The sequence below is a fragment of the Adelges cooleyi genome, unplaced genomic scaffold (assembly GCF_023614345.1).
Source record: "Adelges cooleyi isolate 19-005CV unplaced genomic scaffold, UGA_ACOO_1.1 ACOO_flye_CR_arks_rails_tigmint_CR_PRNA_384, whole genome shotgun sequence".
Lineage (NCBI taxonomy): Eukaryota > Metazoa > Arthropoda > Insecta > Hemiptera > Adelgidae > Adelges > Adelges cooleyi.
The window spans coordinates 256,217-328,305 of NW_026096061.1; the positions used below are offsets into that span (position 1 = coordinate 256,217).

A 72,089-nucleotide genomic window follows, 5' to 3' on the forward strand; every position below is an offset into this window, starting at 1 on the left:
TGGAATACTCTGAATATTAGCGTTTTCTAATAATCTAATCGAGGGAGAAGCGTTGAGTTAAAAGGCTACTGCTCGAAGCCGGATTTAATATTATTCTAAACATTGGTATTGTACCTAATTTGATTTAATTTTAATATTGTAGTATCGCTAAAATCTCCATTTGTTTATTCTAGATGGATTGGAGTATGTAATTGAGAGAATGGTTGATGATTTCAATAATGACCTCCACTACAAGGATTTCTGTAATCATATATAGCCGGGCCAAGTTTCAGACCCCCTCCCAAAAAAGTCAGCCTATCAAAGTAGTGATATCGACATTGTGGCCAAGTCTGCTATTTCTTTAATTCATTACCTCACTTTACTCCTACTTTTATGAACAACACTTTTGTTTTATTTGTATTGCTAAATACTTGGCCAGTTTCTGAATGAAATATGACCTTTCTGAATGAGGCATAAAACAGATTTGGCTGCTATGTAGATACCGACAACATTTATTAGCTGACTTCTTTGGGAGGGGATCTACACCTCTTTTTTTTTCTTCTGAGTTATCTTTTCCTTATCATCCACGTAACTCCTAACTGAGTACATTTGATAATGATGCTCTCAGATTTTTCCCTTTAGTTACACTATAAGACCTGCATTTATATCAAATTTCACGTTTCTACCAATACGGGAAGTGGTTTATTGTTTTGATGATGAATGAGTGACCGAGTCAGTAACAAAAATAAAAACTTCGAAATTCTCCCCTTTTGAAAAGGCCTACTTTTAAGTGCTCAACTTATTACAGTATCCTAAACTACTCGATTAATCTATGTTTCAAATTGCAAAAGCTTATCTTAAGAGGAGACAGAGATATGCGGGTTAGATAAACTGGGTGAATTGGTTTGTGTAAAGGTACACTGTCATAGCTAGAACTTGACCTGACTCAGATAGCATAGCAGTACAATACAGATCCCATGCTTAATGTATTATTTTTTAATGACTTCGTATTAACAAATAAAACAGTTGTGTTCTGCACCATAAAGAAATGCAGTAACTAGCAAGCTAATATAAGAAAATAAATATGAAATCTCAAACTTTTTAGATGGATCTGTGCAGCATGAAGACGATGAAGCCTCTTTCACATCTAAGTGCCGTTTGCTAGGATTATTCTTCAGTACACAATCTCCAGAATTATACATAGAATGTGTTTGGACTAACTTTGTTTGTGGTACTTGTACCCTATGGGACAAAAATAATACCCCAACAAAATACAAAAAAGTTAATCACGTGTGGTGTCAAGTTAGCTTAGACGACTTATGCGATATAATAACACCACTTGAACCACTAATAACATCACACCAATGGTCCAAATTACAACTTGGACATCCACAAGTTCCACCCACATCTTAATCTAATGTTAGAAAAACACTGTCATCTGTATTCTGTTCATTTCATAATATATCATTATTTATTTTATTTGTAATATAACATATATATATCTATGCTGACGGGTAAAGAACCTTCAGTGGATTTTTTCAATAACATATTCCAAATACAAATTTCTTTGTAAGTACATTTTACTATATGTCTATTTCTGTTTTACGTCATGTCTATCAATAAAATAAATAATTATCGAATAAGTAAAGTTGTATTTTTTTTCCCAATATATTCCAACTAATTGTTTCTGCTTCTAAATCCTTCCCTTATAAGTCTACCTTAATGAAATGACTGTGGAAATTTGGCTCACAGGTTCATCGTTTATTTTTCTAATAGATTATTCATCTCGATGGCTATAATATAGAGATATTATGTTAGATGTAACGTAAAAAAAATTGAAATCTAATGTCGGTGACTAAATAAAATAGTGTAGAATATATTATTAGGTTGTGGAGAAAAATATCCTTGCTGGTCAACCACAATGGTATTGGATTGGCTTAAATATGATGTAAATAATAACAATGCAGGGTACAAACATTAATCCTACATATTTTATTAAATAATAATATATAGGTTATATAATATACATATATAATATATATAAGTTACAGTAGTAGATGTAATAGAAACAGAAAGTATTGGTTAAGAATAAGAGAAGATTATTGAAAAAGAGTGTTTTACTGTAAATAGTATTAATAAAGACAATAAGGTGATAAATCAAACAAATATCAAAAAATGGTTAAAAGTAATAAAAATTAATCTAAAAAAACCAGTACAGTGGTCACTATCAAGTACCCATCTAATTGGGTTTTTAAAATTATTTTTTGACTTGATTTGTGGTTCTGATATTTTAACTTTGGAACATTCAGACAATGTAGGTAAGCTATGATTAATAATATTCTTTGGAATTGACATATATATATATATTTTACTTTTTTAAATCATGTATCTGATTTCACTTTTCAGATAAATTTTTTTTAGGAAGTATTATTGTAAATTATTTAGTATAATATAAGTATTCGCTCCATCCTAAAAAAAACCAGTACAGTGGGGTCGGGACATAGTGGGGACAGAACATAGTGTGGTCAAGACATAGTGGGAACGGGGAGGTCACAGGTTTACAGCAATTTTCAAAATCTGATATTGATAAAACCACTTTCGAATAAACGCTTCGATGCAAATTAGTAGATATTATTTTCAAACTAGTACAGTCTAAACCAAGCACGGTGTCTACCCTTAAACTAAAAATTAAATTTTAAGCATTTAACTATTATTAGGTACAATTGCTTACAATGATTTTATCGATATTTGTATTTTTATCTGTGAACACTAGACCTCTCATACATACTCACATACTACTACTACTATGCCTCGGCCTAACTGAGTACTGGCATTGTTTTTTTCGAAAAAATTTAACGAGTAGTACGATTATTTTCTAACTTGTACAGTTTTCTTTAACCAGAGGCCTAAATTTGAGTTTTCAAACCATAATATTGTGTAAGGTTTTATTTTATATTCTAAATGTTCGTTGTATGAAAAGTTGTTGGAACACTTAAAAATGTCTACATTTGGTCATGAACAATGTTACTATTTTATTTTTGTATTAATATTTTGAAACTTTTTAAAAAATCTTGTATGGGCTTATCATCATTATTGCTTTTCTAAATACTTTGTTATTTACATTTTACCCGGAAACGAATCGTATAGACGTTTTAAGTTGTGTTATTTATTGAAATAACAAGAAAACATACTATGGTGTGAATTTTTCCATGCTTATTCAAACAGTCACTTGTTAGGCGTACACCAATATACTAAATAAGAATCTATTCGAAAACAAAAACAACATCTTATAAATTGACCTAGTTATATTATTTGAAGTCTCCAACGTTAAAACGTTTTTTATTATTGTTATATTTTAGGTCCATTCATTTTTTACTCGAGTAATAAAAATTGTATGGCAATTGTCAATATTCCGAATTTAGTTTTAATATGTTTGGATAATAAGATGGATTATACAAATATTGTGATATAACACACAAATTAAACCTCATTTTTTGTTATAAAACATATCCTTTCGTCGACTAATATGTAACTTATAACATCTTAGACCAATACTAACATTTTTAATCTGGAATTTATTCTTTACACTTGAAAAAACACGTTATTGCAAAATATACAAAGGAATTCTCAAGTTTAAGATACAACGTTTCTTAGGATATTTTGATAGTATTATGTTTAAAGTATAGCTCACACAATGTCGGCTACAACCCCAGCTGATTTCATAAATACTTTCGAGCACTCCCCTGCCCCTCCCCCTTGTACAGAAAAAATAAAATAAGTAAATTATAATTTAAGCTTACGATCCTTTTCACCAAATGCATTTATTATATATATATATTTACTTGTTTAGTTTATTAGTTTATACATAATAGGAATAATAAATTGCTCAACGATTTCCTTAAAGGGATTAAACGTAGGAAGTTTTTAAGAGGTTTCATAAAGGCAATATTTGCCTATATTACAATTACAATTAAAATGATCGAATTTTAATTCTGTACAAATATTTGGGCTCGTCGGCCCTTTTTTTCAGGTCATTATGGAAGTCAATTTTTAAACAACTGTTTCATTTACTTAATTGTTAAAACTGTATAATATGGCCGGTATTTTGGAAAATTTTTCTCAATTTGCAATATAAAATATAAACAGATATTTTTATTGACGCGTAGCTTTCAGTTGAAAATCTATTCATTTGCTGTTAAAACGAATTTTTTTTTGTGTTTTCTGCTGTTGTTGTCGTTATTTGTACAAATTATTCACATGCGAAAGTGTTTCACTGAAAAACAACTTATTTTATATGCGATACAAGTCGATTTATACTACTATTAGTTTTAATAACTATCTGTAGCCATTTTTTCGTGTTTGTTTTTATTCTTGGTAAGTTTTAGGTCAGCGGTCTGGCGTGTCTAAGTGGTCTTCTTTCTTTTTTTGGATTTCGTAAATCAATTATTGTATTCAAGATGCTGGCTTACTTTTTTTCCTACTCAAATATCATCGAACGGCATAAGAAAAAACCAACAATAAAATAATACACAAAGACATTGTTTATTTATTTATTCTGTATTTGTCAATACAGCACCTCAATTTAATACTTTGTTACTTTGCTGGTTTACACTGTGCTTAGGTTGGACTGTACCGGTTTGAACCTACTATCCACAGATGCGCAACGAAGTGTTTATTTAAAAATTCCTGTAAACCTGTGACCTCCCCGTTTATACTATGCCTCGACCCCACTATGCCCCGTCCCCACTATGCCCTAACCCCACTGTACTGGTTTTTTTTTTTTGCAAAAATTTTGTCGCTCAAACAACACAAAATCAAAATTAAATTTAGTTGGAATTGTCGATGATTTATGTTTCAACCGTTTTTATTCAAAAATTGATAATTACAATCGTTTATACTCAATAAGAAATCGGATAAATCCTAACCGACATCATGGTAAAACCAATACCTTCTCTACTTTGGACCAGAGCTAAAACATTTTTCGGGATTTTTGTGCAAAAGGCTTCAAAAGTGGTCAAATTATATGGTTTTGGGGGCCGGCGATTGCGAATTTAATAACAGTTTTCAATTTTACTCAGCCAAGAAAAACTTAAGTAAAAAAAAAAATTTTTTTTAATTTTAGGTGTTTTTGTTAAAATATACGAAATCTGCGAAAAACACAGTTTTCCAGCAATTAAAGAAAAACTGCAGTGTCGTATATTTTCTTCGTTTAATATATTATGGACACATATGAGTTCTAACTACTGACAAATTTTCAACTAAAAGGTCTTAAAATTACGGCTAAAAACCCCCAAAAAAACAATTTGACCGAACATCTATTTTATATCTGCGGTAAATACGACACTATGTAGTCTTAATCGAAAAACTATACCGGGGCAATCTTGTTGCAACTGTTGTTCGCAGTACAAGTTGTCGTTTAATGACTGTCCTGGTGACGTTTTCGCGGACGCATCAAAAACAATCTTTAGCTTAGTAGTTGTACTTTCCGGTCGGAGTACTGCATGTGTCCGGCGTCTAAATAATCTGGCATTGCGACATTATACTCTTGGTGAAGCTGAAGGGATTTGATGAATCGGCTCTCTAATTGTTGTAGACGGTGCAGTGCTATATCTTTTGATTTTCCAAGAAGAGGTGGATATTGCCTAAATGGCAGATGGACTACATAGCGGCCATGTGGCTGACGACTTGTTGTAGTTGCATAGATATGTTCGCACTCTACACTAGCTGGTCAACTTTTCTCCGTTTTGGTAACCTCATCCACGTCAAACAATTGTTGTAATGCTTGATTTGTGGACTCCAGTGAACATAAAGTTCAATAATTTTATCATTTGGCGCATTGGTAGTTTTCCCCGTTATAAGCCAACCGAAAACTGTGGCTATAGCTATTGGTCGATCTATTTCTCCCTTATATTTATCACCCAAAAGTAGACGTGGAAAGATCTAACCTAACTGATTTTTACACACTTGGCACGTAAACGTCTTCTTATCTCCCTTCTTCTCCGAGTACACTGAAACCGATTTTTTTGTCCTGTTGACTATTAAAAGTACTGTAGTTTTACCCAGCTTGGCTGGTTTACTTGTCGTCTTGAAATTTTCTTGGCTAACGGCGGCAGACTTACATTATTTAAGAAGAAAGGTGGTAAACTCTGATACTGTTGGATCCTCTGACGTATCCAATAACAACTCCCATTGCGCCCTAAGCTGTTGATCGACATTTTTTCGTAACAAATTTAAAATAATTGGATCCCATTGATCGACACCATTGGATAGATTTTGTAACGCTCCAGTTGATACGATCACCACATTCAGTAATCTCCTGATGGAACCAACATCCCCAAATAATGCTTTTGGCGCACTAAATTGTTGATCTAGATAACTTCCGTCTATCACCCCACGGTTGGAATATTGCGCTGTTTTTGTGATAAGGCCAACTCATAGTTTCCGTCCCTTAACATTAAATTACTTATGAGCTTCAATGGTTCTCCTTCTAAATAAGACTTAAGATAACCGAATTTGACAACCGATGGCATGGACGTTTCATGGACTAACTTGTCAAACATATTTTTGAAGCTTGTGTAGTCCATAGGATTCCCTCCGAATTTAGGAACGGCCAGTATTTCAACTGGGTAGTAAACATTGGGTGAAGAAGGTTTGGCTTCAAAAAATGTTTTATTCAAAGAAGTACCCGTGGTTGTCTTGGGTAAAAACTGGTCTGCAATAATTTTACAAGCAACGTATTTTTCTTCGAAGTCAGCTCGTATCTTTTCTGTATTTACCCTTTGATCTGCCTCTATCATAGTTTTGCATTGGTGGCGTATAATAGTTGCCAGCTGGGTTTCAAAATCATTCAACAAGTTTTCAATCGTCGCGTACATAATTTTAAATTTACTTTTTGCCATTTTCTTTGTAGATTCTTTTTTGAGTGTCTCACTCGCCTCGTACACTCGTTCCACTCGACTTTGCAAACTTGCGATGACCACCTTTGCTTCTTCAAATACACCCATTTTATTCAAATTATTTTGTATTTAATTTTATAACGAGTCGGAAAAACACTCTTTTTCTATTTTATTTTATTTTGAAAATCAGGGTATTCTTAAGACAAACAATATTTTACTATAATAATAATAATTTATATAATCTATATAATTTAGTGTGTATTATCGAAAGGAAAGCGTGGATGAGCGTTGCCTTTGCGGTACAGGGTATTAAATTCTAAAAGTTGTAATTACGCTAAAATTAAAAGGCATGAGCCTAATGGGTCAAAAGTTATAGTAAAAAAGATAATAAAAAAATAACTTTGCAGGGAACTAAATTCATATTCGTGTACAATTTTATTTTTTAAGTTATTTCTTTAATCACCAAAAATAAAATTTCAAAATTAAAAACATGCAAAACTAAGTTTCTTTTTACTTTGACTTAATTTTTAAGAAACATATTAGTTATTTTACAAATGAAAAAAAACTTGATTATAAAACAACAAAAAAAAAACAGATTATAGAAATTTGCAAATAATGACTTCTATATCGATAAGAGCGTGGCTACAGTCTAGAAAAGAAATGTCTACATATTATACGAAAAATCATTTTAATGCTAAAATCTAGGAAACGTCCATTTTTTGTTAAAATTACTAAAAACACTCATTGAAAGATAATGTGTTATCATAATTATTATCATATAACCTAAAACACATTGGTTATTATAATAAACACACTAGGAGTACAGAGCATGTTATTCAGAAAGCATCATGATAATAAAACAATAAAGATTACAATTTTAATTCTATAACTTGTGTTTTTATTATTATGTTTAAATAATATATTAACATGGATGAAATGTCTAGAAGTCAATCTGTATATATTAAAACTTAAAAGGGAAAGAAGTGAAGAGTAATAAAAACATTATTTTGATACTTGACTGACTATTTGACAGTGCTTATAATAACGGCAAAAGAGAGGTTTAATAAAATGTCTCGATGCAAATCTTTTAGTTTTTAGATCAGGACCTTTCATACTAAAGGTACTTTGATACTTAAGGTCTGACGTCTGTTGGTTATTAGAAGTTTAAAACTGAGGAAGAATGATATGTTTGTGTGACAGTTACTTAGGAACTCAAGAATACAAAACAAGAATGAAATGTCTAGAGGTTAATCAGATTATAAAAAACGGGCAAAGAGTACGAGAATGATAAACAGTTAAATAAAATAACTTTTAAGTGTTCAGATCTGGACAGTTACATAATAATAATAATAATAATATTCAGTGCATCAAATACCTATATTATTTGATACTTATCCAGACACATATTTTATATATAACAGATAAATTGATATAAACATTCATATTTTTTAAATTAAACCATGAAAGGTATAAATCCATAAGTTGATATTTTTTTAGATGGCTAACCAACTAAAAAAAAAAATATATATATATAAAAAAACTATAGTTGTAACTTTTATTCTAAGTAGTATTCATAATTGTACAGCTTTAACAAAAATAGGGGAAATAATTAATGCTTTAATTATTCGTACATCAGTATCGTATCTATGTGCACGTTTGGAAACGAAAGCGTTAAGAAAAGTCGCTTAAGACACTGTATAATGGAAAAATTAACTAAAAATAACACAAATTGAACGTGGCCAGGGCTTAAGCTCAAGGGACCACAGACAAAGGGGGGGGGGTATAACTTAAGTCATTAATGAATCGCCCTGTATATAAACGATCACTAAATTTGCATTTATATAAACAGTGGAAATGGATACGCGCGCCGTATCACACAAGTGTTTTTTTCTGAAGTAAAAAAAGTTGTGTACAGCGGTAAGGCGAGAATTGTGGTATTGTATAGAAAAAAATTCCGTTTTCTAAGTAATGTATGTACACGATATATCATAAAAAAAAAAAATAAACCTATTATGCAAATAAATGAACAATATTTACGATGCAAAAAAATATTTGGGTCGTGATTTTTTTATACTTAAAACCCCTCGATAAGTCACAAACAGTACATATAGTTTCAAAAGTTGATCAAGTCGATTGCTGTCCAAGTACCTCATACCAACTCCACAATTCAAGTAAGTATTTTATTGAACACTAAACAATTTTATTACGCTAAAATTAAAAGGCATGAGTCTAATAAGTCAAAAGTTATACCTAGTATTAAAAAACAGTAAAAAGAATTTTGTATTGCTAGTTATTTTTTTGTCGACTCTTAATCATCATTCTACACAATTCGCATTTTGGAGAGAATTCTATTATAGATTTTGGTTTTTTTGTCGTTTTTGACTTGAAGTGTACTACAGGATGAGTAGTTAAAACAGGCAGTTTTTAAAATCGTTTTCATAATACCTCACTAAAGTAGATCTTTTGCGTACAAAACCAAGGTATAAAATCAAAAAAATATATATTTCGTCCACCCGAAGTCAAAAATGCAATATTCAACTAAACGATTAAGATTTTCAAAATTATAAACTTGCAATAAAAAGTTTCTATTTACTTTGATTTGATTTTTTTGATAAATGTTATTTTCTACACTGTAGACTAGTTTATATTGCATCAAATGAAAAAAATATTTATCATATCTTACCAGTTAATCACACTCGGTAATGTTCAGCATTCGCACAGATTTTCCGATTGACCATCAGCCCAATAATATATCCATGTTAAAATAATTTTAATATTAATATGTAGGCAACATATATTTATTTACTTGTTTGATTTATTAAAAAGCACTTATAATTTATGGTTGTTTGATAATTGTAGACATGTTATAAATACATATCATGTTCAATCCAACCAAGTTTTTGCTTGGAATTAAATCAAACTATGTTTGGAAAGGAATAAAGATAAAACAAAAGGTTTTGATGAGAATGGATAAAACACCTGTCAGAGAAAAAAAAAGAAACCACATCTAAACACACATAATGATAACTTAACCTATGTTAGGGTTAAGTTATACATTTCTAAACAACAATTAAAATTTTACTTACTATAATAAAGCATATAATACACAAACACCTATTATTTTATTATGAAATCAAATAGAAATACTGTTATTATTAGTTTGTAACGAATGTCTTACATGCAATGGTTCTTTTCAATGTTCATGTTTTATTAGATTATAGATTTACATGCAATTTTTCAGGTGAACAAAATTGACAAATTTGTAAAAACCAATAATCGTAGTCAAGTTCTGACGCTTGAAAATGAAGTGTATAATATAACTTCATAAAATCTACTCTTAATTAGGTAATCAAGCGCTTGTTTTTTAAATGAATCCTTTATTTAATAGGGCATTATTAAATTCATGTCCTTAAATGCTCCCAGAGCATTTGTTTCTTTGTAGGAGCAAAGGAACACCTGTTTTCCATTATAATATTGACGGTGTTGCGCTGAATATAGTTACTCATATAAAGGATTTAGGTATAATTTTGTCAACTGACCTGTCATTTAAGGAACATATTTCGCACATAAACAATAAGGCTTTTAGGATGTTTGGATTTTTAAAAAGAAACTGTTTTGAGTTTAATGACCTTAAGTGCTTAAAAACATTATACTGTTCCCTTGTTAGGTCAATTGTCGAATATGGCTCGATTATATGGTGTCCTTATCTAATTGGACAAGTCAAAGATCTCGATAAAATACAAAACCGGTTTCTGTATATGCTAAGGTTTAAGTTAGGGATGCTGGATTCTAGAATAGACGACATAGCGGTTGAGGTTAATTTGGATTCGCTTGCCAAAAGAAGATTTCATAATGACATCAAATTTATTTATAAGTTATTAAATAATGATATTGGCTGTCCCGAGCTGAAAATCTAACTTTAATAACAACATTAATTAAAATAATTTTTTCCATTTTCTATTTTGAATAGTGTAACCTAATTTTATATGCACAATGAAATTAAAGTAGTAACAGACATATTTTTATTTTTTGTCTATCTTCGTTATAGTGAAATAACTGTAACTTTAGCCAAATAAAGTACCTTACAAGTTAGATTTCTACCTTCCTATACAAAAAATCTGTTTAACGGTCTAGGAAATGTTTTGGGTCTTGTAAAAATATGATTATGTATATATATATATGCATATAGTTAGCTGCGACACTGAGTCCAATACACGATTCTGTTTATTGACCATGTTTTTGAATGAAATGGCTGATGAATAAATTGATTATCAGATAAGACATTAGGTATAAGATATTAGAGATATAAGATTAGAGATAAAATATTAGAGATAAGAGATTAGTTACTCTTAATTAGGTAATCAAGCGCTTGATTTGTAAATGAAACAGCTGATAAATAATTGTAATGTAATGTATAAGAATATAAGGATATAGGGATATATATATACAAGGATGTAATGATATATTAGGATATAATTTAAGGATGTAACGATTTATATAAGGATAGTCTAATTAATTTGTAAGGTAGGCACTTACTTACTGGCGAACTACGGAAATTGAATTATGAGAAATGTTAAATATTGATAAACGTTGCCAGTAAATTCGTTTTAGGCCAAATATTATAAAACTACTAAAAACCGTTAGGCCAGAACATATAATTAAGACTATAATATCATCATATATCGCAAGGAGGTTATGGATCGGAAACACTAATATAATTATCAGGACATATCCATGTATTGATGTATCTGCATGAAGTGTGGATAATCTTAATTTTTTTTATTTATTATTGTTCACAGATAAAAATGAAACTCTTCTGTTTATTAATGTCCTTTTTCTGCGTGGGTGTTTTGGCAAATAATTATGGTAATATTTTATTTTCGCAGTTATTAAATCAAGGTAGTTAAAATTCAATATTTCACTTTTTACAGAGACGTATATGAATAATGTTAACACTATAAGTCAGTAACATTTTTATTTTATAAACAAATGTTTTTTAAGTTTTTAAAAGTCCACTGTTTTGATACAAATTTTTAAATTATACATCATAGATGAAGCCATGAAAATTGCTTATGAAAAGAATGATGTAACTCTGGGAATAAGATCTGGATTAAGTAAGATATTATATTTAAAATAATATATAGACGCTTTGTTATATGTATCTATTTGCCAAGTTATTAGTAAATTAAAAAGTATAGTTGTTAGGTATCAATTATTAGGAGAAGTGCACCACATATGTAGAACAGTGTACAGAGCAATATAATAAATACATCAGCGCTTTATAATAATATAATCGAGGGAGAAGCGTAAAGTTAAATGGATACTTACGTTTCTTAATTAGATTTATTTTTAATATTTTAGTATAGCCAAAATCTTTATTTGTTTATTCTAGATGCATTGGAGTGTGTGATTGAGAGAATGGTTGATGATGTCAATGATGCACGTTTCTACAAGGATTTTGGTAATCATAATTATAATAATAATATATAACATCAAGACAAGAGTAGAAAAAAATATTCGAAAACAATATAAAAATTGCATCTTAAATTTATATTTATGCATTGGATTAGTGTTTTTTTTTAACATTGATATGTTTTTGGACGGGGGGTGATTCCAAACTTCCATGATCTGTTATGTTGCGTCCTAGATATGTGAAATGTTGTACTTGTCTTATTTGTTGATTGTCTATATTTATGTTTAGTCGGCCGGGGTTAGTTTTACTGCATCTATTGCTATTAGGGTAGTTTTTATCTCCAAATTTAATTTTAAAATTTAAAATTTTATAAAATGTTCAAACGTTTTTTATGCGTAGTAGGAATAAGATATCAAAAAAAAAAAAAAAATACCTTGAAGCTTATACAAATTAACCGGTAAATTTATTGACATGGTCGAAATTTATTTACACCAATTTTTTCTTAAATATTGCCTATACAAAACTCCTTAAAAATGGACGGTATCCAGGGGCCTTAATTCTGCTGGGATTTCATCTATACCGCATGCCTTATTGTTTTTAAGATTTTCTACAGCTGAATTTATTTTATTCGCATCGCCTTAACTGCATTAACTCGGTCATTGCATTTCGTAAGGATTCCCTAGTCTATGTCATATAGTTTTTATCTAATTTTACTTTCTTCTTCTAATTTATTATTATACAATGTAATAATTTATTATAGCAATCAAATTCAATATCATTAATTTATTTAATGTCAATTTCAGGCAAAATTAATTTGTTGTTAGCTGTACCGGGTAATAATTTTTGTTGAATTTTATGAAATTATTTCCAATATTTCATTCCTATTGAATTTTCTAAATAGACTCTCATTGTATTGAATACACAGTGGAGCATATTTCTTCCGAGTTACTAATACACATGTTAGTTCTACCTTGAAATTAGTTTTTCTGTTTATAATAGAATAGCAAATTAAATGCCATATCTTTAATTTATGCGTTGTTAATTTCAGACCACACGGAAATTCTCACTAGAATACCAAGTAATAATTTTCATTACACTTTATGGAAGAATTTTTACACAGTTGTTTGATATTCTTTATGCACACAAGATTTTTGTTTTAATTTCAGCATTTCTAGTTCTTGAACCATTGGAAAGTAAAAACCCCTTTTATATTTTATACTTATTGTACTTATTGCATTTTTATTATATATAACTTTGAGAATAATAATATGTACCTATTGACAAATACCAATATGATATATCGGTTTTTGAATAATACAAAATATGTGGGTATATTAAATTGTATTTTGTTTTATATTTTAGAAGCCAATATGTTCAACTTTATATTGCTGCGGGAAATAGAACGTATGATAGGTAAAAATAAAATTAAAAAATAAATGGTTACATATGTTTCTTTAAAACTACAAAAATATGTAAATATATATATATATATAAAGAGTATATACATATATACTATACATAACATATACATAGTAAATAATATGTTTTATGTTTAAGCTTATAACAATCATTCGAAATATAATTTAAACCATTTATTTATACATTGCTATAAGATATACATTAACATTTATACAATAATATTTTGCAATAATTAATATTGTTCTAATTAACCTCAGTTATAGAGTGAATGTTAGGTACTAAATATTTGTTTTATTAACCGCTTCATGATATTTTGATTTTTGATGTATTTGTTACAGACCAATATTGTTATGGATATACAAGAAGTAATTACGACATTTTTTATAGTCATTAATAGCCTTAAAAGCTTGTTTTATAGTTGATATTTGCATTATTTCATTTATTTATTTTGTACGTCAGATAAAATTTTTAATAAGTTTAACTTTTTGTCGAGGAGAATGGGAGGGAGAGTGAGACTTAGTTACAATATACGTTGATATTTTGAGCGTTATGATTGAAAATTAAATAGAAAAACGAATCCTTTTTCACCTCATCAACTACAATGGTGATGTGTAATAAATTCTTTCAATCATTTCATAATTATTTTCATAGAATTAAGAACAATGAAAGAACTTGGAGACGAAAGAAGAAAATATGTTCTTCTAGCTTTAACAAGTATAATCAGACGTCGTATTTTAGGTAAATATTATAGAGTTGTACGGTTTTTGAACGCTATCAATATATATATATATATATAACGTGGCTGTAAAATACGGACACCATGCTTTTTGTGTTATTTTTTTTCCATTCATAAAGAAAAGTAGTAAACTAGTATAATGATATTAGCAGATTAAAAGGGAATTTTCCAAATTTTTTAGATGAATCTGTGGGGCATGTAGATGATGATGCCACTTTATTACCAAAGTGTCGTATCCTAGGATTATACTTGAGTACACAATTTCCAGAATCATTCACAAAAGAACTTAAGATTGACTCAACTATCAATAAGTGTATCTTCATGGACGAAAATAATGCGATCAGGATATACGGAAAAATTGACGATACATGGTATTACATCAACCAGTTTACAAAACTCGAGGAACAACTACGACTTGGAGTTCCACCAGAAACAAATGAAGAAGATGGCGCAAACACAATTCCAAAACATTTTGACATTTCTTTTTTTAATAAATAAATACTTATCTCTTTCCTATTTTGGGCAACCTCTGTATTACATTGTAGTTCACGTTACATTATGTTTTATCAGGATTTAAATAGAGTTCTATTTAACCTAACCTCTAATCGGTCCAGCGATTTTTAAGATACATAAAGATCTAAAGAATATAAATAAATACAAAAATTACCACAGTTAAACATACCTTTGACCTTGATTTTCTTCAAAAACTTAATCACTTTTGTTGTAATGAACCTAAATATTGGTATCCTTTTTAGTAGTTGAATTCAAAATTATAAGTATTTTTTCTTAAAACAAAAAAAAAATATCTTTTTATTCGAATACCGACCTAATAGGATATTGAAATGAAAACTAAAACTGTTACTGAATGCTCTAGGATGTTCTTAGATAGGTTCAGTTACTGTGGGCTTTTCCAAATACTGTGATTTTTTTTAAGTTACCTAATTAAACAAATTTTAACATGATATACAACATATTCCACGACGCCTGTGGCAATGTATTTAATTTTGTACTACAAAATATTCCTCGGAATTACTACATTAATTTTGGACAATGGTTTCTCATATTTCAAACGAGATTTTTATTGAAACTCGTTTAAATCTAGACACAGGAATGGTGATTTTTTTATTTAATAATACATTTCTGGTATCAGATAGTATAGAATATATATCACAAAATCGCATAAAGCGAATAATATATGAAAACAAATAATTGTAACGTCGCTTAGAACACTTAGAGCGGTTGGTTTTGGTTTTCACATTAAATGTGTATTGTGCATTGGCTGTGTACACGGGCTTACATGATATTTTTACTTATTGTGGCAGTATTTTACAAGTTTCACTTTAAGTTGTTACATTTAACGTTATGGGTTGTATACACTTATAAAATATTATATTATATAAAATCTAAATGTATAAACCTTAAGCTGAATGTAAACATAAAATTACTTATCGTTCGTTTAACCGAGACTAAAATGCATAAGCCTCAAATTTAAAAAAAAGTATACATTTATTTTATTTGATACAATAGGTCATCATGCATGTTTATTATAGTACACTATAATATATGTTGCAATATTAAGCACTATTATACGATAATTTTCAGTTTTAAAAATTTGAAAGTCACACATAAGTTATGATTTATAGCATTTTTTTTTTTTTATTAAACCCAACGTTCAATTGTTTTGTACGTTTTTAACAGATTAGTTTAAAATGCCTGTAGCAATGTGAGCAAGTAATAACAGATATATGTGCGATATTCTACAAACAATGAATATATCATAAGAATTCCTTTCTAACTATTGCAGTTTTACACTAAATTACTTATGACTAATGTGTTTAAAGCAGAAAACACAGAATATAATTTTACATACTATTATATTATCAAGTGGTTTTTGAGAATTTAAAGATTTTTACAGTAAACATATTAGGTGTTCAAAAAGAACAAAATTCCGAGCGGATTTTTTTTTAAATTTTGCCTAAGTGCTGAATTACTGAAGCTGATCTTTTGGAATTTTGAATTTTAGGAGACCAATACCGGGCCCGGATATTCCTGGACGCAAGAATACCATCATAGGGGCAATAGTAACAATATTATCTACTATTTTCCATGTGTAAATTATAGAATTAAAAAATAAAATTATAAAAAAAATAAAAACGAAAACATTATATAATCCGTCAAAAGAAATTAAATAGATGACGTCAAAGTAATGATCAGTTAAACGATAGTAAACATTGAAAAACTATAAAAAAAAATTGGTAAGTATACTCGTATATCATTAATTCATATTAAATCGTAGGTTATGTAAAGAGCAAAATAATGAAAAATTGTTACCAAAACTATTTTAAAACTGTCAAATAGTCGCGAAAGGTATATGAGGTTTTAGTCGTGTGCTTTTGCTTGATGTCTTCTAAGAGTATCTTGGCGACCATACGATTTTTTACAGACGGAGCATTCATATCGTGCCCCACCAATATGTATGCGTTCATGAGTTATGAGGTAAGATTGTGTATTAAAACATTTTTCACAGACATTGCATCTAAAGGGTTTCTCGCCGGTATGTATCCTTTAGTGAGTTTTGAGGTTAGATTGTGTATTAAAACATTTTTCACAGACATCGCATCTAAAGGGATTCTCGCCGGTATGTATCCTTTCATGAGTTTTGAGGGAAGATCTGTATCCCGACAGAATGCTTTTTTGCACACACATTGCATTTAAAAGGTTTCTCGCCAGTATGTGTCCTTTTATGAGTTTTGAGGTGTTCTTTTCGTCCAAATGTTTTTTCATACACATTGCATTTAAAAGCCTTTTCGTCCGTATGAATCCGCCAATGTCTTTTCAGGTTTGATTTTGATGAAAAACTTATTAAACAAATACCACAATTAAATAGGACATCTTTGTTTCGAGTATAGTTATCAATAGAGTTTGTACAATTTGAAGTGTCGATCTCGTTACACGGATAATGAATACTGCAACACGCATGAAACAAAATAAATTAATTTAAGATCAATATTTTATAGCAAATATTAATATTACTATTATTATATGTGTTAATGCATCAATCAAGCATAATTTTTAAGAAATAATTTCAAGGATTTGGCATACGACACATAATAGTGTTGTAATTTATCCGTTTGAAAATATTTTTACTTGTGTTAGTTTATAAAAATATAAAATTCAATTTTTTATATTTTCAAATATAGAAATTAGAAAATATTTATTTATTTATCTTGTTTACAATGCATTAAATATTGGATTTTAAATGACTTCGTAAGTATTATAATATTTCAAATCTAAATAGGTAACGGTCAGTCTACATGTTTTATACATTTATAGAACATAAAAAGGGTGAGTATGTAATTTTGTATACAAAATATTATAAAATACTACTAGCAGTAGAAATACTCTGAATGTTATTTTTCAAGAAAAAAAAATAAAATAAAGAGGAGTTCAAGAAGTAGGAAAGTACAACAGAATCATAGAATTAAATATTCATCTCATCGAAAACTATAAGTAAATTAGCATTGAGAATAGCTACGAAATAAAAGAATAAGAGTAAAGAACATGAATGTGTACAATTTTAATTTTATTACAGACAATTTAACGCGAAACAGAGACTAGAAATATATTAAGAGGGCTCCTATACAGACCATTTTTAAGGAGTTTTGTATAGGCAATATTTAAGAAAAAATTAGTTTAAATAAATTTCGACCATGTCAATAAATTTACCGGTTAATTTGTATAAGCTTCAAGGTATTATTTTTAATTTAAATCATTTTGTCTATGAGTAAAAGCCATTTGAGTTAATACAACGTACATTTTTTGTTCCATCGCACAGGCTCAACCAGTGATCCGAGAAGTAATATGAAAACAGATTTGAATTTGTCATGAAATTTACTTGAGATCGGTCGACGAATTTTTTTGATTTCTTATTCCTACTATGTATAAAACACGTTTGAACATTTTATACAATTTCAACATTTTTAAATAAAATTTAGAAAGGGTTAAAATTAAAAATTGAAAAAAGTACTTCGACCGATCCTAAGTAAACTTCATGACAAATTCAAATCCGTTTTTAGATTGCTTGTCGGTTCACTGGTTAGGCCTGTGCGATGGAATGAAAATTATGTGTTTTCACTGAAAAAATGGTCTGTATGGAGCCCCCTTAAGGGTAAAATTACTTTGAATGGTAATTTTTTATTCAACTAATACATATTACAGTATTATTTATAAAGCAACAGTAATTATTAACTTTTAATATAAATTGAGTGGCCATAGACATAGATTGGGTCTCCTATCGTCAGTTAATTTCAGTACCTACACTATATTTTCATTAAATATAATCAAATTATTATATATATAATATATTATATACAGAGTGGGCCAGAGAAACGGGAAAATTTGAAAGTTTTAGTGGCAGCCCTGAGGAGCTTCTAGAAAGGCGATAGTGTTATTTTTATGTTCACAGGTAAGTGCTATTTAGTAATCATGGATTAGTAGGTCGGTTTAGACACCATAATATCTCCAAAGGCTGACTTGAAAGTAACTTATGCTTACTCTTAATAATCAAACCTCACTTATAACTGTTATTCGTGACACGCAGGATTCTTTTAATAATTTAAGTTAACAATCTCATCACCTAACCGTCAATCAACGGTTACTTAAAACGGTAATTTATGCTTAAATTCTATTTTTCTTTATTACGTACGTGGTTACCTTAAAATGTGGTTTTTAATTCGTCGTTTTGTCTTAAAAGATTTTTGGCAGTAATTGCAGTCATACAACGTTGTTAGCTCTTTTTCAGCATCAAACAGTTCATGCCTTACGATTTCAATATCTGATTTTCGAAAACACAGTCATTGAAGCATTCTTTTTCAAATTTGACATTCAAATCGTCGTTATTGCAGCTAAATTTACAACAAACAAAATTAGCATAATTTATATTTTGTATTCAAATTTAAAAAAATATATACATAATAGTTACAAAAAAAAAGATTAAAGAACTTGCATGTATGTTAAAATTTAACGTGACACAGAGACTACAAACATATTACAAGGGTAAAATACTTGAAATCGTTGTAGGTAGAATGGTAGAAAATAATATAACATGGTAAATATCATGCAAATGTACGGTAACATAATGCGGTACTATAGACTTTGACCGGTCATCGTACCCACAATTTTAATTTTTTTGGTATTTCGGTTTAACATCATATTGATAAGAGGTAGATGTAGTTTTAAAACAATCTTTTATCATATGAAGAAGTGGTTCTTACTATAAGTTAAATGTCAGCGAAACGCTAACGTCGATACCAACGATGGGTTTATAGAGGAGGACGACATAATTACAAAAGATTAATAGTTTTATTTAGGATAAAAAAAATGGTTATAAAAATAGCCTTACACATAAGTATTGTCGACTTCATTCTTTATCAAATACTCCTCTGTTGTAGTAATTTCATTGTTTTTGAACTGCACATCTAATGGTTTGGGTGCAATGACTTCATAGGAGTGTTGTTCTGTTTCATCATTTTCAAGTTTAATTTTTAACATTTTATACCGCTTCCAAACTCTATAATTGACATTTATAGGACAAATTAATTACAAAATTTTACTATTTTATTAAGTAACAAATTTAGTAGTAACAATGATATAATAAAGAATAATTTAGTTAACATGATTTGAAAAATAAAAAACCAACAAAGTTTTGAGTGGTATATTTTGTTTTTTTTTTTAATATTTAAAACTAAATATTAATTTACTTAAATTAGATGAATAACACAAAACTACAAGTACGACTTGTTGGTAAGAATCTAACACGATAAAGATTAAAACTAGACGACAGCCCATTTTGTCGACTACATTAAATTAAAGTGACATTCTGTGTCATTCAACCAAACTCCGAGCAATTAGTAAGTAATAAACAAACACAAATGGATTATGATTCTATTTATTAACAAGCAGCATTCTAAGTCAATGGAATATGGAAAACACGACAATAGTTTATACTAAACGGTAGGTACTCACATAACGTAGAACTGTAAACCGCTGTTCACGGCTGCTGCTTGAAACTTATAATAAATTATTAACAGGCAAGACAAAAAACTCAATTGTAATTCAATAACGAAACACGACGCAATACGTTAGGTATTTATCATAAACTTCAACTAAGTTATTATGACTAATATTTAGAGATTCTCACGAATCGGACCCGTAGCAACAATAATGAAAACAAATTGTTTCTATGGCGCTAAATCTAATTGAACTAGTTATAATTCACAGAAAGGAGCGATTACAAAATAAAAATCTCAAATGCTAACAAAAACAAATTTTGTATTTAATGTACGTTTTTTTAACGCGAACTGCAGGACAATGCAAACATTTTCTAGACAGATTTGTGATAGTGTGTGTTTGTATGATAACGAGTGATTGTCGCAGGTGGAGGTACTGTAAACCGCTGTTCACGGCTGCTACTTAAGACTTATAATAAATTATGGTATAAGTGTACTTTACCGGGCACCCATTGGGCATTATTAAAACATAAAAAATAAAATATTATTATAAAAAATCGGCCGTGACGCCGCCAAAATATATTTCAAAAATGATTTAATTCAATAATTTTGAATTTGTCAAAAATCCATAGTATCAAAAGTAAAACAAGTAATTCAAACAATTTCATTTTTATTAAAAACAAAGTGTACGGGATTATCGTAATATATTATTTATGTAAGAAACATAATAATTGAATAGTAGTTAACTTTTTTTAATTTTAAACGATTTTTCGAAGTTGACGGTCTTGTTTCTGGACACACTTCTAGAACCTCTGCTTTAGTGGAGGATTTCACACAGCAAAATTGGTTGCCGTTTGCGGTGTAACACTGTGACCCAGCTATTCACAATTTTGCAATTATTTCATCTACAACTAAAGCTCTCTAGTAATTAGTAGGTAGGGATATAATATGTCAGTTTGTTTAAGACAAACGATATAGTTTTATTATATAAATACCATTATTAACGAATTTCATATTTTTATTTATTCCGTTTTTATTAAGCATGACCTACATGATAATGGGGTGACCCAGATACATCGATATATTTCTGTTGGGGTTGATAAAACTATAACGGTATATCTAAAAATCGATAAGTATAAAATATAATATTAACAATTATATTACAACTGGATGATGGTATCGATATTACATTATCGATACATTTGAACTGTACGCCCATTCCTAGTGCAGCCTGCATGAGATGATATCGTTTCGTAACAAAAATATCGATGTTTTGATATTGTTGATCATCTTGTTGTTGCGCTTCCTTATAAGTATCCAAAAAGATATAGTGCCAAGTTAAGGGTTAAAACGATTCATTGATTCGAACAAGTCGGTGAACGAATCTTGCGAACAAATCGTTTTAGTGAATCGATTCAAATGATTCGAATCATTTTGTATGATTCATTTATCCCGTCTCTAGTGTGCCTGTGTCTCAATAACCATGAAACCATTAAGACTTGTCAATAAACATTTGTTCTGGAGGGTTTGAATTTTCGTAATAATAATATTACTTAAACGTTAAATCTTGATAAAATTTTAATTGATTAACATTGAGGTTCATATGAAGTTCAAATATTTAATTCAAATAATATTAAAGTTTAATTTCAACAGCGGTAAAATAATTTATGTACACAATTTAGAAGGCGTGATAATAGAAACTGTAAATAATGAACTAGCAAAATCTAGCAAATTCATAAAAACATTTTTAGAGTTAAAAGTACAGAAAAATTAACAAGGAAATTCTAAGACAAAGTTTAAAAGGCCTCAAAATCCAGCAAATGTTCAATATGACTTTTTTTAGTCTTAGCATTATGTGCCGGTGCCAGCTTGACCGATATCAAATTTATCGATATATTTCTATTGTTATTTTTCCAATAAGAACGGCGCACACAAGGACAGATTATCAATTTAGGGCGACAAAAATATAAAACATGATATTTTTATTATTTCTGTTTTAAAAATGATAATGAGGAGACTTTTATGAATATTTAGTTTCAGTGTCGAAACCCAGGGTTAATTTAAACCGACAAAAGGGGACTAAATGTCTTTTTTTTAGCAGTCTTATTTTAAGAGCTTAGCTTAATAATACTGAACAATTTTCGGGAGGGTGGCACGTGTCTCCCCAGTGGCTACTTGAAAAAAGCTGAGAACTGTCTTCAAAAATTGTTTGTGGACGGCCTCGTTTTTTTGGCCCTGAACATTTAAATGTTGGTGATGCAAGTTGTGTTGGCTGTATAGATGGAAGTTTAAAGTTTTCATCAAGCCATTCCTTGTGGTTGTTGATAAAACGCTCGTACATATAATTACTACCACGCCATTTCGAGAAAACCTTCGTAACAAATAATTTTGCTACAAGTTGCAAATTGTTTTGTAAAATTTTTAGAAAGTTCATTCACACCAAATTTGCCTAGTATCGGTTCTAATACGTGTTCATTACATTTAGCTGCCGAAAACTTAAAAACTGTTTATTTTTTAACACCATCAATAATTCTCTCCTCGTAAACTTTACTTTCTTGAGAACACAGTCGGGGTTATCATGACTACCTACAAAAAAGAAATTGAAAAAAATAGAAAAAATAAAATAAGAGAATGGGTTATATGTGACATGGCCTCAAACAAGGGGATTTGATTTTCACTTTTTTATGCTTATTACAAGTTATGTTTTCGTACTAATTAAAAAAAGTCGGTGTGCTTTTCGGAACTTTTTTTAAAACTCCAGCCAAAGTAAAAATTGTTATAATATTTTAAACAAAAATAGTAATTTCAAAATGTACAATAGATAAGTATAACATACACCTGGTATGCAAACGATTATATACCAGATAAAAGTACATACCTGACGCTTAAGAATCCATTTTAATAACCTGATAAATTTTAATTTAGGAAAATAGGATAAGCACACTTGTAATCGATCAACAGTTTCGACTCGATTATTTTTATTAGCGCGCCACACAAAAGTAATCTTTTAAGTTTAATACCTCTGTCACCAGACGTCCAAAGTTCAAATATGAAACCATTTTATCGTGACCAATTATCTAACAACTTATTTCTAACAATATCATCATTTTTAAAAATAGTTCAAAAACAGATTTTTGTCCAACCAGATTTAAATTTTGACCCACTGTGCGGCGTAAGGTCACAACTCTAATAGGTGTAACCTTTTTTAATATGTTTAAAAAATATTAAAATAACAATTTAAAAACTAAAAAATCATGTTTATAAAAGTGTATAAATGTATGTAATAGTTGATATATCATAAACATTTAAAAATCGGGCATATGACTACATGCTACCCTGTAGGTTCCGTATCTGTGCGGTCCGTGCTAATACGGTCAGTGTCATTTAAGATTCCGTAGAAGTACGGCCCGTGGTTTTGCGGTTTTGTTTTTTCCGCGTTAGTACGGTCCGTAAAATTACTTTCCGAAATGGTGTACAGTCCGTGGTAATATTTTCCGTGATTTTACATGCGTCCACCGGTGGTTCTCAACCGCATTTTTCTAACATCTCCTCATCACTAGTTCATCGAAATTTACTGACTCTTGCAAATTATACTATCTATAGATATAACTAATTATACATCTAGTATATATATATATATATATGCTTATTCCTTGAGGTTCACCATACATTCTCGGCTTGTCTGCTCTTGGGTTTTTACGTTGGTCGTGTTGTATTTTTTCTTTAAGCGACTAAGTACGAGTTGCGGCCACATAATAATAACCACTTTATATCAGCTTATTAGCGTTACCCAAGAGACGCCACGGGGAGGTTGGCTGAGTTGTCTCCCAAAAATCTGTCTTTTGGTCAAGTTTGGTCATTTTATTTGCCAATGAGCGTTCCGTCGTTGTCATTTTAGTTTTTTTTTTTATTATTGAGAGAATTTAAAACTTAAAATGTTGACTAATTCAAACTGTCCGATCTCTTTGTTTTCTAGCTATAACATATTTTGTTTTCTCTAATAAACGCTTCTTTCTCGCACAGTTTCTTAATAATTTACTTCTAAATTTTATATACGTTTCAGATTGAATTTCGAGTAGCATATCAAAGAAGTTATAAATATATGGATGGCTAGTATGGAATGAACCGTTTAATTTTAAATGAAAACTTTCACAGCTGTTTGTGGTACGGTTGTAGCCGGCAGTAAACTATGCCCAAATATTGGGGGGAACGTCGCGTCTGGTGAAATGTAGTTAAACTAATTAAATCCTATAAGATATCGAGTAGATCTCTTTAAAAAAATCATCCTGTATAACTAAATTTGCGATAGAAATTTTAAGATAAGAAAGGTTGCACGGGCCGCAACTCATACGTATATCGAAAACTGCCGGGCCGCAATTCACCGGTCTCCAACATTGTAAACAACACCTCGGGCCGCGACTCACCTACGGTCGTATAAATGATGTTGCCAATGTTAAAATCGTAAATTATTTTCAGTCTTATATTATATTTTCTTTATAGGTCTATGTGTATATAGTCATAGGTTATAACAATACAAATTCATTTTATACAATTTTAACAAAGTTTAAAGTACAACATCACACAGTCACAAATACAACGTAATTAAACAATTGAAAATATTAATTACAAATCATAAAAACATAAGATATTATTTATAGTACAGGTGTACAGCAAGGTTGACACATTCAAAATATTAAGTACAAATTAAACAATTGAAAAAATATTAAATACAAATCATAAAAAATATTATTTATAGCACGAGCCATTATACAAAGTTAACATGGGTATAACGTTGGTGGACCCTATGAAAAAAGGTACTACCTCAATAATACAACTCATAGTAACCTACTATGGAATTTATTTCGCCTTATCGCCGGACTTTGCAGCAGCATTCCGCTTGCGACATATCTTTGACAAAGCGTCAACTTCTTTTTGTAGCGATTGAACTTTACTCGTCAACATTTCCTCGTTCCTGTTATAAACTTTTTTACCAGAGTCCATCTTTTTGCGCAGCTCAGTTTCGGCGGCGAAACGTTTTGCTCTCAGATCGAAAATCTATCAACAAAAAAAAATTCACGGTATTTCACAAAAGAATCTCCCTCGTTCGTTCGAGCCCTACCGGAGCGCTGTAAATTTCTACTTACCAATTTGTCTTTGGTCAAAATTTGCGCATCTTTTTGCTTTGATGACTGTTGCATCTTAGCTATTTGTTCTCTTAGTGCAGTAATGGTAGCCGTGCAAGAAGCATGTGGGTCGACGGGCTTATGCATTTTAAACGGCGGCGGAAGCGAATAATCCGGTCCACCGTCGTCGGATCTGCAAACATGAGAAACACCAAATAATTTTTATAATAATTTTCAGAGTTAATCATCAACCGACCTTCCACGTTTTCCAGACAACGCTGGCTTCGCTTCAGCGAGGTGTCCCTCGAAGGACTTGAAGTCACTCATTTTTATTATAGGTAAAAATGAAAAAACAAAGGGTACACAATTTATATATTATGCGAATAAATTATGACACGTGAAAGCACAGCCAAGACTAACTGAGTTGCTTAATATGTAACAAACCGTGGTTCCTAAGACACCGGCGCCTTGACGATCCGAATAATGACAATAATTCGATTACAATAATTATAAATATATACAAAATATACATCTAATCGTAGGTCTTTGGATATTTCACACAAACTAGTTAAATGTAGTACTATTTTATTTAAATTAAAGCTGTTATCAATAGTTGAACGTGAAAATAAATCAATATGAAATGTATTGATACTAATTCCATACCTCTAATCATAGGAGAATTTCGAATAGTACATATTAAAAAGTATTTTGTTGTCTAAATATTAACTTGGCGTTGCATCTGGGCCAGGACACATCATGTTTTAAAACTTAAGCGGTTTAGATCTTCTGAAAAAAACTATTTCAACAGCATTGGTCCAAAGCGAATATAAACTAAATATTATGGGAGATTATAATATCACCTAATAATAAAAAAATTAAAATTTACATGAGTGCATGAGAGTATTTAGATGTTGAGATAATAAGACTATAATAATAGACTAAATAGGTAGCAAAGATGAGTATCGGTGATCTCTGCATCCAGAGTGACGTACAATCTCAATAAGGACTTCAGTCAAGTTACACTTAGCCTAAGTAACAGCATCATATCTTTATTTACAAATCGATCAAGTAGTGCCAGTATGTGTATAAATAAACATGGTTACTATATTTAACCCTTTTTTTTTTTTTGATGACTAAAGTGGTACACCCTGTAACCGTACAAAATATAATATCTAAATATTTCCATTTGAACGGCGCAGTTTGTAGTGTTGAACACTACACACAGATCGAAATCTAATGTCTATTTGACTTTTAAATTGACTCGGTAAGTAAATAAGTCAAACATGGTCACACCGTATGATAATAGCTCTATGAATTCGCCAACTTATATACAACACCACTAGTACTTTAGTTCAGCCAAATTACATAGAAACAACTTTTAAAAAAGCCAATTTGAAAAATAAAAATGCGTATACACAGTTTTACTTTTAGAACTTGTAAAAGTTATGCTTATTTTCAACAACGTAAAACATTCGTTAAATATTAAGAATATTGTATTATCAGTACTTATCTAATTTGGTTTAACACCTTGTCTTCTTAATTATTAAAAAAGCAAAAGACCTATTTAAAACTGCTAATTTTTTATTTTTATTTGTAGGTATATATATATATTTATAATTCATTCAATTTTGTTTTTGTCAGCAGAACTACATAAATTCTTTTTTTTATTGGGCTTTTATCAATTATTTATTTTTGTATGATTTATTTACTTTACCAGTATCTAATATTTAAGTTAACGACGCTCGAGTCCTTAAATATTAAAAAGTTAAATGAAACATTTGAAAACCACTAGTGTACTTTCTATATTTTCTTAATAACTAAGTCATTGGAATCTGAATGGTACAATATTTAGTTCAATACTTACCAGTATTATTACAAGTATTTCTAAAATAATATACATAATTGTTATCCAAAAAAAAAATCTAACACTGCAAAGGGCCTAAGTACAGGCGAGCTTGACGGTCCCATACGCTCTGCCTTACACTGTTCTTCTTGTTATTATTACACACATACACACTGTTCTTCTCCTCCACTTGCTTCGAGACTTTAAAGTTTGGCCATGGTCTTAATTTTACTTGAATTCAGGATCGTTTTTGATGAAAAATACCTTTTGTTTTATTTGTACAAAGTTTCTAAAAAACAGTATTTATTATAAATCATGCAATAATAATTAATACATTTCTAGGTTCACTCAAAGGCCAGTAAGTTAACGGGGAAAAATTGCGCCAAACCACATATTTTAAAGTAGTCGATTTTCCAAGTTTATACCTCCCGGATTTGGAATACTTTTTTTTTGCCATTTTCGTGCCAAAAATTATCATTTTTTTCGACAAATAATGTGGTTCTAGAGTCAAAATATCAAATCTTATTGTTAAATGCTGCCATTTTGTGTCAAAATATCAAAACGACAAGGCCAACAGAAGCGTCTAGAGTGCGCTTATATAGGTTAATATCAATAGTAAAAAAAAAATGACTAAATGGTTACAAATTTTTTTTTTGATATTTTGTGGAAATAGAAATCGGTAGATGTGGTTTTATTTTTTTGACTTTTGTTTAGTCTTTTTGGCTTTGGGTGATCTGGGTGTCTTCCGCACGCCGAACCTGGCGATAATGTAAGGTCTCAAGAAGTCGGTAATTGCTCGCAATGCCATTTTCTCTTTGAGTGCGTCCAATTTGTCATAAAACTCTCGCTTGAGGTAGTCGTTCTCTTCCAAATCCAAGTACTGTTCCAAGTACTGTTTGCTCCAGGCAACATTTTCCTGTACACATGGTAATGTCAATTGGACGTTATTGTGTAAAAATGGCCTTAAATTGAACGTTAACCAAGCGCAAAGACCGTTGGAGTAAGTTGGGTTAGGTTTGGTTAATAACTGGTAAAATGTTATAATTAAATTTTAAAAAAATGATACCATCGCCTTGCTATACCAATTATTTACCGCGTTGTGGCCAAACCGAATTAATGCGATGAAGTTTATGATGTACAGCTGCTGTCTCTGCGGTCCAAATTCAAACAGGGACGCTGCGAAAATCTCGGTAATGAAAATTACATTTTAATATTGCCGTTTGAATCTCTCAAACTTTCAATAATAATCGATTGTTTACTTGTAACTAAGACAAGTAGCGCAGAGATTTCCTATTAAACGATTATTTATGTCAACCCCTACGATAATACCAATAAATAATGTCTTGAAATAAATCGAAAGAATAACGACAACACTTTGGCAGAAAAATTAAAATCTTAACAACATTTGTTAGTTAATAATTATTACAGCATTCCGAGCCAATAATGTTTAATATCCCAGACAGCAACTAATTCTTTACAGAACTTTTCAAAAACGTTTTAAATATAAAGTGAGTCTTCTCCAAATGTTTTACAATCATTGTCCTTAAATTATTTAACTTTTCAATAACGTTCCTTCAAACTTATTTGGCCACAAAAATAAGGCTCAGATAATATTATTTTTAAACGTTTCTCCAATGTAACCGTTATAACAGTTTTACAATGTTATCTCAGTACATTTTAGGAATATTGTTTATATGAAGCTATTAAAACATTAGACCTTCAAAGTTCTTATAAGGTTTTAAAACAAGATAGAAGTAAAATAATAATTTTTTTTTTTTAAATCTTCAGTAAAATAATTCTCATCACCATAAAATCTATATATTATATAGTAACGCTGTGGGCAATTTTATTTTAAAAATATAATTACAAGCTGTATAAAAAAACAACATGAATCAAGTTAAAACTATATAATTTTGTATTTTATATTATAAATATAAGCATATAAAGATTTCACAATATGTTTTATTGTTAATCAGCAACACTTTTTAAAACATTTAAAAAATTTAAGTCAATACTTAAAAACATAACATATAATAAAAAATACTTTTAATTATAAAAAAAAAAGCGTATTTAAAGAGAATTATCATTGATTATTTATACAAAAAAAGGCAATAAAAAATACTACTGAATAAGTAGTTTCAAACTAATACTGCAATGATATATGATGTTATGCTGTATTATTTTTATTTTTGCTTTTTTCTTTTCGAAATTTTGCATGGTCTAACCAAACTTTTAATGGAGCATTTATTTTTTGATCCGGTACACTGGCATATTGTATATTTCTCCTAATAGCATCTGTAACATAGTGTCAAAATTATAAATCAATATATAATAAATTGCTACACATTAAATACACATACATATCTAGCTATAACAATTTTTTGAGGTTTGATTAAAACGTATTTGTATGCGTGCTCAGTTGAAAAATTATCAAAAATAAATTACTACCCTTCTTCTCCTTTAAATAATTGAGAGGGAAAATTCGTAATAAAAATTAATAGGAAAATTAGGCAACAATTATTATTGTGTCAAAAAGTCTGCAAAAATTAAATATTATTAACAATAAAATTGCAAGAAATTAGCTGCGGGTTGTAGGTAATCTAAGATAGGCTATTTTTTTTTTTATTAAGTTGGATACTTAGAATATTCAGTTGGTTAAAGGATTTACCTAATTATTAATTAGACAAATAAATATAAAAGTTATAATTTAAAATTATGTGTGAATTATAGTTATATTTATATCGTACGGTTTTTTTTAATTTTTTCAACTTTCTTCTGTGAAGGATTAAACTTTTTCAATTTTTACCCCCCCCCCCTCCCCCCAAGGACCAACTAGATGAAATTTGCGATTTATAGAGTTGCTATTCGAAGGAATTAATCTAGTAATAAAAAAGTTACAGTGTATACAGCTAAAAAAAAAACACACATCAGAGTAAAACCAATACCTTCTCGCTTTGCATCGAAGCTAAAATATGGACTAGCCTTTACGTGCACAGTGGAATTATTTTGTTCATAAAATTTAATTTACAGGTTTCCGTTAAAGTGTTTGGGCGTCCATAGGCTGCCGGTGTCTATGGTGATGCAGACGCCGACCGGATGGGCATTGACCAGATCCGGGTTGCGCGTAGTCTGTTCCTCCAGCAGTAGATGAACTGCACCAGTTTCCGGTGTCTGTTGTGAATGGCCGCGTGAGACTGAGCGGTGAGCATGGCCACCAAAACACTGCTGTTTGACGATTATGTCCATGATCGCCAAAGAGGTTAAAGTCCCGCAAGGCCGACTTGGCATTCGGGCGAATCATCCAGATGTTCAACGGCGATTCCGAAGTGGATTTCAACAAGAAAGCCCAAATGGACTGCTTCACTTAGGGTCTGCCCAGCGCCATCGACCGCGACCCATCCGCTTGGCTCGACTACGATGTGGAATACTCGTCGGTCACTTAGCAGCGTGGCCGTTGCCGCCGACGTCGTACTAGTCCTGTCCATCGGCGTTCCTGTTCTACGACCAGCCGTCCGTGTTCTGCGACCGGCAGTCAGTGTTTTTCTACGCGTTCGGCGCGTTGATCGGCTGCGGCAACCGCAGTAGGTGTTCCAATCCAACTGGCGTACCTGGGCAGCCTGATCACCATCCCGCAGGCCGAACCCAAAATCGACAACCAACAGTCACTGCTTGTAACCGACTTGAGGCTGACCGGTTGCCAGCAAATTTACTACCAATCAACTCATCGGCAGGCTCAGGCAACGATTTCTAGGCGCAGGTCCGGCGGTACCAAATTATGCTGCCGAACACTGCGGCTACTTCGTCCGGCATATCCTGACGGCCAACGACTCCGTCGTGTTGTATTTTATTAAGAAAATGTACTAGGGTCCTATGCATAAAATGTGTAAATATATTATTTATTAAGAAAAGGAATACTAGTGCCGACTACCTTTACGAAATATACTATAACTAAAAAAGTCCCGTCGTCGTTGGTAACGAGAATTAATGTACTGAAGAGGCACAATATTCAAATCTTTATATATTAATAACTTACCAATGCGTAAAGCTAATTAACATTTTTTTAGACCGGATATTTTTTTTTTAGTTTTGCACCATAATTTAAAAAAAAACCTATTATCCCATTTGGAAATCAAAATTTTCTATCGAAAAACTAATTTGAGATGGGGGTAAAACCAAAAAAACTGTGAAAAATTGAGATCACATTATATATGAAACAATTTTGGAAAAAAAAAATTAAATTATTAGCTAAGCCCAGTGAGATCTTGAGTGTTTCCCCATAATTGGATCACCCTGTATTACATTAAATAGAAAAACAATTTGATATTCGAATGGATTGTAAAACAGTTATGCACAAACATTCAAATGTCTTTAAAAATATTTATTGAATATTTTTAAGTTCTTCAAAAATGTTTTAATAACATATTCAACGATTTATTTTTGAATCGTTGTGCTCTCTGGGTAGTTATAAGTTAAATTCTCAGAAACAAACCAACATTATAGAGCCGTGGTAGTTTGCAGAACCGTAAAGCTAAAATCAATTTGTTCAAAATTATTAAACCATTATTAAAAACGTGCGACGGCGGCGGAGCACGAAACTTTATCTATGTCAAGTTTGCTATACATTGTTCAGTAGCTGTAGCGGCTGATAATTTTATATGAGCCGCATACTGTAAGAATAGCTATTACTTAGCCTAACAAAAACTAAATTTTTTTAGAATATTATAATATAAAAAGGCCAAACACACCGCACTAGAATAGTATATTATTAAGAAAATGTACTAGGGTCCTATGCATAAAATGTGTAAATATATTATTTATTAAGAAAAGGAATACTAGACGACCGCTGCTGGTATTTCTATCCAACTGTCTTACGAGGGCAGCCTGATCAGTGTTCCGCAGGCCGAGCCCGAAATCGAGGACTAACAATCACAACTGAAAACCGACCTTAGCCTGACAGGCCGCCAACAGACGTACTACCTGATCAACTCGTCGGCGGACTCAGGCAACGATTACTAGGCGCTAGTCCGGCGGTACCAAATTGTGCCGGCAGAACACCACGGCCACTTCGTCCAGGCGCTAACTCTTGTTCAGCGCAAACGGTACAAGCACGAGTCCAACAACACCAGGCGGTTGCACGTGCTGTCGTCCACGGACGTCGTCGAGTCATAATCGCCCACGTTTTTTTTGCGCAAGGGCTCGCCGTTTTGGCACCGGATCGGCGTCATCAATTCGCGCCTGTCCTAGACGGGCATCTTGCTGCACTGGGACCGGGACAACGACGCGACGTCCCGAGGAGTGATCGCGCCCGGCCAAGTGTTCGCCGAAACGACCGTGTTGACTACGTCGCAAGTGTACAGGCCGATTAGTTAAGTGTATGACCCTGTGTAAACATCTTCACGCGCGGTACGGTGTTTTGGGTAGGAGTAAATTTGTGCAAATACCGGAAGTAGAGCTGGCGGATGTGAATTTGACCGGTAAACGGAAGTAAACATTTCGGATATATGTCCAAAGGTACCAGGGGTGTATGTTAAATGTCCACATCGGACAGTGCCGCACCATACGCGTGGCTGTACAACGAACTCTTTACCGACAACATTTGATAGCTAGGCTAGGCAAGACTAGGCTAAGCTAGCTTTTTTGACTACTAGGAGCCACGCTGCGCCGCCCATGGTTGATCGCTGTATATTATAAATATTCTATCCGCGCATCTTACCCTATATTGCCCTGACTGAAACAACAAATAATCAACGTGCCAGTAGAAGTAAATACAATGGTCAACCGGCTGCATCGTGAGCTGGATGGTGATTATAGTATCAACGTTCACATCAAGAAAAAGAAAATTCACCGTTCAAGTTACCTAATAGGGTTTGTCCGGAAACGTGTAGTAAAAGATTGGCTCAGCCATCTAATTGACACTCCACTATACAAATATTATGGCATTAACGTTAATGAATCTTTCTTTTTTGCAGAAGCGCCACAAGTTCTATTGAGTGACCGATACGAGTTTAGCGAAGAGATAGATTATAGATATTCAGTTATAGTATATTGTTGTTCAGCGAAAATTGAACAACTTACAGTCTCGTGTTTATGTATCGTATTATAGCTATCATAAACCGATAATATCAAGTATATAAAATAATATTAATCGTATCTCAATAAAGTTCATGCACATGATAAATTCTGCTCTTTTTAAATTTTATTTCAGTAGAACCCGTTATAAGATGTTTACAGATAACTATTGTGAGTAATTTCCACGGCTCACTGGGTTTTTTTTCATAAAATTCCATTTTGATTCTAAAGAAAAATGTATAATTTATATCACTTACGTATACATTTGCATAGAATAAATTTGAGTTACAAATTTTATATAATTTATAAACATTATTTATACAATTCTAACTACCTAAACTATAAGTTTTATCGTTCCCAATAATGTTTTTGATTACTTTCTCCAATCCACCTGGAATAAACAAATAAAGGTTTGAGCTATGCAAAAAGTATTAAACAAAATCAAAATAAATATATAAATCAAGCATATAAGCACTTCCTGAAACCTTATTAGGTTGAATAGTAACTTCTTAAAGTCTATAAATCTAGTAAAACACAGAGTGCTTAGATGATTGGTTCCATGTTATACCTTGTGCACTTTTTTGAACAGTTTATAGAAACTATAATTTTTAATTTAAAAATAAATTTTCTGATCAACAGTCAGACAAACATAAATATGAATCGGTAAAAGCCGATGGCCCTTGACAAATGTATTTGTTTTTCAGTTAGTTTGATATTTTGACTTCAGTGGTAATGGTCGTTCTATTCTACACGTACTTCATAGGATTTCAATTTTTTTAAAAACTATTATGCAATTTAAGAGTGTTGTGATTCTCTGCGCGGTGTATTGCTTTACAGCAGTATGGGTAAGATACTAATTACTCTAAAATAATATTTCCTAAAATAAATATAATTGTATACTTAAACAAGGTGACTTATGTAATTTAGTCCTATTACTTATATATTAAACCTTTATGACCTTAAACATTTAAAAGGTAACGCATAGTACATTTGATAAACTATTTAGTTTAAAAAAAAAAATACTAGTTTTAAATAATTACTTCTTAAGAGCATTGCATGAGGTCTGCATTGGGGAGTTTTGTAAAGGCAATATTTAAGTATAAAGAGCTTTAAATAAATTTTTCTGGATAAAAAATTGAATTTGAAAATTTTTTTTTAACTAAATAGTAATTAATAAATCGTTTATTATTATACAAATGGTTAAAATATAAAATGCGTTGACATTTTTTATACGGCTTACTTAAATATTTTAACCTTTTTGCTTACACTTTAGGGCAATGGTCTAAACCAATATCAAATAAAAGAGCTCATTAAATTGTATACATCAAGTATAACTAAATCTGGTAGCATTTATCCTTTGAAAGTTCACAAAATCTTTAACGGGTTAGGTTGTAAAATAATAATATAAATGTATGTATTCTTTAACTAACAACTTAAGTTAGAATAGTATGATTATTTTTCATTATTTATTCGAATAAATTGTAATTAAATTATTCGAATATAAATATATATATATATATACATATATATATATATACATATATATATATATATATATATATATATATATATATATATATATATATATATATATATATATATATATATATATTTATTTATTTATTTAAAAGCTAACGCCATACAGAGGGCAGTGAGTACAGTGAAACTTAAATAAAATTAAATTAATACAATATAATACATAAGATAAGCTAAAATACAAAAATAATGGTTTTTTTTTTTTTTTTTTTAAGATACATTTTGGATGGACAATTTTAATTTAAAACAAAAATATATATAATAAAAAGTAAATATTTATATACTTTCCGTTTTCAATTCGAACCTAACACTGACCAACAATCATGATTGTAGCTCTGACACTGTTCGTCCCAAAAGGATCGCAGAACATCTAGGTCAATGTCACTTCTGTCTTAAGTAACCGTTCGTTGTTATTCGCTCGGTCCACCAACAAGCTCGTCAACATGTACGTGGGATCTCGGTCAGCGGCGCTGTTTGTCGACAAGATGGTACGCAGCATATTGGGCCAGCAACTGTTGACAGGGTTGGTGCCCCCAGACTGTTAATATCGCCCGAAAACTTGTCACTGGCCAACTAACTAGTGTATTTGTAGGACGGCGGGGGCCAGTGGACAACGCGCCGGTGTTGAGCAAGCTGCCGCTCAGCGACCACTCCTCGATCCTGTGCAACGACCGGACTAACCTGCACCATATCCAAGTGACATTCGAGAGTTTCCAGTAGTATCTGCTCATCGACGTGGCCGTCGCAAAAAGGTAGCGTACAGGTGTACCTACGCGTTCAATCCATACTCGGAGTCCAGGTGTGACCAAGCCGGTCCGCCGATCATGATCCACTTGTGGCACGCCGGGTTCAACGTGTTCATTAATGAAAACCCGGTGTTCGGGCTCAACAATAAACTTGCACAGGTGAGTTTCCCTATAAGTAGGTGCCATGACAATCTCAATGGTTTCCCGAAAGATGCCTTTGCAGCCATGTCAAATTACCAAAAATGCCGGATTAAGATAATTGGCACCCTTAGCCCCTGCATAAAATGGCACCCTTATTATTAAATTTTTGTCTATGAACGTGCGACGAGGTTTTGCTGCCAATTCTGCAAATCGGTGAAATCAGTTTTATGTGTTACGTCCAACAGTATTAGGGGTGTATGTTAAGTGACCACATCGGACAATGCCTCACCACACGCGACTAATTTCTATCCTCGCATCTTACCCTAGTACCCACAATTTATAATCTGTATATTACCTTGACGGAAACAACACAGATATTTATGTGACAGATGTGATTAATTTGTGACAGCTTGTGAAGAAATGACAATGTAAAGTATACTAGGAAAAACGCTTAACCAATTTGGCGATACTACTGTATTAAAAAAAGACACGAAAAATTGTCACAAGACGGGCTAAAATCTATTTCAATACAATTTTGTAATATTGTCATCACCTAACGCGACATGGGTTAAGTGTAAAGTTTTTTTATTTAATAATTTTATTATAAGTACAATGTAAAAATTATAATATAATAGTTATATTATACATAAATGTTAATATATATTTAAATAGATTACAAAGTTAGGAAAAAAACATTTAGGCCGTAACAAAACAAATTAAAATCATTTTTGTCGAATATAATTAATATATTGTACTTAAGTATTATAATTGTAAATTAAAAGCATGGACAAGTAGTAACGCAGTACTGTAGGATGCTCATTGGCCGGAGTTCAAAACTATTTATTCTAAAAACTTTTTTGATTCTTTCTCTCTCTTTTCTATCATGTTATTTCGTTGTGTGATTAAATTTAAATATTTTACAACTACATATAATTGATTTTTAAATTTAAAATAAATAATAAATTAGTATAGATATATTTATATATTTGGGTCGTAACGTAAAGTAAATAAATTGGAGTTTGATTCCGATTTCCGATTCACCCAAAAAAAAAACATTTATTAGACTTAAGCTATGCCTAACAACATACACGTAACAAGAATAAGAATAGGAAGAGCATCAAAGGGCTATCAGTATGTGTAAACTATACTAAATTGTCAAACAATACTCATGACTGTTGTTTACATTTCCCCAAACCAACATAATATACAATCAGTAATAGATTTTCTCCCTAATTACATTTTTATTGCTTTTATACGAAAACTATAGTTAAGGGAAAACCTATAGTTCTCAAACCGGCAAAAATACTATAATATTGAGCTAGTCAAAAACAGAGTTCTGTATCACTCGAATAAATCGTTGTATAATTAATATAATTTTTTTAGTAATATCTATTCGAATAATTTTCAAATATATTATTTAAATAGTTTGTTAGTGATATTTTTTAAACAATTATTTTTAGAGCATTATTTTTTATAAATACAATACATAACTTTAAAATTTATAAAATTTATAAAACCAGTATATCAAGGAAAACTAGTAAAAAATGTACACGAAAGTTCAAATGTCCTTAAAAAAAATGCTTTAAATATTTTTAAATTCTTCAAAAGCCTAAAAATAAAATATTGAAGATTTTTGTGCTCTCTTAGTACTTAAGAGTTAAATTCTTATTTACAAAGCAAACTTCTTATTGAATAATTCATTGGTCACACCCATATTATACTGTATTAAGGTCGTTAAAAAATAATTATTTATTTGTAAATTAAATTAAATTTTTGTGTTTGTAAAATTAATAAATGTCAAAAACCTATACACAATAATGTTGTCCAGTCCCAGCAAATGGAGCATTATTTGGAAAAACACTGTACAATACTTTAAACTTATTAAGAAGACTTCTCAGTTGGAAATGTTTTCGCTCAAATTAAAATACTCGTAATAGTATTTATTAAAAAAATAGAGTCAAGTTAAAAAAGATGGACCAGCCTTAACGTGCACAGTGGAATTATTTTGTTCATAAAATTTAATATACAGGTTTCCGTTAAAGTGTTTGGGCGTCCATAGGCTGCCGTGTTTTTCTACGCGTTCGGCGCGTTGATCGGCTGCGGAAACCTCAGTAGGTGTTCCAATCCAACTGGCGTACCTGGGCAGCCTGATCACCATCCCGCAGGCCGAACCCAAAATCGACAACCAACAGTCACTGCTTGTAACCGACTTGAGGCTCACCGGTTGCCAGCAAATTTACTACCAATCAACTCATCGGCAGGCTCAGGAAACGATTTCTAGGCGCAGGTCCGGCGGTACCAAATTATGCTGCCGAATACTTCGGCTACTTCGTCCGGCACATCCTGACGGCCAACGACTCCGTCGTGTTGTATTTTATTAAGAAAATGTACTAGGGTCCTATGCATAAAGTGTGTAAATATATTATTTATTAAGAAAAGGAATACTAGACGACTGCTGCTGGTGTTTCTATCCAACTGGCGTACGAGGGCAGGCTGATCACTATTCTGCAGGCCTAGCCCGAAATCGAGAACTAACAATCACAACTGAAAACCGACCTTAGCCTGATAGGCCGCCAACAGACGTACTACCTGATCGAGCAGCATATAAAAAACACCACGACGTCGTCCTCTAAACAATATTTCCTCATAATAATATTACTATGAGGTATCTTAAGACAATCTTAAGATCATGGGGCGTCGCGTACTACCACACAGCTGAAAGAATATTATGACACACAGTGCAAAAGTAATTACTTGGGTAAACAACGATTTGAAAAGTTGTAATAACAAATCGAGTTTCGTTTGCTTAGAGTTGTTTTCTACTCAAATTTTTTATATAAACAGGGCAAGATGTTTTTTAATGTACGGTTTTAATACTAACCTAACCGCCACCACGTGGTACAGGTAGGGTTAAGCGGGGCGAATGTAAAAGCGTTTTTTTCAAATGTCAGTAAAAGTATTGAGTTGAAGTTAAAAGTAATTGTCGACGGTATCTAAAAGTAGCTTCACTACATAAATATTCTGTTGTATAACGGTATGAATAAAAACGATCCGATAACATGCGATATTACTAAAAAATATATTTGCATAAATAGACAACCATAAACAAAATTATATAGTTTGTGCTCCAAGTTGTATGAGACGGGTTACGCACCATGGCTGTGGCGTACAGCTGCTTGGAGTATATACAATTCGTTTATACTATAATAATATAAGTTATGTGAAAATTGTTAATGTATGATAACATTATATGATATGTGAACGTTTCAAATGAATAACGATATAAATTACAATGACACTGACGATTATCCATACTAGAAACATCGGCAGAAATACCATGATAGTCAGAAGTTTCAGCAACAGTACATAAGAAGTCAATATAAGTAGCAAAGGTGCAATAGCCGTGAGTAAGAGAGCCAGTAATACAATACTAGCAAAAAGCAGCACAATAGCTACTGCACTGACCACAACTGCGTAACACACCTTTGCGAATAGGCCTTTGCCCATTTCTCCGATACCAATCAGAAAGGTCGTTCCAACAACCTGTTAAATACATTTGAAGAATACAGCGATAGAGTTAAATTTCAAAAATTAATTTTACACTGTTAAAAACAAAATAATATGTAAATTTCTAAGAGAAGTTCATTACTTGTGTGTCGACCTGCAGGTTCAGCAAATACGGTTTTCCGCATTCAATAAGTGAAGTTCTGTTAAGGTTTTTCACTTCGGGCAACACCATGCCAAAACTCGAGTAGGAAATCATATCTACACTGCAGTGCAAATGGCGGCTGTCCATCGTCAAATTCCAAATGACTTTATGTAGTCCTGGCTGGCTCATTGTTCCAATCAACACAACGACCATCAACACAAAAACCGTAGAATACAGTTTATACATATTGTATTAGCTGTAAGAAATCCTTCGAAACAGGAAAAATTAGCAAAAACGGTTCGGAGAAATATGTTGTTTTACACTGAAATGGTGCGGTGATACAAATGTAATAACAGTTACGTTATAAACAAGCCGTTTTTAATACACATGTACCTATATTAGTAGTATTTGCCAGCATATATAAATATATAGCATGTTTTTTTTAAATAACATATGTTCTACTTTTTACCGTGAACAGTTCCGAAGTGTATTTTACACTTATTGTAGGTATAATATGTTAGACCTATCTTCAGACTTATAAAAAAGCCAACACTCGGTTGAGCGCAAAACAAAACTTAATCGTGAATTTGAAAAATAATAATTAATATAAATATTTTACCGATTGGGCGGTTGTTGAAGCGGTCTTTATGACATTTTGACTTATTTATTTATCACATAGAAATCACTGAGATAGTCTGACAATCAAAAAATTATCATTACATCCTCATTACTGTACACATACTTATTAAGTATACATTAAAGTCAAAATTCTTAATTAAGATTTTTCGAAAAATTGCCTATTCTTTACTCCTGAAAAATGGCCTGCATAGTGTCCACTTAAAGCGGCAAATTTTAGGCGAATAAAGACTAAAACGAGAAGTCACTTCCTGAAGTGTCTACCGAACAGATTATTTTTATTTTTATTAACTAATTTCTTATCGCTAAGTCCAAAATCACAATTTTAGCCCACACAGGTATATATTTATATGTCTTATTTCTGTACCGTTTGTAATTGTTGTAAAACGGCCGTTTTCCCTTATTAAAATATACAATAATAATATATATTTTTTTTTTCATAGGTCTAATATATTATGATATACTTGTTTAAATCCAACCTAACCAAATTAGTATACTAAGTATTTATATAGAAAACGCAGCATTAATGAAAACACATTTATAAGTGTATATTCTACTGCACTTTAGGTACAATGTTAACATTTTTTTTAAGAACATTGTTAAGTGCATTATTATGCATATTATGTCGTTCGTGTACAGTGTATGAACTGTCAGGCTCCAAGTCTAATCTAACATGAAGATATATTATTATATATTTTCTACGGTGTATCCAACTTGATCTGTACATTGCACACTGGAATAAGACGTATAAAGATAACTCGGATGATAAAACCGAATGACACGTGGCCCATCCGTGATTGACGGGTCGTCGATGATTTACTATGGTAAACGCGAGTATAAGCAAAGACCGTTATCGGGCGCCTTACGGTACGTTGGAAAATGTTTTATATAAAAATATTTGTAATATCTTCCAAACGGCTTTTATCTATCTTCGGCACCGTCGGTTATTCAACACCTGTCTGTTGCAAATTGCAATATATATATTTTTTTTTTTTTTCATACACTTATCTACGTTTTTGCGGGTCTCGATAAAACGATGGTAAATGTGTCTTTCTTGTCTCGCTACATTTTACCAGCGCCAGACGAAGCTGCTTTAAAACTAAAATTACGGCGTGAAAGTATATTTTGTTATTAATAGAATAATAATATTATGTTAAAATAACAAATCCGTTCGTTGTTATTCGCTCGGTCCACCAACAAGCTCGTCAACACGTACGTGGGATCTCGGTCAGCGGCGCTGTTCGTCGACAAGATGGTACACAGCATATTGGGCCAGCAACTGTTGACAGGGTTGGTGCCCCCAGGCTGTTAATATCGCCCGAAAACTTGTCACTGGCCAACCAACTAGTGTGTTTGTAGGACGGCGGGGGCCAGTGGACAACGCGCCGGTGTTGAGCAAGCTGCCGCTCAGCGACCACTCCTCGATCCCGTGCAACGACCGGACGAATCTGCACCATATCCAAGTGACATTCGAGAGTTTCTAGTAGTATCTGCTCATCGACGTGGCCGTCGTGGTGCCATCGCAGACAGGTAGCGTACAGGTGTACCAAGTTGATCCATTGGTCATGACCAAATTGTGGCACGCCGGGTTCAACGTGTTCATTAATAAAACCCCGGTGTTCGGGCTCAACAGCAAACACATAAACTTGCACAGGTGAGTTTCCCTAAAAGTAGGTGCCAAGACAATCTCGAAAGATTGTTCATGCAGCCATGTCGAATTCCGGCATTTGTGCAAATGCCGGAAGTAGGGGTAACGGATGTGAATCTGTATATTACCTTGACGGAAACAGCACAGATATTGACGTGACAGATGTGATTAATTTGTGACAGCTTGGGAAAAAATGACAATGTAAAGTAATATACTAGAAAAACACGGGGAACCAATTTTGGCGGTATTTCTGTATTAAAAAATGCGCGAACAATTGTCATAAGACGGGCTAAAATCTGTTTCAATACAATTTTGTAATATTGTCATCACCTATCGCGACAAGGGTTAAGTGTAAAGTTTTTTTATTTAAAAATTGTATGATTAGTACAATGTAAAAATTATATTATAATAGTTATATTATATAAGAAAATGTTTTTTATACAAGTAAGGTTAAATAATATGAATAAATAGAATAAAAAATTAGAACTATACTTAGTACTATATATTATACATTATATGGATCGTAACTTAAATTGAATAGGTAATTGTTTAATAAAAAATATAAATTAAATTTTTATAAACAGTGAATATATAATTATATTACAAAGTTAAAAAAAAACATTTAGGCCGTAACAAAACCAATAAAAATTGTTTTTGTTGAATATAATTGATGTATTGATTGTACTTAAGTAATACAATTTTAAATTAAAATCATGGACAAGAGCGTAACGCAGTACTGTAAGATGCTCATTGACCCAACTATTTCAAAACTATTTAATCTAAAAACTTGGAAACATGATAATTGTTTATTTATCATCCAGCCGATTTTAAATTTTATGTTGCTAAGCCACATTTACTATTACAGACAAACATTGTAATTAGCTATTTTTAATAATCGAACCTAACCTAAGATATTATTTCTTTATATTTTTTCAACCGAAAAAATCCATAATTAATGCCAATAAAACCCAGTCGGATCGAGTTGAAAGTGGTTTTATTCAATTTTATCACTTTTTTTTATAATAATAATTCCTGTAGACCTGTGACCTCTACGTTTCCTCATTGCTTTGATTCCATTATGCCTATACTCTACTGTACTAGTCCTCTCGGATAAAATCACTTATTTGTAAATACAGAACCTCAATTTAAAACTTTCTAACTTTACTGGTTTATACTGTGCTTGGTTTAGATTGTACTGGCTTGAAAATACTAACTACTGATTTGCATCGAAGCGTTTTTTCGAAAGTGATTTTATCACTTTCAGATTTAAAAATTCCTGTAAATCTGTAACCTCCCCGTCCCCACTATGCCCCGATCCAACTATGCTCCGTCCCCACTATGCCCCGACCCCACTGTACTGGTTTTTTTTACTTGCATTTTTCTACCTAACTTTTTATGAGACCAAATTTGAAGTTTCTAATATTTTAATTTTAATATTTTACTATTATTATTATTTACTAAAACAATATCCCGCTACTGTAAAACTTTGTTTGACACTGTGACAGCTTTCTTTTTCTGTTGTCAAATTTAAACCACTAATCAATTTAAAATCATCATTAATAATGTAGACATACATAAGTTATTAATATGGTCGTTATATTAAACACAAAAAAAAAAGAAATTTAACTGTAATAGATTAGTTTAATTAATTTTAGCGGCTCGTTTTGTTATCAATTTTTATCAATATTTTTCAATACCTTGAAAATGTTAACCTTCATTCCTTATACGAACATAAAAGTATTAATTTCATAAAATATATGTAGACGAACAATTTTAATACATTGTAGTGTTTGAATTTTCAACAATCTATTCGTTTACTATGACTGTAATGATGTTGTCTATGGTATATGTGTGGTTTGGTAGAATTATCGAATTTACGGCGTTTCGTGTAGGCAAACCGCAACGCCGGGATGTTCTAAGGTCGGTATAAGGAACGGCGCGGCGTTGTTTTTGTACACCAGTACGGAAAACGACCGTGCTATGACTTATAAAACGAATGAATAAACTGACAAGGGAAAAAAAAGGACATATATCAGAGTTTTGCTAATTCTTATTCGAATAAAACGTTTTTTGAATAGTTTGTGTACATTTATTTAAGTAGAAAAATCATTCGAATTATTATTTTGAAAAGTATTTGAATATTTGTTTTACAATTTTTTCGAATAAAAAATTGTCTTCCTACATATAATAGTAAAGTATACTTTGTTTTACTTCCCATTGCCAATTTTGAACTCCAATTTCTAAACCAATGGGCCATTAGTTTTTACTTATAAATAGAGAAAAGTTACATTTATAACTGCAAAACCACAGTAAATTCATCTACATACATGCATTTACATTATTTAGCTTTACAAAATAATTTTAAAAGATCAGACAACATAACTTTCTTATTTTTAAAACAAAAGTAGTTATAATAGTAGTTACATTAATTTATATGTCACTGGGCCTTGGCCTGTATTGTATTATTAAAGTAAAAATGAAATAAAATAAATAAAAAATAGTTACAATATATTTTAAATTATCAAAAAAAAGTCGTGCATTTAGAAATAATTAATTATACTTATCTAATCAAACATAAGTACAAATAAAGTTACAAATGTTTTTTTCAAAAATCCTAATAAACAAGTTACAATTAATAAAAAAAACTACAAATGTAGCATGAAAAAAATAAGTTAAATTTTTTTTTAAACAATCATAAATAAACAAGTTATACATTTACCAATACAAAATTACAATATACATTTTATGAAATTAAGCATACAATAAATTCAAAATCATCATCAAAAGGAATCTTTTTTGTCTATAAAACAGTCAAAGACTTCTTCTACCATTATAGCGTCCTTTGATATTTTTCTGAACTCAACTTTCATACCAAGTTGTTTGATGGTAATTTTCTCTTCAATGTTTAATTCGTGTATTTTATCAGGTTTTGTTCGGATCTTCACCTTCATCATCGCTATCAAGTGTTAAATCTACAAAATTATTTTCTTCAGAGTTAACAACGTGCATTTTTTTTACAACCGGTTCAACTGGTTTTAACAAAAATACAAATTTGATAAAAATTGTTAAGTTTATAATCATAATAATTTTCATACCATTAATTCTCTCAAAATTCCTTCCTTTTGCGTGTTTGAAAAAAGGCTGGATCAAAATGTACTGGATTCTAACAAGAACATAAAAAGTTTTACATTTTATTTTACTATTATGGTCATTGACCAATAGTAACTAATAGAAATACTGGGCTAAGGGTCTAAACAATTTAATAACATAGAAATATAGGACAGATATAATCATAGATTATATAATTACCTCAATTTTGAGAAAATCAATTCTTCATTTAGAGATTATTCAATCTCTAACTTACATCATAAGAATTGATGTCATCTTCTTTGTGCTCGGTAATTTTCTTATTTTCAGTTTCACTTCCATCATCGCTGTCTTGGGTTAAATCAATGGAATCTCCTGCGTTAAAAAAAAATTATAATTTCCTTGTCTTATAATTTTTATGTTATATTCAATTAACAAAATAGAAAAAATATATAATTATGCCTAAGTTACCGGGTTCACATACGCCCAACAATCTGTCACCGGCCCCTATGCCTTCGGTATTGTCATTGTCATAATTTTCAGTATCATTATCTCCAAAGTTTCCAATATATTTTAATTTAAGAGAAAATTGACAATTTTTAAGTTGTCATAAGATGTAACACAGGCTTTTATCAAATTCAAATTATTATACCGCATGGGTATAGAACCCGATCTACTGGTAAGTTATCATATATTTAATCTAAGACAAATATCTGTGTTCTCGTCAGCCTTTTGTTTTTTCCTATTAGCAACAATCTCTTAAAGCTATCAACATAAATTTTGGTTTCAATTACCGTACTTACTTCATTTTTCTTGTAAGTAAGTGTTACCTCAATGTTATGTCATGTCAATTGTTTCTAAAACAACCTGAACTTAACCTACAATGAAAACAAAGTTTTTATTATATATATATATACATAACATAATAAGATAAGTTCTGTTCTAATAAAATTCTATAAATTCACCACTAAGAAAACATATTAAAAAATTATATGTTCTGTTACCTTTCCTCGCTGTTATTTGATTTATGATTATTCTTACAAAACTTAAGTATAATAAACTATTATGGTAATTGGATTTCCCCTTATAATTTGTCCTGTTTTCGCTTCATTAAATAAGTCGAAGAATTGAATAAGCTTTATGAATATTGAATAGCATAGAAAAATATATGTGCTAAAATTCATCCAATAGCCTTTTTTGATTCACTAATAATGAATAAATATTTAAAAAATTCTTCACAGTTAAAATTTGGAAACATCAAACAATACTAGTTTTAAAGTTTTAGATTTTACTGGCTTTAATTTCGAGACAAGGGGTCGGATCGAGTTGAAATTTATAAGGAATAAATGTATAAATAAATATGTGTTATGCCTCTATACGTCAATAGGGGTTTAGTGGTGTTCCCTGTGTTTAATAATGTACATCGTTATTCTTTGCGTTTACTAAAACATACGCCAAAACAGTATGTAGAACTATTCTTATTATTTCTCAGAACATTATTACACGCTGTAATTACATTTTTGGAAAATGCTTAATCTTAAAAAGTTGTGGTAATGTATGTACTAAGTAAAATTATTTCGTGTAACGATATCAAACTAAAATAAATAACATTTTGGACATTGACTAGTTTTTCTTAATCATTCATTTAGACCTTTATAATACTGATTTATAATAGTAAAGTATAAAAATATTAGAAACTTCAAATTTGGTCTCATAAAAAGTTAGGTTTGTATCATAGAAAAAGGCAATTTAAAACATATTACCTCTTAACGCCAAGTCCGTGAAGATATGCCATTGAAATCGTCCAAAGTTCTGGAACTTGTTCTAAAATTCACGTTTTTATCGATTACTATACATTTTTAAAAGGACGCCTCACATTCACTTTAAAAATACATAAGTTAGCTTTCTTGACACAGCTTTTCCAAGACATGCCTTATAAAGGAAAGTCATTTATGTCATTTGTAAGTTAAGAAGTTTTTTCGGTGTCGCCTCGGCGAGTTATTTTTTAATAACGCAATTAGATTTTTATATAAATAAAGGTAAAAAAATAAAAAATTATTAAGCACTCATTTTGATTTTTATAATCAAGTTATTTTAAAAATCACTTCGAAGTAACCCGGGTAGAGTTCTTAACTTTCAGATGATACAAGTAACTCTCCTGTCAGACAACTTTTGCAAGATATGTATTAGACAGATTTCTCAAAATTGTTGTTTAAATCTCTGTCAAGGATGCTGTGATCGTACGAAAACTAATTTAACTACCAAAAAACAGTCTTAATTACTAAACTAATAATTACACATCATAGCTTAACCATCGAGTTAAGATTTTGCAAACAAATTGCCTATACTTTACTCCTTAGAAATGACATCCTGTTAATCGATTAATATTTTAATTATTTCTAAAAATTTAAACCTTTCTAGTATATATCAAAATGTTAGGGGTATGCATACCAAATTAGATTATGTAAGGCTGAATGAACTGCTTTGATCGGCTGATTTTTTTTTATTTTAGTTGAATCTGGTTAATGCACTAAAATTAAAAATAATGTACTAAAAATGTTAACTGCTTTATAACTAGTTTCGGTTCATAATTTTTAAAGTTATTTAAGTTCTAAGGCAGTTCTAAGCTCTAAGTCTAAGGCAGGAGAAAAGGTGGAGTGTAGTATTATTTTTATCTGCGCGCATTTCCAAACCGCACTTCCTCTCCCATCCTAAGTTTTTAATTCTTATAAATTTAAAAATAGTTAATTGTAATTGCTAAGTCACGTCCTATCTGCTAGTACTAAACGTACTAGTTAGGATAAATAGTTATCCGACCAGTCAAAAGTTGTAGTACATTTTTCTAAATTTAAGCAGTCAATGAAATATATGCGTTACGTCAAGTGCCGGCCCTCGTGGTCCTTGTCTTCTTAATAACCACTGTTAAGTCCCGTGAAGACGTCCCCTTCACCGAAATATAAATCATCCTATTCGCGGTTGCTAAGTATTGATAACCGTCCGTCGACGGCTGTTGTTATGCAATTCAACAATCGACTTTTCCTGGGAAAATTTCCCAAATTTGCCCTTTAAGGGCTCTAACCCAGCAGGGAGTGCAGCTAGAGAGACGCACGACCCCGCATTGTAACCGTTAAGTCACGCCCTGTCTGCTGATATTAAGCGCGCCAAGATTCAATGTGTTATTTGTACAGAAAAACGACTTGTGCTTACTCACACACAAAATACTTTTCTTTCGACACTTGTGCAACAATAAATGCATAACTTTTTGCCTTCTCCTTAGTTTGATCTGAAGTTCTGATGGTATTACTGCCATTAGTCTATTGGACACATACACCATACTTAAAAGTTCATACATGTCAAAATTGATGCCAGAAAATGAAAATTTAACCATATATAGGCATTTTTTTTTGGTACTTTTTAAGCGAGAGAACACAAATAGATGGGATTGTTTTACGTTTTATATCAAATAATAAAATTTCGACATAAAATCAAGAGGACAGCCCGATCGCCGGGTGATGCTCAGAGAATATGGTGGGGACGGCAGATGACGTTATATGGTTTAAGGGTTGTGATTTAAACTTAAACTGTAAACTGTTTAATCTGTCTATTAACTATTGTACCATCTTACCTAAAATTATGATACACTAAGCTCAAATGTTAGGTTCTGGCCCATTAGCGACATCCCCCAGGTACATTATAATTAGTACAATGTTATCGGGAGAAACTACTAAAAAACGCCTTTTTTTATAAACATTTCTGACAGGTATGAACTTTTGGTTATGGTGTACGTGATCGGCAGACTTAAAGCTATAAAACCATCAACACTTCAAATCAAACCAAAGAGCAGGAAAAAAGTTATGCATTGTATTGCATAACCTAACCGATCTTCTAAACGATAAAATATCTATTAAACTTACTTTGTTGGTGAATATAATTTGGTTAAACTATTGACAGAGGACAACGACGACAGAGAGACAGAGGACGAGTCAATTAAGACAGACGAAACCGACAAAATCCACGACGACGACGACGAATATTCCCGGAACTTCATGCCCACATACAGCTTCGATGCAAGGCTTGCATATTTCAAGTAAGTACGACCGCTTGGTATTACATTTTTCATATTTTGTGCACCATATAGCTTATCATGTAAATTAATGTGTACATCAAAAAAATGATTTATATCCTTTCGGCTGGGTGATCATATTTTGTTATCATTGATGACGACTTAGATAACCTAATCCGAGAAATAGTATTAGAAAACAACTGGAATACATACTGTAATACTTTTAGCGCCATTCGCCCGCCTGTCAACGAACGCCGACCAGTTGAGTCAGACTCGGACGACCCGCAGCCGTGCTCATCATCAAAAACTAGAAAAGTTTTTCTAGTTTTTTTAGTTTTTCTCTATTTTTTCTAGCTTTTCTAGTTTTTCTAGTTTTTTTAGTTTTTCTAGTTGTTCTAGTTTTTCCATCTTTTCTAGAAAAACTAGAAACCTAACCTAAACTATTTAGATTATATTTAGGTTTCAAATTTTTAAAGCCCATCTTAAGAAGTAGCATAGGTATGAGAGTTAGAAATACCGGGTGAATTTGTTCGTGTAAAGGTACACTGGCATTGCTAGAACTTGGCAGGCGCATTGCCGTGCGCTCAGATAAAAAAAAAAACACTATTCCGACCAAAAATATATATATTTTATTTAAGCCTATTGCATAGAAAACTACGCTTTCTATGTATTGTTTGTACACGATAAATCACAAAAATTTGTGATTTTGTAAGTAAATGAACATAATATTTACACTGTTAACAAATATTTGGATTGTGATTTTTCGGTCGAAGCATAAGCACAATTGTAAGTCGCAAGCAGTACATTTAGTTTCAAAAGCTGAACAAGTCGATTGTTGTCCAATAACGTATTAACAACTCCACAATTTAAGTAAGTATTTCTATTATACTCTAAACATTGTAATTACGCTTAAACTAGAAAGGCTAGGGCCTAATGAGTCAAAAGTGTTTATAAACAGTAATAAGGATTTTTTATTGCTAGTTATTTTTTTATCGATTCTTTATATTCGTTTTACACATTCCACATTTTGGAGAGAATTCTATAATAGACTTTGGTGTTTTTCGTTAATTGGTTTGAAGTGTAGGGAAAAATAACATTTTTAAAAATCGTTTTCATAATATCTCACTAAAGTATATCTATTTGTGTATACAATGCCTGTATTTTACACAATAAATGATTTTACTGCTAAAGTGTAGGCATCATCTTTTTTTTCTTGTTTGACATACTTAAAGCGTTAAATCATCTTTAAAATAAACCAGTCTACAGTGAAGAAAAAGTCAATTTGAAAAAAAAACTTTTTTATTCAGTTTAAAATTAAGAAAAAATAGTTTTTGCATGTTTTTAATTTATGTCTGACGATTTTAAAACGAAACGCTAAAAACAAATTTGTACACGTATACTAAACAAAAATAAAACTCTTAAAAAAAAAGATTTTATTTATGAGTTATGATGGAAAATCTAAATTTTTTTGCTGAATATTCCTTTTTGACTTTGACTAAATATTTTTTTAATTTTTTTTTTATTTACTCTAATATCAAGACGTTACCTTTGTAAGCTCTTATTAAAACGATTTATAAAATTTTATTTTTCGCTACATTTAAATGTACTATTTGAAAAGATATTTCAGTATTTTATGTAACAGTTATAACATTATTCATAAGAATATTTTTTTTAAAACGGATTACGACATTCTTTCTAGTTTGAAATCAGGAATAGTTTCGCTTTTAATCTGTTACGCGTAGTCAATAATAGACGCTTGAGAATTAAGTGTATTGTCACATCATAAAATTTAACTTTAATAACAACATCTTTATACTTTTTCTAATTTGTATTTTAAATAGCGTAACCTAACTTTATTATACAATGCAATTTAAATAGTTAAAAGACTTATTTAAATTTTTGTCTATCTTTATTATTAGTGAAATAACTGTAATTTTTGCCAAATTAAGTACCTTTCAAGATATCTACATTTCAATTCAAAAAAATCAGTTTAACGGTCTAGGAAATATTGTCAGTCTAGTAAAAAAATGTGTAAATACATAATTGTATACAAAAACCATACTTAACCTAATCTTCTTATCTCTGCACCGAAGGCAACTGTGACTAATATAAAATGTTTTTTATTTATTATTATTCGCAGATAAAAATGAAACTCTTCTGTTTATTAGTATGTTTTTCTTTCGTGGATATTTTGGCAAATCATTTAAGTAATTATTTTATTTGCATAGTTATCAACTTAAGGTAGTTAACCTTAAAAAAAAGATCAATATTTCACTTTTTTACAGGGAGTTATGAGGATAATATTTACCGTACAAGTCAGTGACATAATTATCTTATAAACAAATGTTTTTTAAGTTTTTAAAATTCACAGTTTTTTATACATATTTTTTAAATTATGTATCACAGATCGCACCATCAAAAAACTCTATCTTATAAATAATTCAACCGTAGAAGGTAGAAGTGGAGCAAGTAAGATATTGTATTTAAAATAATATACTAATATATTTATAGACGCTTTGTTTTACCTCATTTGATTTGATTTTAACATTTAAAATGTATAGCCCAAAACTTCATTTGTTTATTCTAGATGGTTTGGAGAGTGTAATTGAGGCCATGAATGACGACACTGAAGAATTACAATACAACGATTTCTGTAATCATAATTATAATTATTATAAAAAAAAACAAGTCAAGTGTTGAAAAAATATTTGTAAATAATATAAAAACTGCATCTCAAGTTTATCTTTATGCAATTGATGGTCGAAAAAATACTGATGTTAGCACTATCAACCTCGTCTGATTAAAATATTTTATTCTCATCACCTAAACAATTTAATCATCCAATTAAATATCATTAACTTTGTAATGTCACTTTCAGGCAGATCTAGTTTTTTGCTTGCTGTACCAGGTAATAGATTTTGTTGAATTTTACGAAAATATTTCCAATATTTCAAACCTTTCAAATTTTCCAAAGAGATTCTCATCGTATTGAATATACAGTGGAGCATATTTCTTCCGAGTTACTAATATATCATATTTGTTTTACCTGGAAATGCGTTTTTCTGTTCATAATAAAAAAAAAAACTAAATGCAATATCATTAATTTATGTGTTGTTAATTTCAGACCAATTAGAAATTGTCGCGCAAATACGGGGTATTAATTTTCATTGCACTTTATAGAAGCGTTTTCTCACAGTTGTTTGATATTCTTTATGCACACCAGAGTTTTTTTTTAATTTCAGCATTTCCATCACTTACTAGCCAAACGCAAAGTAAAAACCCCATTTTAATAATTCATATTTATTATACGTATTGCATATTTATTATTTATAAGTACTTTGAGTGTGATCATATGTATCTGACACATCGGTCAATCAGAAAAATAAGTGAGGTCATTAAAATGTATTTTGTTTTACATTTTAGAAGCCAATATTATTTTCTATGCATGGATGGAGGTCATAGAACATACATTTGGTAAATAAACAATTAAAAAATGAATAGTTACATACTTTTGTAGTTTGAAATAAAAAATCGATTTATAACTTAAAATTATAAAAATATATATGTTTTATGTTTGAGCTTTAATGAATCATACGAAATATAATTTAAACATCGCTATAAGAAATAAATTAGACATTTATACAGTAATATTATACATAAATTAATATTGATCTAATTAACCTCAGTAATAGAGTGACAGAGTAATAGAGTAATAGAGTAATAGAGTAATAGAATGTTACGTATAAAATATATAACCGGTTTTTAGTAATTGCATAATAATTTGATCTTTCATGTGTTTGTTACAGATTTTAGAATTACTGAAAAATATTCTAGAGGTATTTACGAATTTTTTGACAGTCGTAAAATAGCCTAAAATGCTTGTTTTAGCGTTGATATTTTCTTAATATTATTTGTTTAATGTTTTATGACAAATAATTGTTTTAATAAACTAAACTTTTTGTTGAGGAGAGAGAGAAAGAGAGTGTGACTACAGTGTTAATGTGTAATCAATTCTTTAGGATTTGTAGTATAGAAAGAATACATTTGTTGATTTTCAAAACTAATAAGTGGTTGTACAAAATGTTAGTTATATCAAAATTCGTTAAAATGTAATGCAGTAATTATATTTAATGTGGGACTAATATATATATTTTATTTGTGTTATATTTTTGCAACACGGTCATTTAATCTCTATTTTCATAGATTTGGGAACATTAAAAGAACTTGCAGATGAGATAAGAGAACATGTTGCTTGGTCTTTAAAACAAGTAATAAGACGTCGTATAATAGGTAAATATTATCATGGTGTTTTATGATTTTTGAACACTATTATTATATTTTAATTATATTTAATGTGGACAAGGATACAACTGAATTTAATGTTTAACAATTAACCCAAAAAACTATAACTACTAACACGTACTTCTATGTAATACAAATAACATGGCCGTACAATGCGGACACCATGCTTGTTTAATTATTTTTTTTATAGCTTCGTATTAACAACTAAAAGAGTCGTGTCCTGCACCACATAGAAAAGTATCTAGTAAGCTAATATTAGCAAATTAAAACAATTTTTTTTTTAAATTTTTGATCAGGATCTGTGCAAGATGTAGAGGATGCTGCATCGTTATTACTCAAGTGTCGTTTGTTAGGAACATACTATAGTACACAAATTCCATCAACATACATAAAATATGTTGATATTGACTTAACTGGCTATAAATGTATCTTAACGGATAGAATAAATATCATAAGAACATACTCGATAGATGATGTTGAATCACTTGAGCAACATTTACAACTTGGACATCCACTAGTTCCACCCACATCCTTACCTAGTGTTATCTAAACACTGGCATCTGTATTCTGTTTGTTACATAATAAATTATAATTTACTTTATTATTATCACTATACTTAAGCTGACTTCAATAACATATTTCACGTAATACATTCTTTTGTTAGTATATTATGTGTCTTTTTCTGTTTTATGTCATGTCTACCAATATAATAAATAATTACAGAATAAGTAAAGTTGTATTTTTTTATCTAATCTATTTAAATTATTTATGCTTCTAAGTCCTTTCCTTATTGTTCTACCTTAATTAAATAACCGTGCAAGTTTGGTTGACAGGTTCATCGTTTATATTCCTAACGGATAATTCATCTTTATGGTAATTAATTTACATCTAAAAAAAGGGGAAAATTTCACTTTGACTAAGGTAAATTTCTAGGTTGCTACGTGTTAGTGAATAAACAGTAATCAGCCAATGAAAATAATTTTATTATATTGTTAACTACAATTCATGAGTTACTATGGCAATAGATTTATATACAGACGATAAACCTTAATCGTATCCTTAGTATTAAAAATGTATTTTTAAGCACATAATTATTGTCATTATGTACAATGCTTTTATCGATATTTTTATTTTTATCTGTGAATACTGATCCTCCCTCACTTAATTACTACTAAAGGTCATTAAAGATCGTTAAAGATCGTGTAAGTTCGATCAGATTTGGACAGCGGATCATGAAAAGACAATCCCCTCTTTATTAGTTTATTGTTGTTTTAGGATGTACGGTTCCATGTGTAATAAAGTATCAAGGAGAATAGATAGTTATCCTATTAGATACTATACACACGACGCGCGCTTCGTATATTGCTAATAACATGATAATAATTATTGTATAAAAGTATTGTGTAATATATGTTATTACAATTTTACTCAATTAAAAAATTAATTGACACAAAATTTAATAATAATCAAAAGCGTTTTAACGGTAGAGACTTCAAATAATATAACTAGGTCAATTTAAAATATGTTGTTATTGCAAGTATACAAAACAACACATCAAAATAAGTTTTCTTCTTATTTCAATAAATAACACAATTTAATACGTGTTTTCAATACGTTTCTGTTTAAGAATGTGAATATATAATTATTTAAAAAAGTAATGATAAAGCCATACAATATTTTCAAAAGGTTTTAAAATACAAGTATAAAAATAATTTAGTAAAATTATTCATGTAGAATGGTGCCATAAGACCAATTTTAGGAATATGGGTAAAAAAAAAAAAAATATATTAATGTTTTCATAATAATTTATAGTTTTTTATTTATAATATAAACAAATAATTGTGTATATTTTATGCGTATTAAAAATAAATGTATTTATATGTTCTCACTTCTGTAAATTCTGCCTAAATGTATACAACCCATTTGTGCCTACATCGTATTTGCTTATAATAACAAAATTTCAAGGTCTTTTTTATACTAACGCATTTAATAGTGCGAAAAAACTGGGGACATCTACCACTATGAAGCTTTTTTATGTATATTAGTATTACTCATATGTTTCTCCATACTGATACGAATTTAAGGTAAATAAGACCCAAAAAAAAAAAAAAAAATACTACCAACCATGTGTTGCTTACACACTTTATCGGTTTTTATAATACTAGCGCATTTCATACAACGAAAATTCAGGGCATAAAATAAAACATAACACATTATGGATTTGAAAACTAAATTTGGGCCTCTGGTTATAGAAATCTGTACACGTTAGAAAATTATCAGTCTACTTATAGTTCCATTCTAGATCTACCTTTGGATTAATTTTCCTGACCTAAATCCCCAAAATTGCTTGAAAAAGCGAATTAAAGAAAAAAATTCTACCCTTTTATTGGAAACGGTTTAAATTCCATATAAACTTGGAATTCATTCGACTATTTTTAAGAAGAACGCCAAAATCATTCTAAAAACTGTTAATTTGTATGAAATAATAATAATAATTAATTTAGTCACCATAAGAATATGAGAACAATACAATAATGTCTCAATCGGATGCTGCCCTTCGATGGAATACAAATAAACTAATACTTAATAAATTACCTATTTTTTCCCTAACCTTAGAAGCAATTTGTATGATTTAACAAGACATTCAATTATTAATCAACATAAAATTTAACTTGTTTGTCATTTTTTAATCTTTAAGTGCTCACATAAATAGTGTTGACACCATGACTTTTGGTTCTTTTAAAGTACAGAAATGAAATAATGTTGTAAACAGCGCACTATAACTAAAAAGGAAATTTCTTAAAACGAAACTGCTTGGACAGTAAATTAAAACCTAACCTGTAGTGGTCGTACAGTTTTAACATTTTGATGGAATTAAAAAAAAAATATTTTGTACGACATACATTGTCGGTTTTTATTTATATTTTAGTTAAATACGTTTGTATTAAAGTAAATATAAACAGAAACAAGTGAATTTTAAACAGTTGACAAAAACGAAGGTATTAGAGATATCTACAAAACTGACGTATAACCAAAACCTTACAAATGTGGATATTTATATATAAAGAAAAGTAATCCAATTTATCTAATTCAACAATTTAAAAAAGTCGTTAAAATGATTTAGGACTACTGTAAAAATCGAATTAAAAAAAAAAAATTTTAAAAGGCTACGTTTCTTTTAATTGATGTTATAAATTTCAAAGTTCAACAAAATTCTATTTTACTAAAAAAAAAACATGAATATATAAATGGACTATACAGGTTGCTATAAGAGATTCCAAAATCACCCCTCCCTAAATCCTCTGAACGAAGGGGGAAAAATTACAATGACCTTGAAATAACATTATATTACAAAAAAAACAAAAATAATTTACATAGATGGTTTATGTTATTATTCAAAAAAATCGTCAGTAAGTCGGTTGGCATTGAATTTCTAAGACCATGAAATTGTCGACGTCTTTTTAACGTGTAAAAACGATTCATTTATTTTCGTTTATGTTAACAGTGGAATTGGAAACGCACATCAAAACACCCAAGTGTTATTCTAAAGTAAAAAAAAATTGTATTTTCGAGTTAACGCTAACGCGAACATTCAATAAATAATGCTTTGTAGAAAATCATATTTTAAAATTTGTTTTTACTTTGAAACACACATGCCAATATGCAAAGTTATACGAAAACCTCCCTTGTAGTCTTGTAATTAATGACTTATTGGGTGGCGTTGACCTAAAAATGCGAAATTTGTTGTAAATTGTCCATCATCTTTTAATTTTTAATAATTTAAAGTTTAATGGAATACAAAGCAATGGGCATTTTTAAAATTGATAAAACTTTTTTTATTTGACACTCAAACCAAAATTTTCATCATAGTTTAAAGATGGAATGAGTACAGTTAAATGTTGAAAAATAACCAAGAAATGTCTATGTTATTGATAATAAAAAGTTTACGTTTAATAAATAAGAAAAAGAAAAGCAAACTTTGACTTGGTAAAATTTGATTTAGGAATAAAACAAACGATGCAGCAACAAGGAGTTTATTTTTTTTAATGAAAAAAGACTTAAAAAATACTAGTTGTACGCAACACATTTCGAACCATGATGAAAATATAATTCCTTTTAGTGTCTATAAAATGTTTTAACTATTATAACAGACAGATAGCCTGATAAATCGGATATCACAACTTAATAAATCATTGTTTCAGCATGTCGTCAAATATGAACACACTATTTGGAAGAACACTGTCCACTGGAGGCACTGCTTCGGCGTCTTGATAGGTAAACACTCGCACGCATTTGACTCCGTTCAATACGCCAACAAGCAGTTTGTACTTGGACTGATGTAGAGATTTCGAATAAATGTAAACATTTTCAAATTTCACACCGTTCAAGTCGGTCAATAGTACAAACATTAAATTAGTTTTACCACAATTTGAACGTCCCAAATCAAAGCCCTAATTGTACTTGGCAAAAGTTTCCGTGTTTTGAAACTGTTGCAGAAGCAGCAGCTGAAGTGTTTGTTTCATCTTCGTCATAAATTCGTCTACCTGTTCACAATAGAAAAGAAAATCAAATGCAATATTATTAATTTATGTGTTGTTAACTTCAGACTAAATGGAAATTGTCCCCAGAATAGCGGATAAAAATTTTCATTGCATTTTATGGAAGCGTTTCCATGTAGTTGTTTGATATTCTTTATGCACGCCAGATGTTTGTTTTAATTTCAGAACTTCCAGCCCTTGACCGAACGCAAAGTAAAAACCCTATTTTTATATTTCATATTTATTTTAAAAATTGTTCATGCCTTTATCGTTAAAAAATAGATTAATGAAAAAAAAATTGTTTTCCATAGAACTCTACCGATCCGGTTCATTGGTAATATTAGTTTTTTATCGTGCCTGTATATGAAATGTAGGTACGCTTTATAAATTTTACTTTCTTTGTTATTCGGCTTTTGCAGGAAATTTAATATTATATTAAACGCAATGATATACGATCTTGGGCTAATTTCTAGCAGCCGAATTGTCGAAGAAAAATGATAGTTGAGAAAAATTCGTGTGATACAGTTATTAAGACATAAATGTTGATTATATACAATCAAGGTAGCTACAGTAGAAATCTTGCTGAGGTAAATAAAAGTTCTAATTTTACACAGTTATGTGGTCCTAACCAATAACCAAACTGATAAGTCGTCAAATCAATTAATTGAATTCGAACACATTTTGTGGATTTTTTACTTCTGCAACTCGAATTTCAATAGTAAAATAGAGTCTATTGTTGATTTTAAACTTAAATGTTTTTAATGTCATTAATTCAAAATAATTTGGTATAATCATTAAAAATCGATAATACATTAGATATAAAGATGTTTGATAAATATGTTAATCTCCTAGAGATATAAACGTTCAAATATTCGTGTTCAATTGTATTGTATTATTTTCTAGTCACAATAAAAATGTTTTACTAATAATGGCTTTTTCTGGTACAACACTTATTAGGACGACGTGGTCATTTCACAAATAAATTACCAGTGCTGGATTGGATGTTTAGGCAATTTTAACTATCATACTAAAGTTTGTGACTGACGGGAGAGGAAGTGATCTATAGCTTTAAAATACTTAATTATAAATTAAAAAATATAATACATATTTAACATATGTCACTTTGTTGTTTAAATTGAAATTAATATCCTAGGTTATGATTAGCAGAGTCAGAGTCCTAATAAGTTTTGCAAACACATGTTTTCATAGTGTTATCAGATATGGATGGTCATCAATTAACAAACGGTGAATTTGCGATAACAATCTAATTGCTATATTATGTTCAAAAATACATTATTAGTTGAAAATCTCATGGGTTTTTTTTTAACATTCAATTATAAGCACACGCAGTTGCAAGACATAATTACGCCAACTCAGGATGGTTAGATTAAAACTCTGTAAAAATATTTGACTAAATCGGCCACTTTTTTAGGGTAAAGTAGAAATGGACTAATGATATTTAATTTAAAATTGTGTTTAAATCCTATTTTGTTTGCTCAAATTTGTCTTTTTAAAGTAAATCAAACAATTATTCAACAATCGAATTGCAAAGTAATCTGAAAAAAGGCCAATGAGCTCAAACGTTTGTAGGTACAGAACGAAAATCCCATAATTTTAAATGTAAGTAGGCGTAGTTTGTCAGGCTTTTAAGTTTAGATTGGTCTCTTGTAGAAAGAAAATGGCTTTTACTCGTAGAAAAAATTGTAAATGATAAAGATTATAATATCACACAAGATTTTAGTAACATTTTGTTATTAAAAACTATACTTTTCACTGGTTCACTCAATTATGGAATATGGTTCAATTTTATGGAATCCGTATCAATTGTGCTGGATTAATAAAATAGAACGTGTTCAAAAAAATGTCTAAGGTATATTAATTCAAAACTTTTTAGGCATTTGATAAACGTCAACACCTTGTGTTCAACACGTACGTACTTAGATGTGATTTTTATTCATAAAATCTTAAATGGATCAATTAACGATAGTTTCCTTCTTGGCCTAATTGGTATATCAGTTCCTTCATTAAATTCCAGAACCCGGCACACGTTTGCTATAGCAAAACACAGGTCACTGTATGGCTATTTTTCACCCATAAACAGAGCTTTGGTCTCTTACAACCGACTAGATAATACCATGGACATTTTTCATTCCTGTCAGGCGAAGTTGCGAACCTGTAGATTATGGTTTTAATTATCTGTATTGTATTAATTGTCAATAGGCTAACGGTTTTATCACCTATTATTACTTATAATTTAATATTATGGTTATTTAATATAATTACTTATAATTAGTGTAATTATTAATGCTTATGTGTCAAATGTGTATTATAATATATAGCTGTACTCAATGGCCTCAGGCGTGTGTTTCAATAAATAAATAAATATGTTAAGGCCTATATAAATTAACCGGAAAAAAAATTGACGTGGTCGATATTTATTAAAACAACTTTTTTCTTAAGTATTGGCCATATAAAACCTCTTAAAAACTTTCTGCATTCAATCCCTTTAAGGATATCGTTGAGCAATTGATATTTTCTAATTTGTATAAAATGTCAAATTTAGCTTTCTCTATACCAACTAGAAGTGTATATTGTGAAACGTACTTTTCAGTATCGCGTCGCATCACTAAGCTATATTCACTAAATGATGTCACAAGTTAGATTTTCTAAGCCATCTTTATTATGCATTGAACGATAGATGTCTAATAAAAAAAATAAGTAAAAAAAACATATGTTTTTGGTGAAAAGAATGGTAAATTAAAATTATAATTAACTTATTTTATTTTGTCTACACGAAGCAGAGTGGCGGAGGAGTGCTCGAAAGTATTTAAAAATAAAACAGCTGGGACTGTAGACGACATTGTGTGAGATATACTTCAAACAAAACACTATCAAAATATCCTGAAAAACGTTATATCTTAAACGTTAGAAGTCTTTTCTTAGTTGTTAAACATTTTTGTATATTTTACGACGATGTGTTTTTTAAAATTATTTATTATAAATGTATTAAAATAGTATAAATGTATACATAAAATTTTAAATAAATATTGTTTACATAATATATCTAACTCATTTAAGCTAATGTATGTGATGGAGTAACTTTAAAACAAAAAAATTGCAAGTGTAATGAATAAATCTTATCGAAATTCCAGATGGAAAATGTTATTATTGATTTAAGATGTTATAAATTACATACTAGTCGACGAAAGGATTTCTCTAATAATAAAAAATGAGGATTCTTTTTTTGTGTGTTATATCACATTATTTGTACAATCCATTTTGTTATCCGAACATTAATATATTTTTATGAATATTCCACGAGAGATGGAATGTATTTTGTAAGTCTTAAAATATATACATTTTTCTATGCATTTATAATAATAAATTCGGAAAACTTACAATTGTCCTACAATTTTAATTACTCAAGTAAAAAATTAATGGACCCAAAATATCATAATAATCAAAAGCGTTTTAACATTGGAGACTTCAAATAATATAGGTAGGTTGATTTCAAATATGTTGTTTTTGTTTTCGAATAGTTTCTTATTTAGTTCATGGGTGTATAACTGTAAGTGTTTGATCAAGTATACAGAACATCGCATTAAAATGGCAATACGAATTTAAGGTAAATAAGACGCAAAAAAAATTACCAACCGTGTGTCGTTTACACACTTTTTCGTTTTTTATAATGCACTAGCGTATTTTGTACAACGAAAATTCAGAGTATAAAATAAAGCCAGATACTTTATCAATTGGAAACCTAAATGTGGGCCTCTGGTTAGAGAAATCTGTACACGTTAGAAAATGATCGTTCTACTCGTTAAAATTTTTCCAAAAACAAAGCCAGTACAGTTAGGTCGAGGCATGGTAGGGAGGGGGAGGATACAGGTCCACAGGAATTATTGTAACTAAAAGTGATAAAATCATTTTTAAATAAACGCTTCGATGCGAATCATGGATAATAGGTTCAAACCGGTACAGTCCAAACTAAGCACAGTAAGAAAACATTATATGTAAGTGAGAGAGTAGTAGTAAGTAGTAGTAGGTAATAGCAGAAGTAGTATGTGAGTAAGTTATACAAAAACCTCACTCAATAACAATTAAAATAATTTTTACATTTATGTATAAATTATCTATTAATAAGGTAAAGAAAAAAATAACCTTTGTCTTGGTGAAAATTGATATTCTTTTTGATTTAGGAATAAAACAAATGATGCAGCAACGAGCTGATTTTTAAAAATGTAAAAATAACTTTTAAATTTTAGTTGTACGCATCCCATTTTTGAACTATGATGAAAACATGAATAGTGTCTTATTTTGTAAACCATTAACAATTAATAATTTTGGAAAAATTGAAATAATTAAAAAAGATTAGGGGCCTTATTTTATGGCAAGACAAGTCCACTGGTATCCGAATCACACGGGGTGAGGCAAATATATATAAAATTAAAACGTGTACCGCTATTCCCCGACCCTACTGTGCTGGCTTTTTTTACTTAATATTATTGCACATAGAAAAAAAGTCAAACTGAACGACTCATAGCCGTCTTTGTCCTTGAAAGTTTTCATGCCTTTATCGATGAAAAATAATAAAATGTAAAAAAAAATTGTAGACCTTCTAACATTACCGATCTGGTTCAACGGTAATATTTGTTTCTTAACGTGCCTGTATATGAAATGTAGCTACGCTTTATTAATTTTACATCATCTTTTTTTTTGCTTTTGAAGAAAATTAAATATTATACTAAACGCAATAATATATAACCTTGGGCTAGCTTCTAGCAGCCGAATAATGATAGTTGAGAAAAATTCGTGTGATACAGTATTAGGACATATAAATCTTCAAAGTTATAGTGAGTGAAAATTACGGTGAAGGCCAGAAAGTCTGGTAGAGAACTAGAAGCGAGGTTATAAACCAATTGGTCCAGACTTCAGATGACCATTGAGCTTAGAGTGGAACCTTGCATAATAGATTAGGGCAGTTTCAAGAACTGTTTTGGCGTTTAAGTCTGAACAATTTCAGACTTAAGAACATTTTAAACTAAAAAGGCATGAGCCTAACGAGTCAAAAGTTATAGTGTTTATGAACAGTAATAAGGATTTTTTATTGTTAGCTATTTTTTTATCAATTCTTTATAATCGTTTTACACATTCTACATTTTGGAGAGAATTCCATAATAGATTTTGGTGTTTTTCGTTATTTGGCTTAAAGTGTAGGGAAAAATGGCATTTTTTAAAATCGTTTTCATATATCTCACAAAATAAGTTTCTCTTTATGTGTCCAATAAAAAAATATGTCTGCCCTAAGTCAAAGAAGAAACATTCAATAATATGATATAGATTCATATATCATAACTCAAAAAGTTTTAACAGTACAAAGATTAACTTCGTAGGAAGCTAAATTTATATACGATTACAGTTTAATTTTTCAACAATTTTTTTTAATCGCCAAAATTGGAATTTTAAAATTAAAAACATTCAAAAATAAATTTCGTTTTACTTTGACTTAATTTTTAAGAAAAATATTACTCATTTTCCAAAAAAAAAAATGATTATAAAATAACTAAAAAACAAACAAAAAACACTAAAAATGGATTATAGAAATTTGCAAACAATGTCTTCTATATTGATAAAAGCGTGGATACAGTCTAGAAAAGAGATGTCTATAATTAATACTAAAAATAATTTTAATGATATAATGTAGGAAACATCTATTTACTTATAGTAAGTATTTACTTATTTGATTTATATTTTTTTTTATTTTTAACATTTTTTTGTAATCGCCAAAAATAAAATTCCAAAATTTAAAACATACATAAAAGAGGTTTTTTTACTGTGACTTAGCTCTTAAGCTAATTAATACAATTTTTTAAAAAAATGATATTTTCTACACTGTAGACTAGTTTATTTTACATAAAATTAAAATAAAAAATTATAAAACAACAATTAATAAAAAAAACAAAACATAAACCCCGAATTATAGAAATTTCCAAATGATGATTTCTATATTTATTGGAGCGTAGCTGCGGTCTAGAAATAAAATGCCTATATTTTACAAAAAAATTGTTTTATTGCTAAAAAGCACTTATAATTAATTATTTCTTTTATAATTGTATACACATTATAAATCTAATATAAATATATATAAAAAAAATGTTTTTATTATTCGTGTTTTTTTGTTAAAATAAATAGAAATAAATAAATCAGTCTACAGTGAAAAAATAGTCAATAAAAAAAAAACCAATAAATGAGTTAGTCATTTAAGCATTCAGTGTTGGGACAAGATCATTTTTGAAAAGTTTTCTAGATAACCAAATAGATGTAAATTAATTACCATAAAGATGAATTATCTATATAAAATTATGCACTAGCAAAAAATGTATTATTTAGAATATGTTACTGAAAAAATCCACCGAATGTTCTTTTTCCGTCAGCTTAAGTATATGTATAATATTCTAAAATTTCAAATTTTATAATGTATATAGTGATAATAATAAAATAAATTATAATTTATTATGTAATGAACAGAATACAGATGACAATTTTTAACTAACGCTAGGTGTGGTGTGGGTGGAACTTGTGGAAGTCCAAGTTGTAACTGTCGCACAAGTGGTTCGCCATCATCTGTTGTGTATCTCTTTTGGGCATCATTTTTATCCGTTAAGATACATGTACGGTTAGTTAAGTCAATCTCAACCTCTATTCATTATGTATGATGATGGAGATTGTGTACTATAGTATAATTCTAGCAAACGACACTTGAGTAATAAAGAGATATCATCATCTACATCCTGCACAGATCCTAAACAAAAATTTGAAAATATTATTAGCTTGGATGCGGAGCCTGAAAAGGTATTTTTTTTTACAATGATGTGATTTTATTGATTTATTTTTATTTTTTATTTTTGTGTCTAGACCACGATATCTCGTAAACTGCTGAACCGATTTTTTCGTGCAGCAACTCTATAAATTAGAAATCATACCGGAAAGGTTCTTTATAAGGCCAAAAAATCACCCCTTCCCAATCAAAGGTAAGAAAAACACCTAAAAAATTTACAAATTTTTCAACTTAAAATTACGATGCTCGTTAACATTTATAAAAATAGTCGAAAAAATTCCAAATTTATATGAATTGTTCTTCAAACATAGTACAAACGATAAACATTACCAGTATCATAAACCCTTTCCCCTAGAAGGTACATAGAACTTTTTTCTTTATTTAACTTTTTCAAGCAAAGTTTTAGATTTTTACAAATTGCTAAATAAACAGTCAGCGAGATCATTGGAGTACTTAAATGGGGGAGGGGGGAGTCAAGTTCAAACCCCCCCTAAAGTAAAAAAAAAATTAGTGAAAAAGTGATATATTTTAGATATTCATTGAGTAATTGTTATAATGTTACTTTAACTATTTTAGAACTTGAAGTAAATAAATATAATAAACAATAATTTAATAATTATATTTTAATATTTATTACACGTATCATAAATATCGAGTAAAAAAAAAAGAAGACTGGTTTAATATGTTATTCAACAAATGATCGTGTTTATTTAGCGGGTTTGTTTCCCTAAACAATTTTACTGGACCTTTAGCTACCTATAACATACTTATTTTAATACTTTCTCGGTCGTTTTGATCAACATACAAAAACCACAAGGTGGTATATTTGGTGTAAACAACAAAAAAGGCGTTTGAGGATGCGCAATTGTGCCAAAATTTGTCTCGCTTATGTGCTGGAATTTTAAATTTAATATTATTGCACTTGAAAAGTCAGACTAAACAACTATTAGCCGACCTTGTCATTTAAATTGTTCATGCCTTTATCGTTAGAAAATAGATTAATGAAAAAAAAATCGTTTTCCTTAGAACTCTACCGATCCGGTTCACTGGTATTATTAGTTATTTATCGAGCCCGTATATGAAATGTAGGTACGCTTTATTAATTTTACTTTTTCTGTTATTTGGCTTTTGCAGGAAATTTAATATTATATTGATATACGATCTTTAGTTAACTTCTAGCAGCCGAATTGTCGAAAAAAAATGATAGTTGAGAAAAATTCGTGTGATACAGTAGTATGACATAAAAGTTGATTACATAGAATCAAGGTAGCTACAGTAGTAAGCTTGCTGAGGTAAATAAAAGTTCTAATTTTACACAGTTATGTGATCCTAACCAATAACCAAACCGATAAGCTGTCAGTTCAATATCGTTTAACATCGTTTTGGATTAAACATAATTAGCATAAGGCACTTTGTTATAAATTATTGCTGAAAATGATTAGTCAATTTTAATACATTATATTATATATCATAATATAATGTATGTTATTAAAATTTTGGTATTTCTATACCTTTAATGTTGTTTCAAATTTTAATATTTGTAGCCGTTGAAACAGTTTTTGTTAAACCATAAAATATAAAAAAAAAAAAAATACTATTCCGTCAATTAATATAAATATATATATATTTTTTTTTTAAGCGTCTTGCGTAGAAAAACATAGTTCAATCTCCGCTTTCTAAGTAATGTTTGTACACAATAAATCACAAAAAGAATAATTGGATTGTGAGTTTTCGGTTGACGTAAAAGCCCATCCATAAGTCGCAAGCAGTACATTCAGCTAATTCAAAAGCTAAACAAGTCGATTGTTTTCCAAAAACTTCTTACCAACTCCACAATTTAAGTAAGTATTTCTATTTAACTCTATGTCTAATGATTTAATAGTTATAGTGTGTAAGAACAGTAATAAGGATTTTTTATTGCTAGTTATTTTATCAATTGATTCTTAATCATTGTTTTACAAAATCCGCATTTCGGAGAGAATTCTATAATAGATCATGGGAATTTTCGTTAATTGGTTTAAAGTGTAGTGAAATGAGGTAGTTATTATATTTTCGTTTTCATAATACCTCACGAAAGGAGATCTCGTTGCGTTTACAACCAAGATTAAAAAAAAAACGTATATATATTTTGTCCGCCCCAAGTCAAAGTAGCAACATTCAGCAAAACGATTTAGATTTTTCATCATTACTCAAAAAGTTTCAACAGCACAAAGTTTAAAAAAAAATAACTTTGTAGGGAACTAAATTCTTATATACGTACAATTTTATTTTTTAAAACTTCTCTTTACAATCGCCAAAAAAAAAATTAAAAACCTGCAAAAATAAGTTTTTTTTTTTACTCAATTTTTAAGAAGAATATTACTTATTGTACAAAAAAAAAAACTTATTGTACACTACAAACGGATACATAAACACATGTATATTATCTTCATATTTAAGTATAGGATCTTGGACATTTTTGGTACTTTTCTTATTTCTAATAATTTAACTCTTATTTTTAATTTCTCAACTCTTCATTTATCTCTATTTTTTCCTCTAATCTATTATCTTTATTTTTATGTCTAATCTCTAATGTCCAAGCCATTATCTCTATCTTAATCTCTAATATTTTATCTGTAGTCTATTAGCTCTAATCCATTATCTATATTGTTATTTCTAATCTCTTTTCTCTAATATTTTATCTCTAATATCTTATCCCTCATCTAATATCACTAATTCAATATCGCTATTTTTATCTCTTATCTCTTTTCACTCTAACCATATGCTAAATAAATAAATCTCTTTTCTCTAATCTAGTATCTAATATCTTATCTCTAATCTCCCTATCCTCCCACTGGCGGCGCCGAGTGTGACACCCACGGTACGTTACGGACAAATTTTCAGAATCACCCCAGCGATAAAACATAAATCATGTTAAAAGAAAAATTTGCAAATAATTAATTCTATTTTGATAAGAGTGTGGCTACAATATAGAAAATAAATGTCTAAATTTAATACACACAATTATTTTAATGCTAAAATAAAGAAAACATCTATTGTTTGACTTACTAAAAAGCACTTATAATTTATAACATTTTGATAATTGTATACACATTATAATCTTATATAAATATCTAAGAAAAATGTTTTAATCATCTGGGTTTTTTTGTTAATCATTAAAAGTAAAGAAAAAGTTTATTTACAAAAAAAACTTCTTCTATTCAGTTAAAAATTAAGTCGAAATTAATTAAAAAAATAATGGTTTTTGCATGTTTTTAGTTATATTTCTAACGATTTTAAAACAAAACGCTAAAAATATTTATTTCAATATTTTGACATTTTCATGTCTTAGCTCTGGCACACAACCGAAAATAGCGTTATTTACTTAGTGTACCAAAAAAAGTGAAACGAAAAATTACCACACGGAGATGTGGTTGGGGGTGGGAATGGGGATGGGGGTAAGATATATGAGATAGGTGTAGAAGATAGGGGTAGGAGATAGGAGTAGGCGATAGGGGTAGGAGATAGGGGTGGGAGATAGAGGGTGAGAGATAGGGGGTGAGAGATATGTTGTACGTTCAACGTTCAAATTAGAACTAAATGTTAAATTCAAAATAGTTTATGGGCCCAAATTCTCTATGAATTGTTTTAAGCTAGATATTAAACACTACAATATTAACCAGAAACTTGATGTTGTAATATACTAGTTTGTTACTGCTTCTTAATATACCATATAATTATCTATAATTCCACCACTACTCTAAATTTATTCGGTACTTCAACGAGACTTGAAAATGCTCTTTCGTGGTTGCAGACTCGACTGAAAAACTTTTAGCTTCGATGCAAAGCGAGAAGGCATTTTATTTTGTAACGGTAATAACTTGATTTCTAAGGATATTTTTTTAAAACGGATTATGACATTCTCTTTAAAATTGTATCTTCTCTATAACGTCTTATCATAAAAACTAACTTTTATAACAACATTAAGTAAAATACTTTTTTCTAATTTCTATTTGAAAAGTGTAACCTAACTTTTTTATACAATGCAATTTAAATAGTTAACAGACTTATTTTTAATTTTGTCTATCTTCATTATTAGTGAAATAACTGTAATTTAGGCCAAAAAAAGTAACTTTCGAGATTTTCACCTTCCTATACAAAAAAAATCAATTTAACGGCCTAGGAAATATTTTTAGTCGATTAAAAAAATGTATTTATACATACATACATATATATATATATATATATTTGTATATTTATTTATTTATCATATTAAAACTGCCTTGCAAAACCATACCTAACATTTTCTTCTTATCTCTGCACCGAAGGCAACTATGACTAATATAAAATGTTTTTATTTATTTATTATTATTCGCAGATAAAAATGAAACTCTTCTGTTTAGTTATATGTTTTCGTGGATATTTTGGCAAATGATGGTACCAAACGCAAAGTAAAAATCCCTTTTTATATTTCATATTTATTATACGTATTGCATATTTATTGTTTATAAATACTTCGAGTATGACTATATGTATCTATTGACAAATATCAATATGACACATCGATTTAAATCATAAAAAAATATTTAGGTACATTAAAATGTATTTCGTTTAAATTTTAGAAACCAATAATTATTTCCAAATAATCATACAAGACATAGAAGAATTATTAGGTAAATATACATGTAAATCATAACCATAGCGCCCTCTAGCTGTAGCTTGTACTTTCTCCTTATCGATTATCGATTGTTTGTTCATTATCATATGGAATATTTCATTAGTCATTGTTATAAGTTATTCATGATTTGTATAAAGTCACTTAAACATTTACTTGTAATTTAATTATTCTTTCAGGTAATTATTATATTTATTTATATTTTGAGTTGTTGTAATTTCATAATATTTATGTTGTAAATTGTATTCTTACAGAGTAATAAAATCTCTTAAAACTCTTTTACATATATATATATACAATTAAAAATAAAATATAAAAACCCGGTTTTTAGTAATTGCATAATGAATGATATGATGTTTCATGTGTTTGTTACAGGATTTAGATTTGTTGAAACTTATAATAGTGGTAATTGCGAATTTTTCGATAGTCGATATTTGCTTAATATTATTTTTTAAATTTTTTATGTTAAATCATTGTTTTATTAACTAAACTTTTTGTTGAGGAGAGAGAGAGAGAGAGTTTGATCTCAGTGTTAATGTGTAATAAATTCTTTATGATTTCTAGTTTAGAAAGAATACAGTAATTGTTGAGTTTCAACACTAATAAGTGGTTGTACAAAAAGTTAGATACATCATAAGTTTTTGAAATGTAATGCAATAATTTTATTATTTAAAGAGGGACTAATATATTATTTATTTTTTCGCAACACGATCATTTAATAACTATTTTCATAGGTTTGGCAACATTAAAAAAACTTGCAGACAAGAGAAGAGAATATGCTACTTCGTCTTTAAAACATATGATCAGTCGTCGTATAATAGGTAAATATTACTATGGAGTTTTATGGTTTTTGAACACTACTAATAAATATATACAGGGTGTCCCATTTTAAAATACTGATCCAATCAAATAGTTGCTTATCAGAGACTTTTAGAGTACAAAAGAGGACTTTATAAAAAATTAAAAAATAGGGTCAAAAATTCAAAATGGCCGACTTACGGTCAAAAATATGTTTTTTTTAAATTGAATTCATGTATTTTTGCTAACCAAACAAATGTTCTTATCAAAACTAACAGCTTTTGTAAGAAAATTTTTTCGAAAAACCCATAATTTAAATGGGTAAACCCATAATTTGTAAATTAAGTATCTTTAACTATTTTTAGTTTTGATATTTTATTTTTATACATATGGTAACCTTGTCATGTGTAGTAACCTTGGTATGTGTGGTAACCTTGGTTTGTGTGGTAACCTTGGTTTGTGAGGTAACTATGGTATGTGTGGTAACCGTGGTATGTTTATAATTTCCCAACCTAACCTAACCTTACCATTACATGATCATTATCTTTATCATTAACGTTATCCTCTTTTCTGTGTATCACAAAGACAAAACACATGGTTATCACACATACCAAGGTTACCACACATACCAAGGTTACTACACATGACAAGGTTACCATATGCATAAAAATAAAATATCAAAACTAAAAATAGCTAAAGATACTTAATTTACAAATTATGGGTTTTACCATTTAAACTATAGGTTTTTCGAAAAAAATGTCCTACAAAAGTTGTTAGTTATTTTACTGGGTTTAATTAATAATTTTAATTTAATGTTTTTGTAAAACGTGATCTCAATTTTTCACATTTGTTTTTTGTTTCTATCCCCCCCCCCAACTTAGTTTTTTTGATAGCAACTTTTGAAACTTAAACGTATACATTTTATTAACTTTTTAAATTGAGATAATGTACTAAACATTTTGACTGGTCGATTTATAAAACATAAAAAAAAGAATCAATTATAACTACTTATACGTAGTTTCATATCTTACAAATAGCATGACTGTATTGTACATACGCCATGCTTATTGTATTATTTTTTATGACCTTGTATTAACAAATAAAACAGTTGTGTCTTGAACCACAAAGAAAAGAAACTGATAAGCTAATATAAGCAAATTAAAAAAATATATTTTTTAATTTTTTATCAGGATCTGTGCAAGATGTAGAGGATAGTGCCTCATTATTACTCAAGTGTCGTTTGCTAGGATTATACTAAAGTACACAAACGCCATCATCATACATAAAAGAAGTTACGATTGACCAAACTAGCCTTACATGTATCTTAACCGATATAAATGATGCCCAAACGAGAAACAGGACCGATGATGTCGAATTTCTAAAAGAACAACTACAACTTGGACGTCCACAAAATCGACCCACATCCTAACCTAGTGTTTGTTAAACACTAGCATCTGTATTCTGATCATTAAAAATATAAGTATAATTTATCTTATTACTATCACTATATAAATTTTAAAATCTAAAGATGTAGAATGTATAATATTACTTAAGCTGACGGGAAAAGAACCGTCGGTAAACTTTTTCAATAACATATTTCACATAATACATTTTTTTGTTAGTACATTATATTATGTGTCTATTTCTGGTTTAAGTCATGTCTACCAATATAATAAATAATTATCAAATAAGTAAAGTTGTACTTTTTTATCTAATCTATTCCAACTATTTATTTCTGCTTATAAATCCTTTCCTAATTGTTCTACCTTTATTAAATGACTGTGCATGTTTGGGTGACAAGTTCATCGTTAATATACTAACAGATAATTTATCTTAATAGTTCTTATAAAGAGATGTGATGTTAGAGGTAACATAACCTAAATGGAGTTCTAATATTGAGTGACTAAATAAAACAGTGTAGAATATATAATATATATATAATACCAGTTGGGGAAAAATTATCCTGG

General features: G+C 29.9%; 1 protein-coding gene and 1 long non-coding RNA gene across 3 annotated transcripts; one reads left to right on the forward strand and one right to left on the reverse strand.

The window, feature by feature from the left end:
- The first annotated feature begins 8,938 nt into the window (after positions 1–8,938).
- LOC126841490 (uncharacterized) lies at positions 8,939–15,190 on the forward strand. Of its 2 annotated transcripts, XM_050577999.1 has the most exons (12): positions 8,939–9,046; positions 11,675–11,741; positions 11,807–11,836; positions 11,927–11,989; positions 12,268–12,336; positions 13,092–13,121; positions 13,337–13,366; positions 13,455–13,481; positions 13,651–13,701; positions 14,046–14,072; positions 14,359–14,445; positions 14,625–15,187. In XM_050577999.1, exons 2-12 carry the CDS (start codon positions 11,681–11,683, stop codon positions 14,939–14,941), a joined length of 792 nt encoding a protein of 263 aa, XP_050433956.1. In that variant the 5' UTR covers positions 8,939–9,046; positions 11,675–11,680; the 3' UTR covers positions 14,942–15,187. The 2 variants fall into 2 exon arrangements, with proteins under 2 accessions (XP_050433956.1, XP_050433957.1); XM_050578000.1 differs by lacking the exon at positions 13,092–13,121 and having other exon boundaries at positions 14,625–15,190.
- Positions 15,191–17,138: 1,948 nt separating this feature from the next.
- Positions 17,139–20,821, reverse strand: LOC126841493 (uncharacterized). The gene is made up of 4 exons (XR_007686180.1): positions 20,468–20,821; positions 19,845–20,012; positions 19,157–19,347; positions 17,139–17,409 (listed from the first exon to the last, which is right to left on the reverse strand). It is a non-coding gene; the product is annotated as an uncharacterized LOC126841493 (long non-coding RNA).
- Positions 20,822–72,089: the final 51,268 nt, after the last annotated feature.

What these genes read in the sequence shown, in the direction of transcription:
- LOC126841490 (XM_050577999.1), top strand. Translation starts at nt 11,681, where the DNA reads ATGAAACTCTTCTGTTTATTAATGTCCTTTTTCTGCGTGGGTGTTTTG. An exon ending in TGTTTTGGCAAATAATTATG is followed by an intron (nt 11,742 to 11,806) that starts GTAATATTTTAT and finishes CACTTTTTACAG; the next exon opens with AGACGTATATGAATAATGTT. An exon ending in GAATAATGTTAACACTATAA is followed by an intron (nt 11,837 to 11,926) that starts GTCAGTAACATT and finishes TATACATCATAG; the next exon opens with ATGAAGCCATGAAAATTGCT.